General features: G+C 45.4%; 3 protein-coding genes across 3 annotated transcripts; 1 reads left to right on the top strand and 2 right to left on the bottom strand.

Annotated features, from left to right (window-relative positions):
- Positions 1-1,849: 1,849 nt before the first annotated feature.
- LOC123059784 (uncharacterized) lies at positions 1,850-8,653 on the bottom strand. The gene is made up of 2 exons (XM_044482270.1): positions 8,397-8,653; positions 1,850-2,528 (listed from the first exon to the last, which is right to left on the bottom strand). The coding sequence occupies exons 1-2, from the start codon at positions 8,632-8,634 to the stop codon at positions 2,002-2,004; spliced, it is 765 nt and encodes a 254-aa protein (XP_044338205.1). The 5' UTR covers positions 8,635-8,653; the 3' UTR covers positions 1,850-2,001.
- On the bottom strand, positions 3,813-6,898 carry LOC123059783 (disease resistance protein RPM1-like). The gene has a single exon (XM_044482269.1). The coding sequence runs from the start codon at positions 6,640-6,642 to the stop codon at positions 3,910-3,912; it is 2,733 nt and encodes a 910-aa protein (XP_044338204.1). The 5' UTR covers positions 6,643-6,898; the 3' UTR covers positions 3,813-3,909.
- A 34,261-nt stretch (positions 8,654-42,914) lies between the features above and the next one.
- LOC123059782 (putative cysteine-rich receptor-like protein kinase 35) lies at positions 42,915-49,012 on the top strand. Its single transcript, XM_044482268.1, has 6 exons — positions 42,915-43,856; positions 44,630-44,868; positions 47,531-47,738; positions 47,828-48,083; positions 48,352-48,493; positions 48,582-49,012. The coding sequence occupies exons 1-6, from the start codon at positions 42,944-42,946 to the stop codon at positions 48,753-48,755; spliced, it is 1,932 nt and encodes a 643-aa protein (XP_044338203.1). The 5' UTR covers positions 42,915-42,943; the 3' UTR covers positions 48,756-49,012.
- The last annotated feature ends 23,077 nt before the right edge of the window (positions 49,013-72,089 follow it).

The following is a 72,089-nucleotide window of genomic DNA, read 5'->3' as shown; positions in this document are numbered from 1 at the left end:
TTCCGTAATCTGTGTTCTCAGGTCAGGGGGTTCTTCTGGGTCTACAGCAACGGGACCAACCCTCAGCCTCTCGACGATGAGCTCGGTCTCCTTTGCGACACATGTGGCGGCCATCATGGCGACAGAGGAACGTGCACCACCGCCATTGGAGAGCACAAGCTGCAGGGCGCACCTGTGGATATTGTCGCTCAGGCTGATCTCGTCGTGTGCGATGATGGCCCGCCAGGTTCATTGCATCTAAAAAAGATATAGAATCATAGTGAACACTCGCACATTCTCATCAACAAGATAATCATGTAGGCCTCCACTCCTTTAGTGATCAATTCATTAGCAAAAAGGCGGAACAATATCGTGGATGAGTGTAGTAAAATTACAGTATCACATTTTCATGGAGCCCCATCAATTGCACGCAGGCCTTGATTGGTCGCTCATGATGAATGTACGATCTCCATTTTTTACACTCATATCTTTTTACTAGCAGCTAGCTTCTGCTTGACCTGTTCAAAAACCGCGACTGCGTTGGAGAGATACCCTCGACTTGACTTGACTTGGAGGGGACAGCATTGGACTCAAGAATACTGAGTGATCGAAGAGATGACTTCGACCACTTGACTTGGGGTTTTCTAAGCTAACTAGCTAGATCTGTTCAAATGGCAGTACAGAAGAGAGAGTGTGATTAGACTAGATTAATGCCAGTGTCATCTGGTCAGACAAGCCGTTGACACAAGGCCAAATCGCAATTTATATACGAGCACTACTTAACTAGGAGTAACCTGGCCGGCATTAATCATCCTCTCTCTTGTGTATTCAGAACGGAAGCTGGGGAGGCAGGGCAGGATCGCTGACCATGAAGCTGAAGCCGCTCGCACGCGCCGTGGCAATCCTCCTCCTGCTGATCGTATGCTCCCTGCTGCCATGCTCTGCCGCCCCCAACAATGGTACGTGGCCACGTTCAGAGGTGTTTTTCAAGTTTTTATAGTGGACTAGTTTAGCTTACCTTTGATGATTTGCTATCGGTGGCATCGACGCATGCATCATGCAGATGCTGAGCAATATGGATATGGGGTAGCGACCGGCAACCGTGATGGATGGAAACCACCAGCGCCATGGGGTTGGAAGTGCCGACGCCGATCCCCATGAGCTGCCCAGAGTGCGGCCATGACGACGCTGCTGCTCCGCACCAAGAACCTGCATGTCAGCAGGAACTGAAGGCCGCGCCGCGCATCCCTATGGATGAGATTATGCATGAAATGAAACAATCGATTCGGTCGATGAGCTGATCCAGTGACGGCTCTTTTTATTGATGTACAATAAATGTTGATGTTTGCGCACTCGTGCTACTCACTTCATTCCGGTTTAATTAAGAGGCTCACTTTTTTCGTAAATGAGAAATTCAGATATATAGGAGTACTAATGATGATTGTCTCACATTTCCTAATTTTTTTACATTAATCATGGGCTAGTGTATGCATGCATCCATTGAATTTTAAATCATAGACATTTTCCTTTTTGAAAAGTTGGTTAAAACCTCCGCCCTACCGCGAGCAATGCACACGATGCTCTTCCCTTCAATCTATGCTATAAGGTCGCTGCGAAGGATGGCTTGAAGTATGCAAATAGGAGGTCACGGCTTACGGACGAAATGATTGAATCTGATAATGCACTGTAACTGGAAAACCAAATTACACCTCTATTCTAACGGGAACCGGGAAAAGAATGGTTCCCAATACAGAGCCCGAAGAAGATAGACGAAAGGAAGTAGTGAAAGAAGAAATGAAGTACGTGGATCAAAGTGAAAAATCACATAGCTACTAAGTCAAAACGTCCAATGAGAATGGAGATCAAGAAGGACATGAAATCCATTAGCAGCTCTATCAGTTATTTCATTATTAGCATTCCTTAACCAATAGTGGGAAACCAAATTACACCTGACATTCACACAAGTATTTCTTCAAACTGAAGGGTAAAGTGAGTCGGAAACCAACCTCCAATCAGGGACACCTAACGATATATAGCCCATGCGGAAACCAAAGCCCAACCCTTTACCGAAAAAGGGTTTCCCCCCGCTTTGTATTCCAAAGCACCAACACCGAGCACAGAGCAAACGCTGGGGCGAGCAACACAACAAGCCAAAGAAAAAGAAGAAGAAACAAGGCCAACACCTGCAGCTCGACAAAGCGCGGATGACCCAGTACCGCTGCGCCCTCCGAAATCTACCCACCACGATCCTAGGCTCCGATCCTCCGCGTACCAAGCAGCACCCCCAGGAAGGAATGCAACGCCGACGACGCTGCTGCCCGGACGTGTCCTAGGGTTTCCCGCGGCACGCGGAGGATAGAGGGGAATGAAGACCACCGACACCCTCCAGGGAGGAATGGTGGCACCCGCAGGCGTCACCGCATCGTAGCCGAAAGACCCGGCAAGGATTTCTCCCAACTCCAAACCCCACCGCCCAACCGGATCGGAGCCAACCAGCCAGCTCGCCGCCCACCAGCATGCGCCACCGCAGAGACAACCCTTTCGATAGCCTGCAGAGGAAAACCGTAACATGTTATATATTGTGCCAAATCATCAATGTGTCTCATGTTCAAAAAACAAATCACCAATGCGTTCTTGCAATAGCCTAACATGTTAGCATGGCTTCACTTGTGTCTTTCTAATTCAAAACCAGTCAACAAGAATATAAGACACCTCCTCGAGAAAATTCCACAAGTCAAATCATTCATTCCAAATCCTCACAAAAAAAAATCATGCAGTCCAAAACAGTAGCAATATATTAGCACTGGACCAGGCAAGATTCAAGGAGGAGCAACATAGTTGAGTTTCACGCACAGAGTGACGCCTACTCAAACTACATACGTAAGCCCAAGTGGTAATTAAGCTAGCAATGATGTACTATAATCTTAGCCATGGTTAAGCATAACCCTTCTAATGTTGCTACTCGACGATGTAAGCAGTTGAGATACTGCATATGACTAGTATATGTTGCGTGTCCAAGGATCACTGTCACAATTCCTCAGGTCTTCTTCTGCTCATCTGGATTCTCTTAATGCTCCTGTAGCACCAACAACTTGGTAATGAGGATGCCCAATGAATACAACGTCCGAAGCAAGCAGAAAAACTACAGTCACCGAGTTTGTGTTGGAGTTGCGTCGAATATATGTACAAGGTAGGTTACAATTAGACTTGTAATTGTATTATGTTTATATAAGATATGGAGTCGTGTCCTAGTATCCTAGGCCTCTCATATATAGCGGGGCTAGACACACGATGTAACCTATGCCAACATAATAGCACCGGAACGCAGGGGAAGCCGGCGGCATGTGCCAGCGTCCAGGGCGACCGAGTGCGGTATTGTAGCGGTGTCACGGGGAGAAGCGCTCATAGTCAAGCCCCGGGGATGTAGCCATATCGGTGAACCTCGTTAACAAATCTCGGTGTCGTGCTCGTGTGATTGCTTGGTCCTCGGATGATCGACGGTATGCCTCGAATTTATTCTAACAGTTTGTATCTTAAATAATGCTTCCTCCGTCCCAAAATAAGTGTCTCGATCTTAATACAACTTTGTACTAAAGTGGGACACTTATTTTGGGATGGTGGGAGTAACAAAGATAAAAGTCCTCGATAGAGACTTCTAGGAACACAGTGGTAGTGCCAACTCGGCCAGGGGTGCACAGGATGGCCGGCGATGTGGTGGTGGTGCATGCACACGGAGATGAGCTACTCATAGAACTGAGTGAGGGGAGAACAGAGTGCAGACTGCAGAGCAGGAGAAGTGCAGACTGCATCACCAACAAAGATCAAAACACTAATAAAGGAGAAGTGCTTCACCATTTCAAACTGGAAAAGGTATAGCACACTACAAACGTTGCATCTCCAACTAGAAACCCCTGCCTGCACTCACTACACCTAATTAAAGTCAACCCATCTCACATGGCTAATTTTCATCCAATCTTCATTGCATTCCTTTGATTCCTCATTTAGCTGAAGCTTCCGTGTCAGCTCTTCGGAAATATCGCACAGCTTCAGGTACTCGAGGGTACTAAGATGCTCGATGCCATGAGGAAGATGTTTCAATTCTGGACAGTCACTGAGAATTAGTTGAACAATATTTTGCATCGCACGTTGTTTAATTGTAACTCTGCTGAGATTTGGAGCATCCCATATCCGTAAATATTTGAGTTTTGGAAGTGATGTTGCAGGAAAGTTCAGCTCCTTTCCATCATAAGCCTTATTAAGGACAAGTGTAACTAAGCCATGCAAACCCAAGAGGCACGCAAAAGAGTTTTCATCTAATTTGGACCAACCCAAATGTAAACCAGTGAGGTTAATGAGTTTTGAACTGGATGAGACGAACTGAGGTAGAACTCTTTGGTCCAGCTGCGTATATATTACAACTTCCAAAACTGTTGGTGGTAAGCATAGTGATTCCAGCTGCAGAACTTCCCTTTGATCAAGTGAATGGATTGTTACATGAACAAGATGAACCATTTTCGCGATGGCCCCACACAAATCTGCCCAATGGCCACTCCTAACTTTAGTGATAGAAAAACTTCTCATCTTGGTCAAATATCCTAGCTGAAACAGAACCTCACTGCTAGCTTCGATAAGTTGCAGGGCCAGCAAGTCGGTCAAATTGCCGATACCCTTAGGCACCTGGATCCCTTCAAAAGTAAGAACTCTCTCGTCAGCTCCAGCTGGAATAGTAACCACATACAGGTATTTCAATTTCCGAAGTGTGGCTACTTGCACTGGAAGCGCCGATAGCATAGAATTGTAAGCATCAAGGACTTCCAGGTTCTGTAACCTTCCTATTTCTTTTGGGAGATACTCAATATGAGTATCTCGAAGACCTAGAAAGCGGAGATTAAACAAGTTGAAGACAATCTTGGGTAGTCTCTTGATTTGAACTCCCTGCAGATCCAATGTTGACAGTAAGTTGAAAGGTTTGAGGAAAGCCTCTAGAGAATCAATTCTCAGATGACTCTCAAAAACATGCAGAGAGCGGAGACTTGTTGCACACAGCAACGGGGCCAATTGTTCCACGTTTGTACTCTGAATTGACAGACGACGCGTCTTCTTGGTCGAAAAAGGCGTTAAGCCATTGTAAACATGACAAAAGGATTCCTCTTCTGATTTAGTGAGAGCTAAAACACGGAGAATGTCATGCATTCGGCACCTATAAACTTGGCCAGCCCGGTTCCGCTCGACTACCTGCAGTAGGCTTCTGTTTACAAGTTTGTTCAGGTAACCCTCTGCCACTTCATCCAATGTTTTGTTCCCTGCTTCTTTAATGAATCCAGATTCTATCCAATGCCTCATTACCTGTCTTCTTTGGAACAGATAATCCTCTGGAAACATTGTGCAGTACAGAAAACAGTTCTTCAGATCAGTTGGAAGGTCCTCCAAGCTGACTTTCAGAACAGCATTAACATCGAGGATCACATTATTACTGAGCTGCAACTCTAACTCCTTGTATAAACTTTTCCATTCAGAGTATGTTGGATGCCTGCATGACAACAAGCGGCCTACACAAGCAATAGCAATGGGCAAGCCACCACACTTATCCAGAAACATTTGAGCTAAAATTTCTAGTTCATCTGGGCATGTTTTTTTCTCATTGTTCCAAAAGGCTTCATTGCAAAATAACTGCCATGCATGATGTCTTTCTAATGGTTCCAATTTGATTGTACAGTTTTTTGTTGCCAGCAATGCCACCTCCTGGATTCTAGTGGTGATGACAAATCGACTAGTGCTTTCTGTAGGAAATGCATTCCTTACCTTAAACCAAACATCCAAATGCCAAACATCATCCAGAACTATGAGATATTCTGAACCTTGCAGATGATTATGGATTACCTCAACCAGGTTCCTGTTTGCGTCCGCGAGGCCAATTGCGACACCGAGTTCAGTTGCTATCTGTCTCAACAAGTCTTCAACTTGGTAGCTACTTGATACTGTTATCCACGCATATTTAGCAAAGTCCATCTTCACGGCCTTGTACACATGATGAACCAAAGTGGTCTTACCCACACCTCCCATTCCCCAAATAGTTGCAATTTTGCTCCCCTGCTCCTCCAAATCACCCACCAGCCAGTGCATCAGCTTGTCCTTGTTCTCCTCAATACCCACAAGATCCTCTTCCCTAGGAGGATTCAGAGAATGGTCAGCAGATCTTGACTGAACATTGTTGCAGCCCCCTCTATCAATCCCTCTCATGTCGTAGCGGACCTTTCTCCTATCTGCACCCTGAAGCCTGCCCTTAATATCTTGGAGCTTGAGTGTCAGACGGCGCCATGCCTTGATGTGCTTGACCCTCTTCTTCATCTTGGTCGCGAATCCCCCATGGGTGTCTTCCAGCTTGTAGGTGAACTCGTCGACCACATCCTCGATCTCGAAGGCGAAGCCCCTAACCTTGTTGACGAAGATGCCGGTGGTCTCATCGGTGTCCTTGAACCGCTCCGCCCCCTGGAGATAGGCCTGCATGCTCTCCAGCTCCTCCTTGGCCTCACGGATCTCGCCGAAGAGACCCTTGAGTGCAGATGCTTCCTTGCATAGCAGCGATGCACCAAAGGTTGCTGCCTCTTTTGCCAAGGCAAAACCAAGCTTGGCAATCAGCAACGCTACAACACCCTCTGCCATGGTGGATCTGGGATCACGTCCGAGAACTCGAGCAGAGTTTCAAATGGATCTGGTGTATGCACGTGTATTCTTGGTTGCCCTGTTTCTCTGAGTGTTTAGGTGGTCATGTGGTGAAAAATCCTCAGAGGTCTCTTAAGTCTAAACCAAGTTATAATCAATGTGCTCAACCAAGTTGACATTCTATATGCTACTCATGAAAAAGAATCAAGAGCTGCAAGGGTACACTAATTTTCTGAACTAAATGAGTTTAACAGTACGTGCGTCCCACCAACTGACGACTTTCTGGCCAAATGCACCTCCCCCAACCACCACCACCAGCGTCCCTATCCTCTCTTTTTTATTTGTTTCGGAATGATCTGACTTTATTCATTAACTAAAAGAATATGCTATATCGAAGAAACCAGAACACACACAAAAATGAAAATAGCTGACAAAACTGAAAATTTCATCAAACTACATTGAAATCCTTGCCTATAGCTTCATCTTTTGCATCTCAATTTTTATCCAAGGCTTGAGTAAAGAAACTGCACATGACCAATCTTCTGCAAGCCAGACTACAACCTAATAGGTTTTGAAAAGCCGCGTGAGCCATCCACCCCAATTAATGCTGGTGAGAACCAACGTTTGAGATGGCTGGATGTCCTGCTCATTCAGCTCGGGATAGAGCAACTCAATCCTGGTGAAGAGGAAGACGGGGCTTCTGTTGGATATGAACGGAAGGGAAACTACCTAATTGCTTAATCTTCAGTTCTCATCTTAATATTGGGTTGAGCAAATATATCACAGCGTTCTGGGGTGCATGTGTATAACACATTGCAGTGATCCCATGCCATCTTGTCATTATCTAAAACTTAAACGTAACAAAACTTGCTGACAGCTGCACTGGACAGAGCTAATTAACTAATTACTGAACGTGGGCTAGCTGTCAGGTTGTTAAGCTTGCTTACTCTTTTTACTCTTTGTTACCACTGAATAGTTTATGAAGTGGCATTGGCTAGATTTGGATCTGAACGGAAGTTCCTGCCCCGATGGTCATGATCCGTCAGCTCAACTAGCCCTTGTTAAGTAGGACCTTTTGTAAGCACAAAGTATTATTGTCAGATCCACGCGTCAAAAGATAGCTCTGATCAAGGCTGAGGAATACATATCTCCTTCCCGATGATAACATACTATTTTATCACCCTGTGAATCTCAAGATGCATACAACCACCAAAATGCAAATTAATTAGCATGACAGTGTCCGTCCTCCCCTCAAGTATATACGTACTTTTGGCCAACATATATGTCCATGTGAAGAATTTAGAATGGATTGCCGTGGATGTGATTGAGACCGAGATCAGCACGGCTTGGCCGAATTTGTAGCTTTAGTTAACTATAGTGTCAAACCGCGTAAATAATTTTTGTATCTAACCGAGATCTTTTCTTAAGGGACGACGATAAACACAAGCCTGTGCCATGGATTAACATGCTACAACAATTAGTTAGTGGTAATTGTAGTGTAATACTTTCCTTGAGATCTGCTAAGCTAGGTCTACTTTACTACTCCATCTTGGGGGCAGGCACTAACTAAGATTACATCTACCAAGAACCATCTGTCGGCAGGAACTAATCTGCAGTTTCAGATCCCAAACCTTACTCTCTGCTTTGGTATCCTCAAATTTAAGACGAAGAAATTCTAGACCTCAAAATTAAGACAAGGATGGTAATCGCGCGTAAGATGGGGCAATAATAAAAGTAAACAATTTGGCAATTACCGGTGGAAGGAGTCTGGCGACTGACCGACGGTGCGCCGCCGAGCGCGCGCCTTTGCCGTCCGGTGGTGGAAAGGAGAGGGGAGGGGCTGGGGGGCACGGAGACTATGTATGCTGGAGAGAGATGGGGAGGGGAGGCTCGGTCGCCGGAGCCGGAGTGGCCGAGCTCGCCGCCGGCGAGCCCATTCGGATTTGGGGGAGGAAAGGCCATAACGCTTTCTTTCAACCGCCCAGGGCCCATAAGCCCACATGTCTTGCTAATCTTTCACCTTGTTGAATCGACATTTTTGTGGTCCACACTTCTTCCCTCTCAACAGAAATCCCACAGTTGCTCAAAAAAGAAAAAAAAAACAGAAATCCGACAGGATCTAAAAAAACAGAAACCAGATTTTCTAAATAAAAAATTTAACTCCATATTGATCTTGTGGAGAAGAACATGGGTGTAGCCATGCAGCTACAACTTTTTTTTTTGCGGGAAAACTTTCAAATTCCAATCGATTCATTTTCAATCATGACAGTACAACGAACACCAGAAATAAAAATTACATACAAATCCGTTGACCATCTAGGAAAGACTACAAGCACCGAAGCGAGCCAAAGGCGCGTCGCCGTCATCACCCCTCTCCGGAATCGGGCACAAATTGTTATAGTAGACAGTTGGGAAGTCGTCGTGCTAAGACCCCATAGGACCAACATCCCAGAACAGCAACCATCACCGATGAAAAATAACGTAGATCGAAAGGATCCAAATTAAAGAGACAACTTGAACTCTGATATCTTCTTGTGAGATCATGGCAATGTTAGCTCTTCTTCCAAAAGAAGCTTTTGATGCAAACTCGGGGTGTGTCTCGGGCGGGGAGCTCCTCTATAGCGCCTTACACATCAAAGTGCTCATAAATTGCACAGGGGTGCGCACATGGGCCGCAGCCTAGTAGGCTCACCCGTTGACCCATGCGTTGGAACGTTCATTAGCCCGCCTCCCGCTCGCTTGCCTCAGCATTTCCTAAGCAACGCCTGTTGCACCCGTTAAGTCTTTCTACCATCGGGCGCATACCCCCACTTCGCTCTAGGCCAACCCATATACTACCTTCGTTTCAGTTTACAAGTCCTACATGTATATCTAGGTTGTCAATTTTATCACCTTAATATAAACTATGTAACATAAAAATTATATCGTTTGAAAATAGAACATCTAAGTTTATATTGGTATATTTTTTGTAATATATGACTTGTATTAGCTTGGTCAAATTAACTACCTAGAGGTACGCGCACACCCTGTAAACTGAGAGAGAAGCAGTACCTTATTCTTCTGTTTAAACTCCAATAAAGGTGCGGCAAAAAGGGGTTCGAACTCGTACCCTCAGCGCTGAAAGGAACCGTGGTAAGCACTATGCTAGCTTACTGCTGGTGCACATTTGCTTTTATGTTTCCTTTTATCACTTTCTTCATTTTTTCAAATTCGTTGGTCATTTTCCCAACGTTTTTATTCGGATTTCTTTTTTCTTGTTCTTTTCCATATGTTTGTTTTCTTAAATTGTGATTTCTTTTCTAAAGTCGATGAACTTTTTTTTGAAATTTGTGCTGTTTTCAACTCCATTAAATTTTTCAAAAATCCATGAAGTTTTTTAATCGATTATTTTCATATTTGTGAACCTTTTTAAAAATTTATGAAAGTTTCTTAAAACCCGATGAATAACTTTTTTGAAATTCCATGAATTGTTTTGAAATTTGATGAATTTTTTTAAAAGTAGATGAACTTTTTAGATGATTGTGATTTTTTGGTAAATCCATGAAAAAAAATTAGTTCATATATTTACAATTTTTCTAATTGTTTTCGGAATTTTTCTAAAGTGAAAAGTTGACTGGTAACTGACGAAATAAAACCGAAATAAGAAAATTGCGTATCGAGCAGCCGAGTCTGATCGAACGAACTCCGCTGGCCCGTGACATGCTAGGGGCACGCGTGAGAGTATGTCTCTGGCGCGTAAGGCTGGCGTCCAGCCGCGCGGGAGACTACGTCCTCGTTTTCTTTTATTTTTTAAGTTCGTTTTTTTACTTTCGTTTAAACTTCCAAACATTTTAAATAAATACATTCTATGAATTATAGAAAAAATTGAAAGAATTTTAAACAAGCATTTAAAAAATGTTGAATGTGTATAGAGAAAATATTTCACACGTGCATGAAAAATGTATGCAAAAAATATACAATGTGTGTGAAAAAAAGTTGATCATGTATTTAAAAAATGTTATATTTGCGTATACTACTGTAGTTAACGGCACGTGCTTTGCACATCTTTGCACCTCAAGGTCCTGTTTGGATTAGCGTTTCCTCATGTTCCTGGCCGGTTTAAAATACAGGCATCTTCCATCGTTTTCTTTCCAAACAGAAATAAAATATTGACTGTAATTTACACCTATAAAATAAATACAGATGTATAAACTTACACCCATTTCAAACATGACCCAAGTCAGAAATTTATTTATTTTTCAATTGAGGAGGAACAGTTCTGCCCAAATCTATTTGGCTGTACGAATACTCAAAGGCCTAGTTGTATTTCTTTCCTTTCTCTTTTTGCTTGTTTATAAAGTTGTATTGGAACATAAGTCATATGTTTTTGCAAAAAGAAAGAAAGTATTGGAACATAAATATAACAAAAATATTTAGCAGTATTTATTGTGTCAGAAATTATGCACTGCACACAGCTTCTTGCAGAGCAGAGACACCGGAATGAAGCATGTTAACCAAGGGATTTTGGAATACGATGGGACCCATTTGGCTGCCGTGTCCTTTCGCTCACTGATTTCTTTACAAACATGGGCTCATGCGTAGCAGCCTTTTGCAGGCCGGCAGAGAGCTAACAAATGTTAGCCATCGGATGCATGAGAACGGACGGCCAGCGTTTCAGGGATTCACCGCATGCTTAACCGTTGGATGCGGCAAATGCATGGTACAGATTGTGTTTCTATGGCGGGAAAACCTAGGGCAAGTAAAATTTTAAAATTACTGTACTATAGTACTCCTTCCGCTCCTAAATATAAGTCTTTCTAGATATTTTAAATGGACTACCACATACGGATGTATATAGACATATTTTAATGTAGATTCACTCATTTTGCTCCGTATGTAGTCACTTGTTGTAATATCTAGAAAGACCTATATTTCAAAATGTTGACCATGTATCCAAAAAAAATTAATCTTGTATTGCATTGGAAAAATGTTAAATTTGTATTTGTAAAGTGTCAATCAAGCATTTAAAAATGTTAAATCATATTGAAAACATGTTGACCATGTAATTAAAAAATGTTAATATTGAATTTGAAAAGCACTCTTGTGACCAAAGCCAAAGAAAGGAGAAGGCCTATATAAAACAAGCAGAAAAAGCACTAAAAAAATGCACTCAAAAAAAAACAAGCAGAAAAAACACAAGAACCACTACAGCAGAGTAGGAGCCGAGCCGCAGAGAAAAAACTAAGTACATTCTCCACACCACACGTACGGGTACGGCTCGTTCACCTGATCATCTAGGGCTAGCGCTACCGCTGGTGAAACCAGCACCAGACACTTCTCACAAGGCAAAGAAAACTGAAGCATCAAGGCAGGAAGTTGTGATCAGGTTGAAGCAATCTCCAACAATGTCTGGGACTCCATCCGTGCGCATCTCCAGAAACGCCATGAGTGAGACTCAAACATCACTTGCTACCTGTTTGATGAGCAATACTCCACAAGGCAACTACCATGTGTTGCTACTGGCATGAAAAAATGTACACTTCTCAAAGGAACTTGCACTTCGTGGCACCCGATCACCACCGCAGCTTACCGATGAAATGACGAGATCCGACAATACACTGTAAATAGGAGAAACATTCCTGCTACACAACAGTCGCTGCAAACTGAACGGTGAAGTGGGCCAGAAAACATGTCTCTAACCCTGCAATCAGGGACAGCTAAGCCACATTTCTAACCCTGCACCATGTCTCTAACTCTGTTCAGTATCAGGAACCAAAACCCGGCCCTTTTAACAGCTTACAGAGGAAAAAAAGGAATTTGTATGCCAGATCATCACTACGTTCTTGCGATAGCCTGAGAAAATAGAAATAGCCTGAGAAATAGGAATTTGTCATTTATGCCAGATCATCACTTCAAGAAATCCATGTAGCCATGTATTATATATTTAGTCATATATGCTTATAATAAGAACTTGTTTGACATCTTTTGTCCCACCCTCGCATGACAGCGGGGTCCTTAAGGAAATTTAAGGGAAATTAAGGTCTCCTTTTAATAGAGAACATGAACAAAGCATTATCACTTAATAAATACATGAACTCCTCATCCTAGCTACGGTCATCACCGGAGCGAATCTCAATAATTGTCATCTTGGGGTCTAAGGATCATAACACATAATTGGTGCATACAACTTGCAAGTTAGGATTTAAAACTCACTTATATTCATGGAAATATAATAGGTTCAGATATGAAATCATGGTACTCGGGCCCTAGTGACAAGCATTAAGCATAGCAAAGTCATAACAACATCAATCTTAGCCCACAAGCCTGGGTGGCACGCCCTAGGATGGGCAGCTGAGCTTGTGGCTTGATAACGCACAAGTATAGGGAGGTCAGGACAGTCTTCGAGGGTAGTATTTCACCCAAATTTATTTATTTGACGCAAAGAGAGTCAAATAATATTTATGAGCATTAGTAGTTGAGTTATCAATTCAACTACACCTGAAAAGTGACACATGTGGGCAGGGACAAACTCCCTGCAAGCCGGCCAGTCCAGTCCATGGCAAGGTGAGACGAGAGCTCGACCCTCCACGCGACACTACTAGGAAAAGGCCTACTAATGGCGCACTAGTAGTGCGTCATTAGTATGCCTAGAGGTGCACCATTACTATCTGACTTAGTAATGGCACACCACATAGAAGTGCGCCATTAGTAATAATTTTTTGTGCGCCATTAGTAATAATTTTTTTTCAAATTTTTTTTCAAAAAAAATTGATTTTTTTATTAATCTCGGGTCACTATGGCTTAATCTCAGATCAAATCACACTCTGTGGTCAAACTTCCCAAAAGGTCACACATCCTCACACTAGTTCAGCCCAAGCACGCTCAACTTCATAGTTCTATCCAACCCAACACCACCTCACTTCACAGGCACTTGTTGATATATCTATCATATCAATCCTATTAAACCTTGCTGATGTCTAGGACTTTGTTCATGTTCATAAGTATGATGAAATTTTGAAAAAATATTTCAAACTTCCCGGTCATATTACGTATCATATTTTGAAAAATAATTCAATTTTTTTAAAACCAATTTTTTTTCTGTTACTAGTGGCGCACCTAGCATACGGTGCGCCACTAGTAAGTTTGAAATTTTTTGAATTTTTTTGCCTCCGGATCTTAAAAGCCCTGTAACTTTTTTTCTGTTAGGTTTTTGGGGATTTTGAAAATGCTTAACGGGGTTCCCCCGGTTAAATTCGGATGTAACTTTTCAAGTAGATGATTTTTCATATAGAGAACTTTTTAATCCGAGTTCATATGCAAAAGTTATGTCCACTTTACAAATTTCAGAGAGATTTTGCAAATAAAGTCGAAATTCATATTTGTAAATTTTCCCAACAACTAGACCACATATCACATGGGAAACTTATTTTCTTTTATTTTTTTGACATTTTCATCATTTTCTTTTATTTTTTAAACTAAAAAGGCGGTCCACTGGGGGTGCATTCGGTACGTTTTGGGCCAAGTTAATAATGGCGCACCGTGGGAGTGGTGCGCCATTACTAGTTAAACTAGTAATCACCACACCCACGATGCGCCATTACTAGTTTTGAAAAAAAAACAAATTCTGATTTTTTTTTAAAAACTTAGTAATGGCGTACCAGTTGACAGTGCGCCATTACTAGTTTTAACTAGTAATGGCGCACTGTCCACTGGTGCGCCATTACTAGTTTTGAAAAAATAAATAAAAAAATTTGGAATTCTTTTTTGAAAATAATTTACTAGTGGCGCACCGTGGATGTGGTGCGCCATTACTAGTTTAACTAGTAATGGCGCACTATCCACTGGTGCGCCATTACTAATTTTGAAAAAAAATGAATTTTTTTTGTTACTAATGGCGCACCACCTGCTGCCGCCCGGGGCTTTGCCAGGCGAGGGGAGGGTTTTGGTGGCGGCTGTAGCAGGCGCCACTCATGTCGCCTGAGGTGGACGACGCGGGGGCTGTTCCATTTGTTGTTATCAAGAGAGAGGCACTCGGTCCAGTCCAGAGTCCAGATGATGGAGACTTTGCTTCTCAAGAGTAGTACATATTACTAGGAAGCAATGCGATTACTGGCGTTATCATTTGAATTACCACTACTGAGGGAGTCCTGGATTAGGGGGTCCCCGGACAGCCGAACTATATCCTTTGCCGGACTATTGGACTATGAAGATACAAAATTGAAGACTTCGTCCCGTGTCCGGATGGGACTTTCCTTGGCGTGGAAGGCAAGCTTGACAATACAGATATGTAGATCTCCTCCCTTGTAACTGACTATGTGTAACCCTAGCCTCTCTGGTGTCTATATAAACCGGAGGGTTTAGTCCGTAGGACAACAGACAATCATATCATAGGCTAGCTTCTAGGGTTTAGCCTCTACGATCTCGTGGTAGATCAACTCTTGTAATACTCATATCATCAAGAACAATCAAGTAGGACGTAGGGTATTACCTCCATCAAGAGGGCCCGAACCTGGGTAAACATCGTGTCCCCTGCCTCCTGTTACCATCCGCCTTAGATGCACAGCTCGGGACCCCCTAACCGAGATCTGCCGGTTTTGACACCGACATTGGTGCTTTCATTGAGAGTTCCACTGTGCCGTCACCATAAGGCTTGATGGCTCCTTCGATCATCGATAATGATGTGGTCCAGGGTAAGGTTTTCCTCCTCGGACAGATCTTCGTATTCGGCAGCTTCGCACTACGGGCCAATTCGCTTGGCCATCTGGAGCAGGTTGAGAGCTACGCCCCTGGCCATCAGGTCAGGTTCGGAAACTTAAACTACACTGCCAACATCCGCGGAGACTTGATCTTTGACGGATTCGAGCCCATGTCAGGTGTGCCGCACAGTCACAACGAGCATGACGTAACTCTACCGTCGGACAATATTCGGGAGATCGCATCTGCAACTACTCTGGCCGTCAGTCCGGAGCAAATCGCGCCATCCGAGAGCGGAGGGATAGACCCCGCCATGGAGGCCGCACTCTCAGTGGCGACAGAGCCGGATACTGACTTCACCCCTTACGAGAGCCGTGTCGCCGAACCACTGGATTCGTCTCCGGCCACGGACTCCGAGCCGCTTGCATCCGTGCCCATCGAAACCGACTGGGCGCCGATCATGGAGTTCACCTCCGCGGATATCTTTTAGCACTCGCCTTTCGGCGATGTGCTAAATTCATTAAGGTCTCTCTCCCTGTCAGGAGAACCTTGGCCAAACTATGTCCGGCTAGAATGGGATGCGGACGACGAAGAAATTCGCTGCCCACCCACCACCCACTTAGTAGCCACTGTCGACGATTTAACAGACATGCTCGACTTCGACTCCGAAGACATCGACGGTATGGACGATGATGCAGGAGACGAGCTGGAACCACCACCCACAGGGTGCTGGACCGCTACCTGATTGATAACCCACAAGTATAGGGGATCGCAACAGCTTTCGAGGGTAGAGTATTCAACCCAAATTTATTGATTCGACACAAGAGGAGCCAAAGAATATTCTCAAGTATTAGCAGCTGAGTTGTCAATTCAACCACACCTGGAAACTTAGTATCTACAACAAAGTGTTTAGTAGCAAAGTAATATGATAGTGGTGGTAGCGGCAACAAAAGTAAAGAGAGCAAAAAGTAATATTTTTCGTATTTTGTAGTGATTGTAACAGTAGCAACGGAAAAGTAAATAAGCGTAAACCAGTATATGGAAAACTCATAGGAACCGGATGAGTGATGGATAATTATGCCGGATGCGGTTCATCATGTAACAGTCATAACATAGGGTGACACAGAACTAGCTCCAATTCGTCAATGTAATGTAGGCATGTATTCCGTATATAGTCATACGTGAAAAAGAACTTGCATGACATCTTTTATCCTACCCTCCCGTGGCAGCGGGGTCCTATTGGAAACTAAGGGATATTAAGGCCTCCTTTTAATAGAGAACCGGAACAAAGCATTAGCACATAGTGAATACATGAACTCCTCAAACTACGGTCATCACCGGTAAGTATCCCGATTATTGTCACTTCGGGGTTAACAGATCGTAACACATAATAGGTGACTATAGACTTGCAAGATAGGATTTAGAACTCTCATATATTCATGAAAACATAATAGGTTCAGATCTGAAATCATGGCACTCGGGCCCTAGTGACAAGCATTAAGCTTAGAAAAGTCATAGCAACATCAATCTCAGAACATAGTGGATACTAGGGATCAAACCCTAACAAAACTAACTCGATTACATGATAGATCTCATCCAACCCATCACCGTCCAGCAAGCCTACGATGGAATTACTCACGCACGGCGGTGAGCATCATGAAATTGGTGATGGAGGATGGTTGATGATGACGACGGCGACGAATCCCCCTCTCCGGAGCCCCGAACGGACTCCAGATCAGCCCTCCTGAGAGGTTTTAGGGCTTGGTGGCGGCTCCATATCGTAAAACGCGATGATTTCTTCTCTCTGATTTTTTCTCTCTGAAAGAAAATATATAGAGTTGGAGTTGGCGTCGGAGGGTCTCCAGGGGGCCCACGAGGTAGGGGGCGCGCCCTAGGGGGCGCGTCCCCCACCCTCGTGAGAAGGGTGTGGGGCCCCTGGTCTTCATATTTGGCGAGGATTTTTTATTATTTTTTCTAAGACATCCCGTGGAGTTTCAGGTCATTCCGAGAATATTTGTTTTCTGCACATAAAACAACATCATGGTAATTCTGCTGAAAACAGGGTCAGTCCGGGTTAGTTCCATTCAAATCATACAAGTTAGAGTCCAAAACAAGGGCAAAAGTGTTTGGAAAAGTAGACACGACAGAAACATATCAACTCCCCCAAACTTAAACCCTTGCTTGTCCTCAAGCAATTCAGTTGACAAACTGAAAGAAAGAAAGAAAAAACTTTTACAAACTCTGTTTGCCACTACTAGGGAAAAGCCTAGCAGTAGCACGGGTTTTGGGTGTATCAGTAGCGCGGGCGCCCGCGCTACTGATACGGCGCCACAGCTAACTTGTAGCAGTAGCGCGTGTTGACACGCGCTACTGCTATACATGGTTACTTGTAGCGTGCGTTGCAGTACAACGCTACTACTAATTATCTGTAGCGGGTCTTATACCCCGCGCTACTACTATTACTTTCAAAAGCAAAAAATATCTCGATCCCGTGCGTGTTGTCAATGGCAACAGTTGTTCGATCCAGCGATGGTTGGGGTCGCCGGAGGCATGAACGAGCAGCGGCAGACCAGATCCGGCGGTGGCTGTTGGAGGAGGGCCTGTTTCCATGGAAGAGCAAGGCAGCGGCGTGGGGCTCCTTTTCCCGACCATGCCATATATGGTCGTCCATGGCGACTACCTGCAAGGGCATGGACATGGGATTGTGAGTCAAACCAGAGGGGGAGAGAGAGAGAGAGAGAGAGAGAGAGAGAAAGAGAGAGAGAAAGAAAACCCAGGGAGAGAGGAAGGAGATGGAGGGAGTAGCAGGGCTGGTCACCGGTGGTTAGGTCTCTGGCGTGGTGGCGCGAGGCGGTGGCCTCCTAGACGCCGGTGGAAGACCGGCGAGCTCCTAGATGCCGCTGGCACGAGGCGGCGCCCTCTTTCGGTGCCATGGAGGAGGAGGGGCGCATGGGCAAGTGGTCAATGTGAGAACGTATGGAGAGAGAGAGGAGGGAGTGGCGGAAGAGAGGAGGGATTTGGGGGAGGGGGAGGACGGGTGGGGAAAAGGTGGTGGGTGCGGATTAGCAGTAGCGTGGTACGTAAAACGCGCTGCTGCTAAGAAAGTAGCAGCAGCGCGCTTTCGGTACAAGCGCTACTGCTAACCGGGACCAAAAGTGTGCCCGATTTAAAAATTAGCAGCAGCGACCTCAAACAAACCGCGCTACTGCTACAGCTATAGCAGTAGAGCGGCTCGCGGCACCACGTTGCTGCTAAATGGAGTTGGGTGGGCACTGTCGGTCGATATTTGTAGCAGCGCGGGTTACGCCGAGCGCGCTACTGCTAAGCACTTGTCAGTAGTGGGTTTTCCGCACCCGCGCTACTGCTAATTAGCAGCAGCGCTCCTTTTTGAGCCGCACTGCTGCTAAGATTCTGTGTATACACTAGTAGAAAACAGGGCTATGGTCCAGGCCGGCTCAGCCCATTAGTCCCGGTTCAGTGTAGAACCGGGACCAATATGGGCATTGGTCCCGGTTCGTGAGCCCAGGGGGCCGGCCGGGCCACGTGGGCCATTGGTCCCGGTTCGTGGGATGAACCGGGACCAATGGGCCTCGCTCCTGGCCCACCACCATTGGTCCCGGTTGGTGGCTTGAACCGGGACCAAAGGCTCCCCTTTAGTCCCGGTTCATGCCACCAACCGGGACCAATGAGGTGCCTATATATACCCCCTCGCGCAAGAGCAGAGCACAGTGCTCTGTTTTTTCTGGCCGAGGGGGAGAGGGCTTTGTGGTGCTCTAGCTCACCTCCTATGCACATGAGGTGTTCGATGGAATGCCCGAGCCACACTACTTAAGCTTTCTCCTCTCGAAGCTCGACCTCCAAGCTCCATTTTCCTCGAGATTTGTCTAGATTTAGCGGTTCGTCACGCCCCGTCCCCGTCTTCACCGCCGTCGATCACCCGCGCCGATCTCATCACCGACACCACCGTGGTGAGCCTCTTGTTCTTATCTTCTTTCTGAAAGGAAAAATATTCTTACTTGTATGTTTAGATAGATACTTGTATAATTTTCTTACATTTATTATTGCATCTTATATAGTGCGATGGTTTTGGTATCCGCCCCCGTCGGCCCTCGTCCTGTCTATGATTCGGATTTGGTATGTATATTATCTTTATAACTATTGGTTCATTTATTGTTTATGAAAATTATGCCGACCAACGTGACATAGATTTTATTTATCTAGGATGTATGTGAATCGGAAATGCCAACCGACCCTATTGTCGAGAGGTTAAATTTAGTTGAAGAAGAAAACAATTTGTTGAAGAAAAAAATAAAAAATATTGAGGAGGAGAAGATGATATTGGAGTTGCATGTTGCGGATGTCGTCGATGATCACAAGATCAAGATGGATGCAATGCGCTTGAAGATTAGAAAGATTAGAAAATATGCCATTCATACCGAGGCTTGGTATCATTATGCCGTTGGATCAATTGTTACCTTGGTTGCGATTATGATCGCATTTGTTTTCGCATTGAAATGTTTTACATAGTTTCAATGTATGGTTTAATTAATTAGATGCTCTGGAGAGCTATATGTTGTTAGATGAGAACTATGTATGCAATTTGGTTTTAATGTGATGATGAACTTCTATTAATTTGGACACTTAATTATATATAATGCACGCAGATGAACCGGCAATGGATGTACGGTGACAGACACACCCGCGAGTACATTAAGGGCGTGCATGAGTTTCTCGATGCGGCTGAGGCAAACAAGCAGAATGGTTTTATGTGTTGTCCATGCACTGAATGTGGGAATACAAGGTCTTACTCTAACCGGAAAATCCTTGACTCCCACCTACTTTACAAGGGTTTCATGCCACACTATAATGTTTGGACGAGGCATGGAGAAATAGGGGTTATGACGGAAGACGGCGAAGAAGAAGAGTACGATGACAACTATGTGCCCCTTTAATACGGTGATGCTGCAACGGGGGGAGCTGGTGAAGATCAAGAGGAACCAGACGATGTGCCCAATGATGCTGCCACGGGTGAAGCTGCTGAAGATCAAGAGGAACCACACGATGTGCCCGATGATGATGATCTCCGCCGGGTCATTGTCGATGCAAGGACGCAATGCATTAGTCAAAAGGAGAAGCTGAAGTTCGATCGCATGTTAGAGGATCACAAAAAGGGTTATACCCCAATTGCGAAGATGGCAACACAAAGCTCGGTACCGTACTGGAATTGCTGCAGTGGAAGGCAGAGAATGCTGTGGCTGACAAAGGATTTGAGAAGCTACTGAAAATATTGAAGAAGAAGCTTCCAAAGGATAACGAATTGCCCGACAGTACATACGCAACAAAGAAGGTTGTATGCCCTCTTGGATTGGAGGTGGAGAAGATATATGCATGCCCTAATGACTGCATCCTCTACCGCGGTGCATACAAGGATCTGAACGCATGCCCGGTATGCGGTGCGTTGCGGTATAAGATCAGACGAGATGACCCTGGTGATGTTGACGGCGAGCCCCTCAGGAAGAGGGTTCCTGCGAAGGTGATGTGTATGCTCCTATAATACCACGGTTGAAACGTCTGTTCAGAAATGAAGAGCATGCCAAGTTGATGCGATGGCACAGTGAGAACGAAAGAAAGATGGGAAGTTGAGAGCACCCGCTGACGGGTCGCAGTGGAGAAAAATCGAGAGAAATTACTGGGATGAGTTTGCAAAGGACCCAAGGAATGTATGGTTTGCTTTAAGCGCGGATGGCATTAATCCTTTCGGGGAGCAGAGCAGCAATCACAGCACCTGGCCCGTGACTCTATGTATGTATAACCTTCCACCTTGGATGTGCATGAAGCGGAAGTTCATTATGATGCCCGTTCTCATCCAAGGCCCTAAGCAACCCGGCAACGAAATTGATGTGTACCTAAGGCCATTAGTTGAAGAACTTTTACAGCTGTGGAATGGAAACGGTGTATGTACGTGGGATGAGCACAGACATGAGGAATTTAACCTTAAGGCGTTGCTGTTCGTGACCATCAACCATTGGCCCGCTCTCAGTAACCTTTCAGGACAGACAAACAAAGGATACCACGCATGCACGCACTGTTTAGATGACACTGAAAGTATATACCTGGACAAATGCAGGAAGAATGTGTACCTGGGCCATCCTCGATTTCTTCCGACCAACCATCAATGTCGAAAGAAAGGCAAACATTTCAAAGGCGAGGCAGATCACCGGAAGAAGCCCGCCATGCGCACCGGTGATCACGTGCTTGCTATGGTCAATGATTTACACTACGTAATCTTTGGAAAGGGTCCCGGTGGACTAGCTGTTCCGAATGACGCTGAGGGACACGCACCCATGTGGAAGAAGAAATCTATATTTTGGGACCTACCCTACTGGAAAGACCTAGAGGTCCGCTCCTCAATCGACGTGATGCACGTGACGAAGAACCTTTGCGTGAACCTGCTAGGCTTCTTGGGCGTGTATGGGAAGACAAAAGATACACCTGAGGCACGAGAGGACCTGCAATGTTTGCACGAAAAAGACGGCATGCCTCCGAAGCAGTATAAAGGTCCTGCCAGCTATGCTCTTACGAAAGAAGAGAAAGAAATCTTCTTTGAATGCCTGCTCAGTATGAAGGTCACGACTGGCTTCTCGTCGAATATAAAGGGAATAATAAATATGCCAGAGAAAAAGTTTCAGAACCTAAAGTCTCATGACTGCCACGTGATTATGACGCAACTGCTTCCGGTTGCATTGAGGGGGCTTCCGATTAGCCATTATGAAGCTATGTGCATTCCTCAATGCAATCTCTCAGAAGGTGATCGATCCAGAAATCGTACCAAGGCTAAGGAGTGATGTGGCGCAATGTCTTGTCAGTTTCGAGCTGGTGTTCCCACCATCCTTCTTCAATATCATGACGCACGTCCTAGTTCATCTAGTCGACGAGATTGTCATCCTGGGCCCGTATTTCTACACAATATGTTCCCCTTTGAGAGGTTCATGGGAGTCCTAAAGAAATATGTCCGTAACCGCGCTAGGCCAGAAGGAAGCATCTCCATGGGCCATCAAACAGAGGATGTTATCGGGTTTTGTGTTGACTTCATTCCTGGCCTTAACAAGATAGGTCTCCCTAAATCGCGGTATGAGGGGACACTTACTGGAAAAGACACTCTTGGAAGAGACTCAATAATATGCAGGGACGGATATTCTTGGTCTCAAGCACACTACATAGTTCTACAGAACTCTACCTTGGTGACCCCGTATGTCGATGAACACAAGAACAGTCTGCGCTCCAAACACCCGGAGCAGTATGACGACTGGATTACATGTGAACACATCACGACTTTCAGCAGTTGGTTGGAAACACGTCTCAGAGGTGACAACACTGTTTGTGATGAGTTGTACTTGTTGTCCAGGGGACCATCTTTGACTGTATTGACTTACAAAGGATACGAGATAAATGGGAATACATTTTACACGATCGCCCAAGATCAAAAGAGCACCAACCAAAACAGCGGTGTCCGCTTTGATGCAGCAACCGAGAGCGGAAAGGACACATATTATGGTTACATAGTGGACATATGGGAACTTGACTATTGACCTGATTTTAAGGTCCCTTTGTTTAAGTGCAAATGGGTCAATCTGTTAGGCGGCGGGGTACAGGTAGACCCACAGTACGGAATGACAACAGTGGATCTGAAAAATCTTGGATACACTGACGAACCGTTCGTCCTAGCCAATGATGTGGCACAGGTTATCTGTGTGAAGGACATGTCTACCAAACCGAGAAAAAGAAAAGATAAGGAAGCGAATACATCATACGATGAGCCAAAGCGCCACATAGTTCTTTCAGGAAAAAGGGACATCCTGGGAGTGGACGGCAAGACAGACATGTCTGAAGATTATGAAAAGTTTCATGAAATTCCTCCCTTCAATGTCAAGGCTGACCCAAGCATCCTGATAAACAATGAAGATTATCCATGGTTACGGCGCAATAAGCAAATGACACAAGCGAAGAAAAAGTGAAGACTTTCTCCCGCAATAAGCAAATGCTATGTGGGTGAAATTATGATACCATCCCAACTTTCAACTTTTTTCGAGTTCATTTGAAATGCTTTCATGTCTTATGGTTCGAAACTTTGATACTTCGAAAGTGATTGTCCATTTTGTACACGAAGTGCATCAAGTTTTTGTCGTAACCCTCTCTACTTTTTGGAACATGCTATGTGGGTGAAATGATGATACCATGCCAACTTTCAACCTTTTCAGAGTTCATTTTGAAATGCTTTCCAATTTCAGAGTCATTTAGCTCAAAGAATGAATTAATAGCAAACAGAATGAACTACAAAACTTTTATGAAAATAAAAACAATCAATTAAAATATTATGTTATGATCAACTAAAATAAAACTATAATATTCTTCAATAGCAAAAAGAATATAATTTTTGTGACCTAAAATCAAACTATAAGTATTTAATTGTAAGTATAAATAAAAAATAAATAGCAAAGAAGAAAAAAAATTCTATTTTTATAGTAAAGTCATTCATAAACTAGTGATTCACACAAATTTTATAAAATTCCAATTTAAACTATTCAAAATTTTAAAACTAATGGCACTAATAGAAAGTTTATAATTTTTGTGACCTAAAATCAAAAAGAAATCACTAAAAAACTATAAGTATTTAGTTGTAAGTATAAATAAAAAATAAATAGAAAAAAAATTCTATTTTTATAGTAAAGTTATTCATAAACTAGTGATTCACACAAATTTTATAAAATTCCAATTTAAACTATTCAAAATTTTAAAACTAATGGCACTTACAGAAAGTTTATAATTTTTGTGACCTAAAATCAAAAAGAAATCACTAAAAAACTATAAGTATTTAGTTGTAAGTATAAGTAAAAAATAAATAGAAAAAAAATTTATTTTTATAGTAAAGTTATTCATAAACTAGTGATTCACACAAATATTTAAAAATTCAAATTTAAACTATTCAAAATTTAAAACTAATGGCACTAACAGAAAGTTTATAATTTTTGTGACCTAAAAGCAAAAAGAAATCACTAAAAAACTGTAAGTATTTAGTTTTAAGTAGAAATAAAAAAAATAAAAAAACCAAAAAATGTAGAAATAAAAAAGAAAAAACCAAAAAAAATGCCACCTACTAGGCCTCCACGGCCTGAATACGACTAGAAACCCTACATGGGCCAGGATTCAGGCCCGCAGAGGCCCAATAGGCCCACAGGCAGTAGCAAGTTTAGGCCCGAAAGCCTGCATTAGAGAGGAGCTCGAATGGAGAGGCACAACAGCGCTTATAAACCAGTGCCGGCGCCCTTCAGCTAGCGATGTGGGACTAAAATTTTGGGCGCGGGCAGCACAAGGGCATTGGTCCCGGTTGGTGGCACCAACCGGGACTAAAGGGGGGCAATGGTCACGGTTGGTGCCACCAACCGGGACCAAAGCCCGCCGCTTCCCGCCCTTTGGGCTGCCGAAAATTGGCCTTTGGTCCCGGTTGGTGGCACCAACCGGGACTAAAGGTGGGCATTGGTCCCGGTTTGTGCCACGAACCGGGACCAAAGCCTTTTCATCGCCAGTTCCCCGCCCCGACGCCGCCGCCAGGCTGCCTGAGCTCGCCCCAACGATGCCGCCAGGCTGCCCCGCCGTCGCCGTCGCCTCGCCCGTGCCCGTCGTTGCCCGCGCCCTCGCCGTTGCCCGCCGTCGCTCGCCGTCGCTCGCGCCCTCGCCGTCGCCCGGGCCCCTGCCCCGGCCCGCCCCTGCCCCGACGCGGCCGCCCCGGCCCGCCCCCGTCGCCGTTGCCTGCGCGCCGCCCCGGCCCGCCCTCGCCGTCGCCCGCGCCCCTGCCCCGACGCCATCCTCGCCGCCGACCTCTCCTTAGCTTGGTCCGGCCGTCGGCGCCATCCCTTTGCAAATTTTTGTTCATAGATGATAGAGATCAAATGATGATTTTTTTGTTCATAGATGCATGATAGATGATCAAATGATGTTTTTTGTTCATAGATGATCATATGATTTTTTAGGTTATTTTCATTTGTAGAATTTTTTATGTATCTAGGAATATTTTTGTTTATAGATGATAGATGATCAAATGATGAATATTTTTGTTCATAGATGATAGATGATCAAATGATGATTTTTTTGTTCATAGATGATAGATGATCAAATGATGTTTTTTTTGTTCATAGATGATCATATGATTTTTTAGGTTATTTTCATTTGTAGAAATTTTTTATGTATCTAGGAATATTTTTGTTCATAGATGATAGATGATATATATGATGATGTTTTTTTTTTCATATATGCATTTTTTCATATATATGATGATGTTAGTGGAGAGGAAAAAGTAAAATAAGGAAAAGGAAAATAAGTAGAGAAAGAAGGAGAAGAAGAAGGAGAAGACGAGGAGAGGAAGAAAAGGAAGAGGAGAAGAAGAAATGAATAGAGGAGAAGAAGAGAAAATTAGAATATATATTCTATTTTCTCTTTTCTCCTCTATTCCTTTCTTCTTCTCTTCTTTTTTTCTTATTTTTTCTTTGACACATGGGGGGGGGGGTCGAGAACGTCGGACATTCATGAGAGAGGCGAGGAAGAAGGGGAAGAAGAGGGAGAAGAAGAGGAGAGGAAGAAGAGGAAGTCTTCTCCTCTATTCTTTCTTTTCTTCTTTTTTCTTCTTCTTCTTACTCTTTATTTTATCGGGAACGAGGGTTGTCGAGAGGTCGAGGAGCGGTAGAGGAGAAACCCTAAATAGAAAGTATCGTCGGTGTGAGATACATGTACCGTCGGTGTCGGACACTACACCCACATCCCACAAGTGGTGCGGGCTTCGACGCCCACGTCACTTGTGGGACGTGGATGTAGTGTCCGACACCGAAGGCCACATATATCTCACACCCACGATACTTGCTAGCTATTTAGGGTTTCCTCTACCGAAAAGAAGAGGAGAAATAAATAAGAAGAAGAAAAAAGAAGAAAAAGAAGAGGAGAAGAAGAAAGGAATAGTGGAGAAGAAGAGAAAATAGAATATATTCTATTTTCTCTTTTCTCCACTATTCCTTTCTTCTTCTCCTCTTTTTTTTCTTCTTTTCTTCTTCTTCTTCTTCTTCTTCTTCTCCTTCTTCTTCTTCTTCTTCTTCTTCTTCTTCTTCTTCTTCTTCTTCTTCTTCTTCTTCTTCTTCTTCTTCTTCTTCTTCTTCTTCTTCTTCTTCTTCTTCTTCTTCTTCTTATTCTTATTAGCCGGAAGTAGAGAGAGGTTTCCTAGTGTCAAAGTATTGAAGAAATCCATGCCTTCATCATTAGCCGGAAGTAACCAGGGCATGTTGGTACAAAGTTCTGCAAAGTTGTTTTGGAATGGAGTCCCGGATAGAATAATCCGCCTTTTGGTACGAATTCAGCAAAGGCCTTCCAAATAGCGATATTCGGAAGGCTCTTTCTGAACTTTGTACCAAAAAGTGAATTATCCTACCTGGGACTCCGTTCCAGAACAACTTTGAAGAGCTTCGTACCATCATGCACATGTTACTTTCGCCTAATGATGAAGACATGGTTTTGTTGAATCCTTTGACACTAGGCAACCTCCCGACCCCTCAGCGATCCTCTCGAACATGAGAGGAAGAAGAGGGTCGTCTAGGGGTCGAGGGTTCCAGGGTCGTCGAGGGTTCGAGGGGTCGAGGATCGCCGAGGGGTCGAGAGAGGTTTCCTAGTGTCAAAGTATTGAAGAAATCCATGCCTTCATCATTAGCCGGAAGTAACCAGGGCATGTTGGTACGAAGTTCTGCAAAGTTGTTCTGGAATGGAGTCCCGGATAGAATAATCCTCCTTTTGGTATGAATTCAGCAAAGGCCTTCCAAATAGCGATATTCGGAAGGCTCTTGCTGAACTTTGTACCAAAAAGCGAATTATCCTATCTGGGACTCCGTTCCAGAACAACTTTGAAGAGTTTCGTACCATCATGCACATGTTACTTTCGCCTAATGATGAAGACATGGTTCTGTTGAATCCCTTGACACTAGGCAACCTCCCGACCCCTCGGCGATCCTATCGAACATGAGAGGAAGAAGAGGATAAAAAAAGAAGAGGAAGAAGAAAAATAAGAGGAGAAGAAAGAATAGAGGAGAAGATCTCCTCTATTCTTTCTTCTCCTCTTTTTTTCTTCTTCTTCCTCTTTTTTTTATCGGGAACGAGGGTCGTCGAGGGACATAGATGTAGTGTCGTCGTTGTCGATATATACCCCCTCCCGATAGCTTACTATGATTAGGTAGCTAGTTCTACGTTTGGCACTAATATATCCATCTGTCATGTTTGAATAATAATTGCCATGTTGTAAATATTTGTAGAAACTATGGACACCGCCCTAGACGAAGCAACAAAAGAAGCGTTGTTGAGGGACATAATCGCAGAAGGAAGTGATGCCATCTCGTTGTTTCTCAACGAAACCGATGGTCTGCAAAGAGAGGGTGAACAAGCTGGCTACGGTGACCTAATGCCGGTGCAAGAAGAAGAACATGAGGACGGCTCCAGTGACCGAACCTAGTCCGGCCAGGTATATATATTAGTTAAGCCTATGCTAACAAGCTGATTGATGCATTCATTGTTTTGGTATGTACACATATTAATTAAGTCTTTGTTCTTTTTTCTAGCCCTCCGGATCGAGCACAACTTCGGTAAAGAGACGAGGCCCGAAGAAAAAGTTGAGCTCGGATGAAAAGTTTGAGATCATAGCAATCGCGCCCGGCGGCCAACCTATTGAACCCCTCCGGACAAAGGGCGCATTTGTTGCTCAGTGCGGGGTTCTGGTTAGGGACAAGATCCCGATAAGCATCCAGCAATGGTTTAAGCCGGCTACAGAAGACCCTGAGGTCTCTTATGTCAATGATATGCAGAAAAATGATCTATGGACTGAGCTGAAGTCAAATTTCACCCTACCGCCTGAGGATAATCCAGAGAACCCAATTAAAGAGAAATTAATCAAGTCTTTTGCTCTGAAGAGGATGGCAGAATTATTCAGGAGGTGGAAGAAAGAGCTGAATAAGTTTGTCGAAAATAATGAGACACCAGAATTCAAGGGAAGATATGAGAATATCAGAGATCACTGGCCCGCATTTGTGGCCCACAAGACATCGGAAAAGAGTAAGAAGATGTCGGCGACAAACAAGCAAAATGCTGCGAAGAAGAAGCTTCACCATCGCACGGAGTCAGGTGGCTACCTCGTAGCCCGGCCTAAGTGGTCCAAGACTGAGAATGATCTGGTTCATAAAGGGATCGAACCAGAGACAATTAACTGGCCAGACCGTTGCCGGACTTGGTTCTTCGGGGCTGGCGGAACACTGGACCCTGTAACAGGGAAGTGCATTTGGACGAACGATCAAATGGACATACCAGTCAATAAGCTTAAGCAGTATATCGAAGCAGCGCAGGAAGGGACGTTCTTTCCAGACAGAGAGAACGACGAGCTCACAATGGCCCTCGGGAATCCTGAGCACCCTGGACGGACACGAGGCACGCCAGGCTCCATTCCGTGGAAGGTTGGGTTTCCGGACGCAGGCGGTTACAAATCCCATGAGAGGAGGAAAAAAGTGCAGTAGACCCAAATGCAGGCGCTGCAAGCAAGGGTAGATGCGATAGAGGAACGAGAAGCAAATCGCAGCAAACGTACTACCGAAGCCTCCTTCGAAGCTACCCTGCCATCTCAGCACAGAAGCAGCGTGGCTTCCACCGAGCTGCTTCAGCCGGAGCATGCCTTGACGGCTCCTGCCAGCTATCCCGTGGATGCTATAACGGAGTCTCAAAATTGCCACCTTATGACGCAATGGATGAATTTGAAGGTCAAGGCGGCTGTTGGCTCTGTTTTTCCTACTGAACCCGGCGCAACTTTTCACTGCCGGCCGATTCCAGAAGGATATGCTAGGGTGATGGTGGATGAGATAACGGAGGGATTTGAGGACCTCTAGCTTGACCACCCTACCAGTGAAGGGGAGACTCGGCTGGGGTCTGCTCTGAAGACTCCATGCCTATGGCGGAAGGAGCTCATCAACCTTCCGAACTAGACGCCACCGCCTCCTCCTCCTCCTCCGGCGAGTCAGGGCACTCCGCCTCCACCGCCTCCTCCTCCGGCGAGTGACGATCAGGGCCCTCGGCCGGCTCCTTCTCCGGCGCGCGGCGGCACTCCGCCTCCTTCTCCGCCTGCGCCGACACGCCCGAGCAGCCAGCCTCCTCCTTCTCCGCCTCGTCAGCAAGGGCGGAAGAGACCTGCCGCCACTCCAGCTGCTCCGGCGCGTCGTAGTCCTTCTCCTCCACCTCTTAAGCAAGTAAAGAAGACAACCACTACGTCTTCTCGGTCGGCGTCTAGCAGTACAACCAGAGGCGGGAGGACATACAGATTCGGTCCTTCTCTGAAGACTCCAGAGAAGTTACCATACGAGAGGACCCAGGAGGAGAACGCCGAGATCGCACGAGAAGAAGTGAAGAAATTCTTTGAAGGGGTGAAAGCAAAGAAACATCCACCTCCGGAGGAGAAGGTAGATCGGGTGAAAGTGAAGCGCACTCTGGCTGCCCTGACAAAACCACCGAAGTCTGATCCGCCGAAAGGAAACTATGACCGCATTATTGGAAAGGAATTTGCCGAAGCGGAGTGGTCGGGAAGTACTGTCAGTGATCAAAGGCTGAAAGAACGACGAGATGGGAAACAAATTGCCCAGCTCGGCGAACAAGCGAAGCAATCGTGCCCCCCGCTCAAGGTGCCTAGCCACAACGTCGATAATGATCCGAGGATGGTGCCCGGTTATAGCAATCTTGCAGATTACCTGCCCGCCGAAGTACATTATGAACCCATGGAGATGCAGATACAAAGATACGAGTACGGGAAGCCTCTCGTCAAAGATGAAAGATCTCTATCAACGATGATGCGAAGATTGCATGATTGGTACTTGAAAATCTGCAGAGACTCTGGGGGGAGGAGTACTTTGTATGTGAAAGTTAAAAAGGAGCATGACCTCGTTGGAATTGATCTGTTGCCTGTTCCATTTGAGGAGTTCTATCAGTTTTTCAATCAATTGGCCCTCGATAAAACAACGGTCGCCTGCTACTGTTTGTAAGTAGTACTACTTCTGTCATTAAGTTTCTCTATATAGCTTAGCTCTTTCATTGCATGTATTTATAATCATCCTCACTATATTATGCAGATTGAAGATCGTCGAATTGAAGAAAAGACAAGTCGGTGATATTGGGTTCATTAACACATATCTCATAGATGCAACTCAGGTTAAATTTCATGCCGCAGAAACCGAGGCCAACATGCTAGAATCGTTGATAATAAATCAAAACAAAGATATAATACTCTTTCCTTACAACTTCAAGTGAGTGTTACTGTCTTGTGCGTATTTGGTTTCCCTTATATATTAGTCAAGGTTAGAGTAATGTAATTGATGAGTTATGCATGCGTGTGCAGTTTCCACTATATTCTCCTACATATTAAGCTTGAGCAGGGACTAGTAACCGTCTTAGACTCAAGACGAAAAGATCCCAAGGACTATGCAGACATGACTCAAATACTCGAGAAGTAAGTTAAATCGATCATTATCCACCATATCAGCAACTTTGTTCATTTTCTGATATATCAAGTAATTGTTTTCTTTGTTCGGCAGGGTTTGGAGAAAATTCACCAGAAAAGCTCCGGGACTGCCGAAGGAGCTGCAATTTAGACACCCGAAAGTAAGTACTAGCATGGACACCAGGAGAACAAGGGATTGTTTGTTCAGTCTGTGTTCATCCGGCAAAACTATCAGGTGCTATCTGTCCTATTCATTTCATCATTATGCTTTAATTCCTCCGAGAAACATTATTATGCCTTTAATGTTTTTATGCGCAGGACAATTATTCATTATAAACGTGGTTTATACCATGGGTACGGAGCACGCGCTGGCAACGTCCTGCCCGGTGATCGTCTGTGCCACATTACATGGTAAATGGACGCGTACAAGACGCCGCCCTTACGGCCCGGTTTACATCAGCTTGCCGGGACCGCGCCTGCGCTTGACTCGCCCGTCCGAGCCGGTTTACAACGCCGCGGCCGACTTATCTGTCTGTGCCGCTTCTAATGCTATGGTCGTATTTTCCGTCCGTCTCTCGCGGCCCGGTTTACATCAACACACCGGGCCGCACCTGTCTGCATGAGCTAATTATTAAGTATGAGCAAGTCACTGCTTGGGTAGCCCGATTTTTCTTTCAACAAAATGGAGGCAAATCATCATATACTATCAACCGCCGTCTGCACTGGATGGCTCAATGGGCAGGCGCACAAGTCGCCGCCACTACAGTTTGGTTAACTTCAAATCGCCAGTTGGAAGGAACCATTGGCCGAGTTGCTAACACGGCTCATACGGGATCATTTATAACCCGCCGCAGTCACCTCAACCTTCTATGGGGTCACATCGTGCTATCAACATCAATGATATACAAGTTATGCCGGTTTATATCACGGTCAAATATGGAGAGTCTCAAGCCAACTCCTCGAGTCACCTCTGAGACTCGGGGGCTACGATGACATGATTCAGCAATTCTTGCCAGTTTCAGCCGGTTTAAGAACCCCAGGACGATGGAGGGAAAGATAACCCGGTCCCAGAGGCTACTGTTATATTCATAAAAATTTAAAGGCCATCAGAAAATTTCCGGCTTAGAAAATATATGACAGTTACAAAATCCCGGCTCAATGAAGAAGTTCCGGATCATCAGAAAGGATTCCGGTTTGAAATCTGGCTGAAGGGAAGTCAGTCTCACTGGAGCTCTCAAATATATGGTTTACAATCCGGTTCAAGGGAAATCTGTTCTCCCACAAAGCTCTGAAGCTCTCAAATCCGGTTTAAAAGTGTCCAATTCAAAAAAGAATTGACTTCTCGCAAGTTCGAGTTGAAAGTCCGTCAGAAAATTTCTGGCTGAAAATGAAGATTCCGGTTTACAATCCGGTTCAATGCAAAGTCATTTTTTGCTCGTCTTATTGAAGACCCGACTCATCACATCATAATGAGCCGGCCCTTGGAGGCTACCAATTGCTCCTGTCAACAATTCAAGTCTACATGATCATATCTACAAAGTCCTTGCTCATTATTGCATAATGACCCGGCCTTTGGGGGCTACACGTTGCTGTTCAAATCTATATGATCATATCTACAAAGTCCCTGCTCATTATTGCATAATGACCTGGCCCTTGGGGGCTACATTGGTTGAAGTTTTTATATGCATAAAGCAAATACAAGTCCCAGGTTGCTGCAAGCATAACAACCCGGCACTTGGGGGCTACATATGTGGAATATTTAGTTGTGACTAGTAACTGAGATGAACAGTCTGGATTTCTTCAAGCATGCAACATTTATATTGACACAAGTCTTAAGCTATCATTATGTTCTCCTCTTAAGACTTGGGGGCTACAGGTAATATGCATATAAAGGAGGAACATCTTTAAATTCTCAGTTTTTGGCAAATCAGGAAGATTAATTGTGTGATCCGGCGTTGGCAACAATCATAACCCGGCGTCTATCAACGGTCATAATCCGGGATCATCAGTTTTTATAACCCGGCCATTTTGGTAATGTTAAACCGGCAAGTTTTTACATCTTCAAACCGGCTGAATATCAGATGAATATTTCAAGACCAATATTTCTTAAACCAACGCTTTGGAAGCCGACTCAAGTGGATTATTCTTCACAATATTTGTCCGTGAGAAACCAATGTCAGCAAATTGAGTATGATGCTGGCTTATTGACCTGGATTTTTTAGAAGGAGGAAATGACAAGGACTTAAGGATGATCAGGTGCCGGTTTACAAGAATTTTTAACCCGGAGCACAACCTGTCAAGTTTGTTCTTGTGTTTATTTTACAGGATCAGTTTAACATGGATAAATCCAAATTAAACTGGGGCTAATGTCGGGGATATACCCCGTGGCGTAAACCGGCCGGAAGTATAACCCGGCCGGACTGGACGACTCATTGGTAACCCGCCCGGAGCTTGGCGGTTCACGGGCTACCCACCCGGTCTTGGCGGTTCATTAGTAACCCGGCGGGCGGGTCAGATGGAGACGAGGCCCATGGCCCAGAAGGCCGGTTCACGTTTAATGGTGGGCCGGTTTATGAGGAAAGCACAAGGAATATTCCCTTACAAAGGAAGCAAGACTAGGACTCCACTTGTAATAGAATAATCCTAATCCAACTAGGACTAGTCATGTAAACCGCCGCTTCAACATATATAAGGAAGGGCAGGGCTCCCTAAAGAGGGACAAGCAAGAAACAATCTCTAGGGCTGGACACAAAGGGCCGGTTTACGGCGTCTCTCTCGTGATGATAATGAGACCTAGCCACAAACAGCATGTAGGGCTATTCCGGATGATATTTCCCGGGGCCCGAAGCTGTCTAAATCCTTGTCTTATGTGTTGATCCGCCTTGCATCTCTCGTCCCACTCAACCCCTCTCAAGCTACCACATAGATGTGTTGGCCTCGCGACTAAGTCCTGATACTAAGGACATCTGCCGTGACAAATTCTCAACATCCTCCGTGACGGAGGAGACCATCCACTTGCCTCCTGCTCCGGACATGCTTGGAGTGGTTTGAGAAGAAGAACGCGAGCTTGGGCGCTGGAGCTCGAGTGCGTGAGAAGGGATAAGCAAGGAGGTAGAAGCCATGGGTAAAAGGGGTGAAACATTGTCCCTTTATAAGGGCGGAAGAGGCGATGCGCCTCCCCACTTGCCTGGTAAAATTGCTTATTCCCCAGGCGCCGTAATTGATGGCGCGGTTGGGTAACCCATGTCCGTATTGATGAGAATCCCGTAATAAGGGGGGCACGATCTCTGCTTTGACAAGATGCGTCAAGAAAACCGCCCTGCGTTATGTGCGGTGCTGGTTGAGAAAAATGGTCCGAATAATGACCAGGCCATGGCGTGATGTCATGCTGTCAAACGTGTCAGCAGATTGGATTTTTGGAAATATTATTCTCTCTACGGTAGTATGTGGAACTTGTTTTGCAGAGCCGGACACTATTCTGGTGTTCAAACTCTTCTATGGAGTATTTGGGGGAGGAACCCGCCTTGCAATGCCGAAGACAAAACTGCGCGCCGGACTCATCGTCATTGAAGCCTAGTTCAGGGGCTACTAAGGGAGTCCTGGATTAATTAGGGGGTCTCCGGACAGCCGGACTATATCCTTTGGCCGGACTGTTGGACTATGAAGATACAAGATTGAAGACTTCGTCGCGTGTCTGGATGGGACTTTCCTTGGCGTGGAAGGAAAGCTTGACAATATGGATATGTAGATCTCCTCCCTTGTAACCGACTCTATGTAACCCTAGCCCCCTTCGGTATCTATATAAACCGGAGGGTTTAGTCTGTAGGACAACAAACAATCATACCATAGGCTAGCTTCTAGGGTTTAGCCTCTATGATCTCATGGTAGATCAACTCTTGTAATACTAATATCATCAAGAACAATCAAGCAGGACGTAGGGTATTACCTCCATCAAGAGGGCCCGAACCTGGGTAAACATCGTGTCCCTTGCCTCATGTTACCATCTGCCTTAGACGCACAGTTCGGGACCCCCTACTCGAGATCCGCCGGTTTTGACACCGACAACCACACAAAGCTACCTAGTTGCTCGAAGCAACTGTTGATAGAGGTTGTTGGTGGTGGAACACGTCTCCACACGACAGACAGTGTAAGATAGGCTCGATCGGGCGTCAAAGATAGGGTTACTATTGTGCATTTGTCGCACAACCAGCAATGATTTTTGCAAAAATATATAATAGAGCATGTGCACCCCGGCCCGCTTATTTGGTACATCCATATCCCTTGGGATATGCGGCAGACGTTTCCGTAAGACAGTCAGGCCACGGTTATATCGCTTGGGTTAGTACTTCCCCCGACCATGATCTGCCTACATCTCAGCTTAGGCTACTGTTCAGCTACAGACAAGGACAAACAGGTTGGAGACACACCAGGAGGAGGCCCGTGAGGCCAAATTTCGTGTTTTGACCCTTTTGCTGTACAAAATCAGGATCTGACCCCCCTTTGAAAAATGTTCGACATCTGACCCTTTTATTACCGTCAAAGGCCTCGGCGGTAGGGTCACGCAGGCTACCGCCAGGGATTCTGGCGGTGGCATGGACGGCCCATTGCCGTTACCTAACGGCCAGTGCACCACCCTACCGCCACAGGCCTTGGCGGTAGGTTATGATATCCTACCGCCAGGGGGCTTGGCGGTAGGGTCATGTGGTTTTGGGTTTTTATTAGTTTTAGTGATTGTTTATTTTGTAAAGTTTTATCACAGGAAAGAATACAGTTTCACAAAGATGCTGTAACAAAAAAATATATTTAAAAACCTTAAATATGCAGAGCTAACACAATATAACATGTCTCGAGTTGTTTCACATAGTTTCATAAATAGGAAAATATGAGCTCACATATTAATAAAGGTTCCACATAGCAAATATCAAACAGTTTACACATAGTTTCACAAGTAGCAAATAGCAAATAGCAAACTTGTCCACATAGTTTGACAACCCCAACTAACGCAAGTAGTTTCGCAAAAAGCTTTCGCAAAGCCAACAAATGGTGCAACAAGTTCTGAAGACAAGTTTATAGGGAGGATAAACCTCCCCCCCTCGTATGCTAGGCCAGGCCGTGGAGACAGATACGGCAATGGATCCACTAGTTCAGGCGGAGGCGGAATGCTGGTCGGCATCCGACCGTTTAAGCACTCCCACCTTGCCTTGCCCGCTGGAGTTTTCGCCTCCGCCCTTCCCTAGCGGATGATATCGAATGCCGATGCACTTGGGGGCGGCATCCTGGCTCTCTCCTCCGCATTTCTCTCGAAGTAGATCCTCTGGCCCAAATTGCGTAGCTCCCAGTTGGAGTGCTGCTTGGCAGCTTCAATGGTCCCTTCCCGGCGTTGGAGATAGTTGGATTTGCCATCTCTGCAATCACTCTCTTCCACTCCTTCCCACTCTGCAACCAACACTTCACATAGTCGGAGATCCGTTCTGCCCTCTCGTGCCACCGCACTGCCCTCGTCGCCTCTAGGAACTCGTCTGGAAAAGCTCCCACCGGCTGCAGAAGCTCGGGGAAGGACTCGTACACGTACGGAAGTGGCAAGGCGGATGGGTCGTGTTGGAGATGAATGGGCGATGGTTGCGCCACCGTTGCAGACCTAAACATATGGATGAATAGCAAAAGTTCATCATTAACTAAATAAAATACATATAGCAAGATGGGTCAAATGCAATATCATATCATATCATATTTACTCCAACCAAATCTAGTACTTGCATCATATAGATTTTGTTTACTCCAATATTCATCATATCATAAATTTTGTTAACAAAAAAAATTGAGAAGTTGATGGTTCAACAGTTGTCAAAAAAAAATCTAAACCTAAACCTAGGGTTCATCAACTATGGAGGGTTCCTCATATGGTCAAAAAAACTAAACCTAGGGTTCATCAACTAGGTTCATCACATTGCAATCACCTAGGGTTCATCAACTATGGAGGGTTCCTCATATGGTAAAAAGAAACTAAACCTAGGGTTCATTAACTAGGTTCATCACATTGCAATCTAAACCTAAACCTAGGGTTCATCAACTAGGGATCCTCATGATTTTGAAAATGAACGTGAAACGGGCACGTTGACGCTTGTCGAACCTAGGGTCAAGCATGGTGTACTTCATGCCGATGTCGTCCGCAAGAGGTGTCCTCCTAAAAGAATTGCATAAGCATATCAAAAGATTTTTCAACATGAACTAGGGTTCATCATTAACTAGGAAACATATGGATGCATAACAAAGGTTCATCACATCCAAAAATATCTATGAGTTCAATCTTTGAATAATCATATATCAAGATAATCATGAACATGAACTAAATACAATACATATATCAAGAATTAAATAAAATACATATATCAAGATGCAATCACCATGGTTCAAATGCATCATATGATATGATATCATATCATATCATATTTCTCCAACAATATGTTTCCTAGTTAATGATGAACCCTAGGTGAACTATATCATATCATGATTTCCATGAGCTAAATACAATCACCATGCATCATATCATATTGTTTTCAAAAACAAAAACTAGGAAACATATACTAAATACAATCACCATACTAGGGTTCATCTTAACTAGGAAATATATGATCCACATGATCTAAATACAATCACCATGATTTCCAACAACATCCAACATGCATCATATCATATTGTTTTAAAAAACAAAAAACCATGAACTAGGGTTCATCTTGAGGGATTAACCATGTTTACTCCAACAAAATCCACTACTTGCATCATATAAGATCCACATGCATCCTATATCAAAACAAATATCTCCAATATTCATAAATTTTTTTAACACAAAAAATTATGAACTAGGTTCATCTTGAGGGTTCAACATTTGTTCTCCAACTATATCCACTACTTGCATCATAGCATATCAACATGCAACATCATATCACAATAAATTCCTCCAACATGCATCATATAAAAAAAATCCTCCAAAAATAATATGAACTAGGGTTCATCTTCACATAACCATACTAACTAGTGACTAGAGTTCATATCTAACACAATATAACATCTATAATCAACCTAAATCAATCCTAGGGTTCAAAATATTTAAATCTAGTTCAAGAAGGGGGTGATTTGAATCAAATAATGCGACGAATCGGAAGCTATTTGACTAAAACTAATTGGAGGGATCGAAGGAGCTTACTTTTCTTTCTTCGGGGCCATCTCGATCCGCAAAAATGATGAAGAAACGACGAAGATCAGAGGGGGGAGTGGAGGAGAAGAGAGGGGTGAGAGGAAGAACTCCTCTGTTCTTGGGGGTGGTTGGGGGAGAAGGGGAGGGGTGGGGCGGCCCGCGGCTTATAACTGCCCGTACCCTACCACCAGGGACCCCGGCGGTAGGATCGAACAGGCTACCGTCATGACCTGCGGCGGTAGGGTGGGACGGAAGGGGGGGGGGAGGCCGTTAACGATGCTGACGTGGATACGTTTCCTACCGCCGCAGTGTCTGGAGGTAGCCTAGGCAATCCTACCGCCGGGCCTCGTGGTGGTAGGCAAAAGGGTCAGATGTCAAAAATTGTTCAAAGGAGGGTCAAATCCCGATTTTGTACAGCAAAAGAGTCAAAACATGAAATTTGGCCGGCCCGTGACTCTGGTCCATACGTGTTCCCCCTTGTATCATTATTGAGCAGGCTAGGCGGCGGGGGAGGGGGATTCATCAGAGGCAGAGCATGGTACAAATCCAAATCTGAGCTGAAAAATATGCACAATACGATTTATATTCCAGTGACCCAAAACACGTATGTGCATCATGACGAGTTGAAAATACAATCATGTCTTATAGGCCATCGCTGTGAGCGTCTGGGCTGGGAACTTGCATCGCCCTGCGAGGGACCCGCAGAACAAGAGCTAAAGGAGTTGCTCCCAGTTCCTACGTTCCGGCCTTGCGTGTTGCCCCGCGGTCCGGGAGTCGAGCGACGAGGTGCCGGCATGTCTAAAACTATGAAAATGTTTCTTATTTTTGCGAATAAAAAAAACTATGAAAATGTTGTGGTGGCTGGGTGCGACGGCGATGCGTATGATGTACAAATGCACTGTTCGGCCGCATCTATTTATGGAGTTTGAGCGATGGTAGTGGAGACACAGGTGTTCACGGGTGTATGCATGCAATGATGGGTGGATTCTAAAGCACTTGTATTTTTACTGCTAGGTGGGAGGTGCGCGCGGCGCTGTTTCTCTTGTGATGAGCATCGCGCTCAGGGCCGCACAAGCCAAGACAAGGCGCGAAGCGCGATGTGGCAGCGAGGTCCGGCGTCACATGCGCTGCCACTTACCACTTTTCTTTTTTCAGAAACGTCAATACCAAAAATGCCACGAATATGTGAAGCACCCGTTGTGGAATGTGTGAGAGAAACACAATTATTACTGTGCTAATACGACTCACCTCCGGCATGAATACGTGATTGAGATTCGTATTACTACCTACTCCTTCCTTTTCGTTTTATAGGGCTTATCTCAAAATTTTAGTTTTTTCATTTTATAAGACTCAATTTGATTGTTTCCCATCACATGTTCAGACTTTAAGATGCATTAAATCATTACATGCAAGTATTAAGAGAAAACTGACCAATGCATGCACTTTATGCATGCATGCATTACAACTAATGCATTCGTAAACATAATTTTTTGAGGAAAATAAAAGCATTAATTGAATGCTTTTGCAAACTATAAAAAATATTCCTCCACTCATCATCTATCTTGGTTGGTGAGATTTTTAAATTGAGTCTTATAAATCGGAAATAAGGGAGTAATATATAATCATTATCACGCAAAAAAAAAAGGAGTGCCGTTTGTACCATTCTCGGACGCGAAACCAGCTAGCCAAATGTTAAGCGGACGCGGGGTCTGTGTCGGAATACGCACAAGAATCTATACCTATACAGGCCTAGGGACTTGGCACAGTTGGAATCATTGCCATGGGTGGTAGCGCCCAGAGGTGCCCTGCGCTTTTCTGTGGTGGGACTGTGGGAGTGGGTAGGAAAAGTGCGTAGATAATGCACAGAGGATTCATCAGCTGTATAAGACGTACGTGCGCTGTAGGGATAGACTTTAGTCGTTTTCACGGGTCAAGAGTTGGAGAAGACGCCGCTTTAGACGTGCGCTGTGGGGATAGACTTCACATCAAGTTGAAGAAGTAAGAAGCGATGATCAAAAGGAAAGATATTTGGCGACATTGAGTTTGAGAAGAAGAGGTTGCAACTCGCACGGAACGCGGGTGATGCGAGGATCATGTTGACGGATGAAAAGCCTCTTCGATTTTTGTATGCGAAGAAGTGGCTTGCGGACAAAAAAAAAGAAGATCAATGACCGTAGGGACTACGAGGCGGTGAGGACGGTTGCAGCACAGATGCAGGCGGAGGAGACAACGCGGATGCAGACGAAGCAACCAGCTCGGATGCACGGAGCAGGACGAGCAAAACACATTCCGCCTGGAGCACGATGCATTCCGCTCGGAGCAGGAGCCCGGCCAGTGATCCAAGGCCGCCCGTCACGCTCGGACATCGATTTCATTTTGGCATATCCGGATTGTTGAACTATGATTTGCTTTGCTTTGTTTCGAACTTTTGAAATCGAACAATTTGTATCATATGATCAACATGCATGGATTACATGGATTTAAGAATCCGGATTTGAGGTATATGGATGTGCAATGCAACATATGAAGGACCTGCGGGGCTGTCCAGGAGTGTGCCCGGACGCGCCCGTATACCGAATTTGCCAAGTCCTACTGTAAATGCTCTTACACACCATTTACAATTACATTTACATAGAAAACCAGCAATGCTGGATGTTTCAGAAAACGTTTACATAGACATGCGCTTATTCACTTGATTTAAGCAGCACACATGTACCCACCGAGAATTAAGAAGAATTGGTCACCCCGTGAGCAACTCTGCTGCATGGGATGGTTTTGCATGGAATCCACTTTACCTGTCCGCGTGCTGCACAGTGCACACTGCAAAAGTCGATACGTCTAGTCCGGGTATCTGATCATGTGAGTAGATCTTTTGTGCCAAGGGATTAAGCATGCTCCGGCAAGGGTCCAGTCGTAGGTTGCAGTAGACGCCACGACGCAGATGAAACACAGAATCACGGGCCGCCTCCTGTAGTGTCCGATAGCGGCTGTCCTTATCTCGGTGTACAGTGCCCTATGCTATGTAGGTAGGCGGATCACGTCCAGGGTCACACTAACACACGCGATATAAACCGGTGGCCTGTGAATCTTTACGGAAACAGCTGGCCCATATCCCCATGTATATGGACGTATCAGATAAGCGGGCAGGGGTGCAGGAATTCTAATATATGTTTTCGTCCACACGACAGACAGTGTAAGATGGGCTTGATCGGGCGACAAAGATAGGGTTACTGTTGTGCATTTGCCGCACAGTCGGTCAGCAATGATTTTTGTCCGTCTCTAGACTCCGTCCACACCGGCTTAGCTGTTCGTGGCATGACTCCTCCTCTAGCCTCTAGCTAGACAACCGCGGTCTGCGCGGCGGCCTCATCCCTCGCGTCTGCGACGTGCCTCCGACCTTTCCTTTTGACCGACTCTCTTGCCTGCTGTTCGGGCGTCAGCGCCTTCTTCGGCTTGATCACGGCAGCGGTCTTGCGCAGGGCACGAGCCTTGCCTTTCCTGAAGGGGCAGGCGACGCCGGATGAGGCGAGGGAGGCTAGGCCGGCGGCGGCGTCAAGGTCGATGGCGTCGTCCATTGCTGGTTGGGGGCGGGAGCGCGCGCGGGCGAAAGTGTTTTTGGGAAAATGGGGGGAAATGGTGGTGGCTACCACCGACAGGCGGGCCCGGGGAGAGGAGTAGGCACGCGCGTCCATCTCGTGTCCGCGCCGACGCAAATTCGGCTCAAAATTGGGCCGGAAATGGGTCGCCCGCGGACGAAAAACGGACGTGCATCCGTTTGGGTCGGCACGTTGGGCCGACTTTCCTTTTCGCGCCGACCCAAACGGACGGCGGCGGACGCAATAGGTCGCCCCATTGGAGTTGCTCTAATATATGTTTTCGTCCACACGACAGACAGTATATAATGGGCTCGGCCGTCAAAGATAGGGTTACTATTGTGCATTTGCCGCACAACCAGCCAGCAATGATTTTTGTCCCTCTCTAGGCTCCGTCCACACCGGCTTAGAGCATCTCTAGCCGCGCCCCCAGAACGGCCTTCTCAGGCGATTTTTTTGCGCCGGTGGCGAAATAACGGCCCAGTCGCGCCCTCAGGAGTCGTTTTTCGTCGGCTTGGGCCGAAATCAGCGCCGGCGGATCCAGACCGAACCTGACGCGCCGGGGGCGCCGGGGCGAGTGTTTTGGCGCGAAACAGCCGCAGGCCCGCCGAGTCAGTGAGACAGCCGCTTCGTCGACCTCATCGCCTCGGTTCCCGCGGGAATCAATGCGAAAACTGCCGCGCAGGTCGGCCTCCATTGATGCCTCATGGGCGGCGCACTTAAGACGTCGCCGACACGCGTCCCGCCCGCATGCCGCCCCCCCGGCCACCCCGCTTCGGCTATAAAAGGCGCTCCTCCCCGCCGGTGAGCGCCACAGCCTCCCCCTCTACCTGCAGTGAAAGCCTTTTTACTGGACGGCGACGACGGTGGCGACTACACCCGCTTCTACAGGCTTCTCGACATGTAGACGGCAGCGGCGGCGACGGTGGCGGCAGTGGCTAGGCTTTTTAGTTCGTTTTTAAGTTAGTCAATGCATGTTTTTAAGTTTTTGTACAAATTTCGTCGAAAATTGGCCAAGTTCATGCAAAAGTCGCCGAGTTTGCAAAAAAATTGAAACAAACTTCGCCGAACCCGCGGCGATCATGGGCACGTGACTGAAAGTGAACCGAACCTCAGGGGACGATCTAGCGCCGGCTCGCCCCCAGGCCGCTCTTTTTCGACGCCCGGGGGGCCGAACGGCTGGAGATGCTCTTAGCTGTCGGCGGTATGACTCCTCCTCTAGCCTCTAGCTGGACTTTTATATTGTTATTGTGATGCTAGCCTAGCCCACCCCATATACACGATGACATGATACATCTCGAGTTGTTGGCCATGGCTTCTGGTTCCATGCCGAGGCTCCTCATCGCCTTCATCCTCATCTCTTGTGTTGTCCACCGCGGGCGGGCGATCAGCACGATCCTGCCAGCGGTGCAGTACATCAAGTGCGGCTCCCAAAAGTACGAGCTGGGCAGCGGCTACGATGACAACGTTCGCTGGCTTCTCCCCAACCTTACGGAGTCCGTCATCAAGGACGGCGCCATTTCCGTCTTGGCTGGTGTCGGCAACAGGGCCAGCGACAGCGACCCTGATGATAGGGTGGGTTGCGTGGCCATGTGCTACGCGGACCACGGCCGGGAAGAGTGCGCGCAGTGCCTCAGGTACGTCGCCGGCCGGTTCCTCCAAGGGAAGGACTGCCCCAACGCCAGGAACGCGTCCGCCTTCTACGACGCCTGCCAGGTATGGTACTACCAGCTCCCCCCGGTGGTGGGCATCGGCTACTCATTCATGGCGGTCACCAGAAATTTGGGGCTTGACCTCACCGGCAGCCAAGATGTGGTGAGCTTCCGGACGAAGCGGAGATTGCTTCTGCAAGATCTATCTAGCCGGGCGATTGCGTCCAAGCAGTACGCCGCGGCCAGCAGCACCATGTACAGCTACGGCAGCGATGCCGCAAGCATCTACGGGCTTGTCCAGTGCCAGAGGTTCCTGTCCGGAGATAACTGCAACTCCTGCCTCAACGGATTCATACGACGCATTGATTGTGATAATAAGACCGTAGGCGCCATCAAAGGTTATTATTGCTACATCAGATACGGGACGGAGCAGTTCGTCGACTACGTCAATGAATACATGACAACGTCGTCGCCCAAACACGCTTGGGCGACAGCACCCGCCATGGCACCAGCGCTGGCGCCGGCGCCACCACCCCACAAACACAAAGGTGAGATCCACAACACAACATTTCTGCTCCTCAAGCTCCATAACTTTTTTCACGATACACCAAATTATTTTTCAGATCCAACAGCCTAGATATATACGCCAATGCTACACTACGATTCGTGTCTCTGTTGCCCTGTCTCACATGAGGATAAGGTCCACCCCAGGGTTTTCGGTACATCTTAAAAAATAGTTAAAATTGTCTTAAAATATACATATAATTGTAAATTTTATGATATTATTCCTCATATCTTACTTTTCTTATAGTGATTTTTTGTGTAGTGGTTCAATATGAACATAAATATTTGTATATCAAACGTAAATTCTAAATATAATGATGTAAGAAAAACCTCAGATTTAAAATAACTTATTCTGCAAACCGAATGATACATACTTGTACAAGCTCTATGCGGGGATTCCTCATTAGACATGAGCGCTCTGGCATGTGAAAGCGTGTGAAATGACTGAAGAAACGGTCGGTGGGGGGAGCGTGGAGGTATGCGCTGGGATCCATCTAATAAAAAGGATTATGCAGAAGCAGAACCTGGGAAATACCTGCAGACCAAATTACCCATATTAAAATGTTTGTAACAAAAGACTAAAATAACCATCTAATCAGCTGTTCATCTTGTTTGATACTACTTTGTTCTAGAGGTGGTAAGATGTACCCTAAAAAATCTACAACTCATTTAGCTGTTGATCTTGTTTGATACTACTCTGTCCTATAGGTGGTAAAATGTACCGTAAAAAATCTACAACTCATTTTTGCATTTGCAGGGAGGGCAACGATGATAGGAGTTATCATAGGTATTTGCAGCGGCAGCATCGTCTTGGTGAGCGGGATTGTGCTTCTTCTCAGGTACCTCTTCCGTGGGAGGTTGTCCCGTGTGCCTTCCAGGCAAAGCATACAACTTGGCAGCTCCGCGCCAATGCAGTTTTCAGCCAGCCAGCTCAGGGACGCGACTAACAACTTCACTGACCCTCTAGGCAGCGGTGCATTCGGTACCGTGTACAAGGTACCCTCTCCGTTTCCTTTTACATCCTATATTAGCTTTGTCTTTAGTCAGACTGTTTGAAGTTCTATCAAGTTTATAGGAAAAAAACATCATTATTCAGAGGAAAACGTTCGACAATTTCAACGAAATTTCACAATGTTTCATGGACGACCCTGTCTTCTTCCGCGTTGCATAAAGAGAGTCATTGACTCGCCCATCCATGTACGTGGCCCCTGTTCGTGGCTTTGTGCCATTCCCAATGATCGTGACTTCTGTTCGGGAGTTCCCAATTGCCCACTTTCTTGTCTTCTCCGTTTCAAGAAAACTACGCCGCGGCGGCGGCGGTGTCACACCCTCAAACTTTCGATTCTGGTGACCGCACAAGGACAGGGAGGGAGATGAATTTGGGGCTGTTTGGTTCTAGGCCTTTCACTGCCATACTTTGCTACTTATTTTTTTTGCCAAGCTTGTCTAAGATTAGCTCAACAAAATGAGAGCCACAAATTGGCAAGATTAAGAAAATTTTGCCTTACTTTTTGAGTACATGTCATGTGGGGTTCTAGTATGGCAAAAAACATGTTGCCTAAAGGTTTGTACCAAACAACCTCCTAAGTTGATCAAACTTGCATAACTTAATAATCATAGGCAGCCTTAGTCATAAACCAAACAGCACCGAAGTCTCCCCTCGGTGCCGCAACTGGTGAGGGCGGCAACGCCAGGACCGACTCTGGGCTGTGGCTAGGAGTGCGGGCACCTAGTGCCCAACCCAAACAGGGGACCATTCTTTCTTTTTAGAAAAGGAGGAGGACCCCCAGCCTCTGCATCTGGACGACGCGTGCATCCATTTTATTAATTATATAGGACCCTAAGAAGTGTCACGCGTGTGGCACAAAATAATTCCGCCCTGATGTTTTATGATGGCAACTTTAGGTATCCGGAGATGAAAACTTTAGTTGTGAAGTATGGCAACTTTCTGCTTGGATGGCGAGTTTCAGTTTTTTTGGGGTTTCATTTCTTTGGATAGCAATTTTAGGTGTTAAAACGTCATGGCAGTGTTACTTCGTGCCACACGTGTCGCACTTATCATTTGAATATATATCTGCAAACACATAACATGAAAAATACCTGGAAACAAACAGAAAACGTAGCAAACCCAACACATTAGGGATAGAGATACTCAGCGGGTCATTTATGCGGTGAAAAGTCTAATTGCTTCGGTTTTCTCCACCAGAAAGCACACTGCCGCCACCTCCTCTCGTTTCTTCTCCCTGTCTTCTTCCATGCTATAACTACCCCAACGACAGGTCCCCGGAGTGCGGCAGTGACCAAAAACACCACATCAAACACCGTAGCATGCAGCGACGACCAGCTACGTGGGTAGCCATCAGGGCCGTGGTGAGGCGAGTGCCAAGGCTGACGATGGAGTCCAAGAGTTCGCACGGGGACTCTGAAATGCGCTGGTGTTGAATAGCGCTGGTGTTGTCGGAAAAGAGACGAAGCAGTGGCTGATGCAAACGTCCAGCACTAGCACGTACGGCCGATGTCAACTATTGACTATAGTTCCAATACTACTAGTACTCTAGTAGATTAGATTCCTTTCTTGACATGAGTAGAGAGTGAAATGTGTCATGAGTCCGTTAACTCAAACTGATTGCATGCTTTAGATCAATAACTCGGGACTTGATTAATTTAGACCATAAACTCGTTTATTTGATCAAATAAGGCCAAAATCAATTTTGGATTGGAAAGACCGGCCATGTGGCTGCCTCATCAGCGTACCTTTGATCGCTCTCTAATTGACTAATATTTAGAGGGTTCTTTTCACAATAGTGGAACTGATTTATTTATTTTAAAGGCACGAACTGGTTGGGATTTGAAGACAGGAGCTGAGGGTACAACAAGGGCTTGCTAGCCACTAGACTATTACTACCTCCGTCCTGATTTACTGGTCCTCTTTGAATTTTGTGCTAAATTTTGACCTTAGATTTAACTAATAAAATGCTAATGCACGTAATAAAAAGTAATATCATTGAAAACTATGTTCAAATACGAATACAATGTATATTTTTTGGCGACATGCATTATTATTATTTTGGTTAAATCTATGGTCAAAGTTTGATACAAAATACTATAAGGACTAATAAACCAGGACGGAGGGTAGTAGTTGATTCGTTTATAATATGCAGCTCACATTATGTACAAGTACTACAAACTGTTAAAGCTGGATTAGCTGAGCACTCATCTCAATAAATAGGCAGTTGCATCTGTTTTTTTTTCACGTGAAAGGGCCTAGTGCGTTGTTATGCCGACGGAGCCAATATAAGTAGCAATCCACGCAGACTATGCAATGCATGTATATTGACACTCAACACAAACCAGTTGACAGCCTAGTGGTTAGCAAACCCTTGTTTTGCCGCGAGTCCCGGTTAATGCGCACCCTTTCTTTTATTATTTCCTCGCTAGTGATCAGATGATGTGGCCTAAATTGATCAAATCCCAAGTTGTTGGCCTAAAGCGTGTAATCATTTTGAGTTAATGAACTAATGACGCATTTCACTCAATACTAATGTATATGCATGCGCCTATGAACAACACAAGAAGCACGTCCCGCTCGTATGTAGTACTATTAGTCATCACTCATTCATCATGACCAAGGCCCTTCTCTGTTCTGTCCACGTACCAGGGTACAATGGGAGGGAAGGAGGTTGCGGTAAAGAAGCTTCATAGCAAGGATGGTGTCGTAGGGGCGGCCTTCACTAGCGAAGCCCACATGCTCATGGCGTTCAAGCATAAGAATCTTGTGAAGCTGCTGGGGTACTGCGACACAGGCGACGACAGGTTGCTCTGCTTCGAGTATCTCAGTGGCGGAAGCATCGATAAGTTTATCTATAGTATGGATGATACCACGTGCCAACATCTTCTTAACATTGTTCAGTTAGACAACCTCTTTACAGATGAGACGTCCATGTTTGTCATGCAGAGGGAAGTGGGTACGTGCTAGATTGGAGCGGACGCTACAAGATTGTGCAAGGAATATGTTCAGGCCTGCACTACCTACACCACGAACTAGACCATGAGCAGAACATCGTTCACCTGGATTTGAAAGCGAGCAACGTACTGGTCAGCCGCGGCGATGGGGGAGACATCACCTGTGTGAAGATCGCCGACTTTGGCCTCTCAAAGTTCTTCAAAGCGGATCTAACACACTCGTACACGGAGCAGGTCGTTGGTCTATTGTAAGTCCAAGTATCTTGTCAAGTGTTAACATAAATATATTGTTACATATATTTATTTATTTTGAAAATAGTCACGTACTGTGAGAGGGATAATAAGTTAATAACCACCTGGAGCTGCATGTGACAATAAACCGTCATTGGATGGTACTATTCCGTTAGATTTTTGCTGAAGTAATTATGTAAGAATGTCATAGCTCGAATGATAAAATGTCAATCTTGCTGAACACAGCCTATTTAACATAAGTGATCTGGTGGACGATGAATGCAGGGCGTACATGGCACCGGAATACGTCTGCAAGGGCAGAATTTCACCCAAGGCCGATATATACAGCTTTGGCATTCTTATTCTGGAGATAGTCACTGGGCGATGCGCCAAGGTGGGCGATTCTTCGGGCGACTTCATCACCTGGGTAGGTACCCTTACTCAACGATCTCCTACACTTCCAGTTGTCGTCAACTCGTCATGTCATGAGACACATTCTTTCTGTCTGCAAGCAGGTTCATGAGGAGTGGAGAGGAGACGTCCGAGCTCTCATGGATGTTGATGGCCTGCCGGGCGACTCTATCACACAAGCCCGCAACTGCATCGAGATAGCGCTGGACTGCATCCAGGAAGACCCCAACAGCAGGCCGGACGCGGCAATGATAAGGCAGAGGCTCTCGCATGTATGACGGCGGCGGATGTGAAGAAATTGATTGTTTATGTGATGTGCTGTCAATCTGTCATTGTTACCGGGCTCATTTGGATGACGGCAAAAGTTTGTTCTTTGTTAAAGTCACTGGTTTGCATTGGGATCGACGAATTTGATGTATTCAAGACTTGTATTTTTTCATGTGTTGCATGATCTGCTATTTGGAGAAACCTCTTCATTTTTCAAATGGCTCTGGCATAACCATGTGCAATATTGAATGCATCTCGCATTTCTCCATCTCTCTCTGTTCAAATTCCTAGATTAGCATGTATAGTACCGATCTTTTGCATTTGAAAGTTCAGAAAATAGCGGATTGGTGATTAAGGTTGCCATTAATTCAGGCTGGGCGTTCGGGTTTATCAGAAATGTTTGGGTCAGGTAATTCGCCTTATAAAATTTTGGATTTTATAAAACTAGCATGATGGCCCTCGCAAATGCGAGGGCAATGTCTGAGAGTGTCTGGAAAATGTTCCGGATGCGCGTGCACCGCGGGAATGAGTCTGGAAAATGTTCCGGACGCGCGTGCACCGCGGGAATGAGTCGAGCCTTATTTTCGCCTGTCGAGAATTATTAATTAATTATGAATTAATTAACGAGTCACTTACGCAAGTGCCATTTTCCCTTACGAAGTGAAGACTAACGAGCAGATGCCTCCGGAACACTGTCGTTCAAGTTCCTTCCCGAGAGAACGACAATAAGGTTTTTGGGGAGCATCTCGATGCGACTGCTACGGATCCGTCCCCGTCTCCGTCCGCTTATACTTGCACTACTTCCCCTGCATCGACTCCATGGGCGACGATGAAGCCGCCAAGAAGAAGGCCTCGGCGTCGGCCGAGGTTGTCGCTGCCGCCGCCGCGTTGGTCTAGCCAACCGGAGGGTATGACTCGTTCATCCCCTATATGCTCGTTCATGTGCTGGTCGTATAGTTGCTGTTCATAGATGTTTTGATTTTATGTACTGTATGTGCTCACATGCTTAGGTGTCGGTATGAGATGCATATCATATTTGTCATGTTTACTGTATACTCGTGGATTAGATTAGTCAAAAATATGCTAATCTTTATATAGAATGACAAATTTCGGGACATCGTTTTTATTTTGCCTTTGCTGTGTTGCGCCTCCTTCTAAGCACTCAGTTTAACACTCGGTAGATCAGATTGTGCAAAGGAAAAAAAAAACCCGCCTGGTACACATACTATAGCATCAATATAACTGTCGTTATATGTACAAATGCTCTGTGCAGCGTTGCCTCATCGTGTCGCGACGGTCTTCAATTTCATTTCGTGGACAAGAGATGGCGTCCGCTGTGCCGCCGGTGTGAAGGGTCTCGCGGTGCCGCGGTTGCCGTCTGTGGTGGTGGGGGCGGCGGCGTGTCGCCGACGTACTCCAGCCGCCTTTGGCCGCGCAGCGGCCGTCCCTGGGGCGACGGAGGTGGCCGTAGCAGACGTGAGCCTCTCTCTTCTACATGTACGGCAAATCAAACGTAATGAGTTGCAACGAAAAAGAAGATTTTTTTTTTGAGAATATAGTAATCTAGACGCTCTTATATATATATATATTTTAGGAAGGGAGTACATACAAACAACACGATCGAGTCGAGAGCGATTAGCAGTAATAGTTACCATCGTCGGCATCATCGGCTGCCGAGCAGATGAAGGTAGCAGCCAGGAGGATGACTAGGAGCGCCAGGGTGTGCGCCCAAGAAAAGGAGCCGCTCGCCATGCCCATCTTCTCTCGCTCTCTCTCTCTCTCTTTCTGAGTGTGATGCTTTTGCTTCGATGTTCGACCAGAGCAACCTGGAACCAATGAACCAAACCGGAGCTAGCCAAGCATGTCCACTATAGCTATGGATCACGTCGCATTGTTTTATAGTGGTGGAGGTGCTTGCCACCGGTCTCTCTCATGGCAACCAGAGCTGCAACGGTCAAAGTGCCAGTCAAAGTCCTCTACCGCACGCGTCAGGGCAATGTTCTCACAGACCTTTCGCACCCTACGCGCCTGGAAATTCCTTCAGCAAGTGCTGCGCCGATTTTGGGCTTTCAACACTTTCTCGAACAAGGCAAGGATTGACAGTTTCGTCAACAAAGCAAAGAGACGGATTGTGCTGGAATTTTGTCTATTTTGGGCCTAGCCCAATAACAGTTTCATAAATTCCTAATAAATTCTAATGACCCACTTAGACCATTTGTGCAAGGCAAGAGGTGGTATAAAAGTTTAATCTTACAGTGCTAGTTTAATGGGAGTTGGACCTCCTTATAAGGGAGGTTCTTTCCCCACTTGTACGAGCATGAGAACAAGAGGGATATCCATGCGCGCTCCTTCGCCGCCCGCCACGCCACGCCACGCCACGCCACGCCACGGGTTGCGGGAATGAGCCAAGCCGATATCTAAATTTTTACCACGCACTACGGGTATACGAAAGGTCACACGGAAGCTGAAATCGCCTCCGTCTCTTTGTTTCGCCTCCCGTTGCTGCTGTCTTCCTCATCCCGACTTGCGGCATGCACTGCAGGTCGGGACAGTAGGCCTCCGAAACCGCACCTCTTTGAGTCCTGTACAGGAGAAGGGTGATAAGGTTTTTGGGAAGCGCTCTGCGCGACTACTGACTGACTCCTTCGTCACGGACGCCCCAGACTCCGACGTCGACAACCTCCTCGACGACATGGCTGCAGAGGACACCGACCCCAAGTCCAGTGCTACTGCTGGTGCTGTCACGTATGTGTTCTTCTTTCTGTTAGATATCCCGCGACAGTTTCTCGTGCTAGTACTTACCCTAAATATGTGAGGTTCTACCTCATATATGCAACTAGTTCTACTGTCTGCTATAGATATAATAGGCTACGGTTCATATATGCAGAAGCTATTTACCTTCTCTCTGTCAGAACGCATGACTTGTTTTATCTCTACTATATTAGTTATGCTTTATCTAGTATTTTTGTTAATAAAATCATTTGGTAAATTGCTCATATTTCCAACAATCCAAAAACCTTATTATAGGCAATTTACCCCAAGTGATTTTGCTACTTCCGTGAGACCTCCTATGTTTGAGGGTATCCACTATAAGAGGTGGCGCGTGAGAGCAGTCTTATGGTTTCAAACCATGAGTTGCTATGACACCACTCTCGGCAAACCTGAAGGGGAGCTTGATGCTCAACAGGCACAAGCCTTTCAGAAAATGAATACTCTATTTAAGGCTGCTCTCTTGAGTGTTCTTGGTGAGAACATAGTTGATGCTTATGCGTTAATTGATAATAAAAAAGATATGTGGGATGCACTCGAGGCCAAGTTTGGGGTCTCGAATGCTGGCACTGAGCTGTACATCATGGAGCAATTCTATGACTACAGGATGACTGAAGAGCGCTCCGTGGTTGAGCAAGCTCATGAGATACAGTCATTTGCTAGAGAACTTGAGCACTTCGGTTGTATGCTACCGGACAAGTTTGTTGCCGGAGGTATCATCACTAAGCTTCCTCCTTCATGGAGGAACTTTGCTACCTTGCTGAAGCATAAGAAACAAGAGTTTTTCGCCCCGGATCTCATTGACACTCTTGATATGGAAGAAAAGACGAGAGCAAAGGACACACGTGCTCGAGGTATTGAGGGAGGATCTAATGCCAGTATGGTACAGAAGAAGAACTTCCAGCCCCACAAGTTCAAGAACAAGGGCAAGTTTGATGGTAAAGCAAAGTTTGATGGGAAGAACAAGGCTGTGCAACACACGAACTTCATGAAGAAGAATGACAAGAAGAAAGGTGTGTGTCATGTGTGTGGGGATCCTGATCATTGGGCTCCTAGTTGCCCCAATCGCTATGACAAGCGTCACCCTGGGAAAGGCGGCAAGACCGCTAATGTTGTCATTGGAGACACTGACATGAAGGATGATGGGTATGGTATATTTCTCACTATTCTTTCAGTATGTCATTCTCCTGATTAGTTGATTGACACGGGTGCTAATGTGCATGTATGCGGTGATATTTGCATGTTTTCGTCTTATCAGACCGCAGGGACTTCAACCGTGCTGATGGGCAACGATTCAAGTGCTTCTGTTCGTGGTGTTGGCACGGTCGATCTGAAGTTTACTTCAGGGAATATCGTGCGGCTGAAGAATGTGCAGTATGTCCCCTCCGTAAAAAAAAATCTTGTTAGCGGATCTCTTCTGTGTAGAGATGGATACAAGCTTGTCTTTGAGTCGAATAAATTTGTAATATCCAAGTATGGAACCTTTGTTGGTAAAGGCTATGAGTCAGGAGGTCTGTTTTGTTTATCCTTATCAGACGTTTGCAATAAAGTTGTTAATCATATTTGCAACAATAGTGAATCCAATGTGTGGCATTCACGTCTTTGTCATGTTAATTTTGGTTGCATGCCGCGACTAGCAAAGTTGAACTTAATCCCTAGTTTCACCACTGTCAAGGGATCTAAGTGTCAAGTGTGTGTGCAAGCTAAGCAACCTCGTAAGTCTCACACGACTGCGGAAACGAGAAATTTTGCACCACTAGAGCTCATACATTCAGATCTATGTGAAATGAATGGTGTTTTGACAAAAGATGGAAAGAAATATTTCATGACGTTAATTGACGACTCCACTAGATACTGCAGTGTGTATCTTCTGAAGTCTAAGGATGAGGCTTTGAACTTTTTCAAGATCTATAAAGCTGAAGTGGAAAACCAACTTGATCGAAAAATCAAGAGGCTTAGGTCCGACCGTGGTGGAGAGCATTTTTCCAATGAACTTGATGCTTTTTGTGCGGAACATGGTATAATCCATGAGAGGACGCCTCCCTATTCACCTCAGTCAAATGGGGTAGCCGAAAGAAAGAATCATACTCTAACTGATTTGGTTAACGCCATCTTAGACACATCGGGTCTCTCCAAGGCATGGTGGGGGGAGGCGATATTGACGGCATGTCATGTCCTAAACCGAGTTCCCACAAAGAACAAAGAGATAACTCCATTCGATGAATGGGAGAAGAAAAGGTTAAAACGCTCTTATCTACGAACATGGGATTGTTTGGCGAAAGTCAATGTTCCAATTCCAAAGAAGCGGAAGCTTGGACCAAAGACTGTGGATTGTGTTTTCCTGGGATATGCTTTTCATAGCATTGGCTATAGATTCTTAGTTGTAAAATATGAGGTACCTGACATGCATGTCAGTATGATCATGGAGTCGAATGATGCGACTTTCTTTGAAGATATCTTTCCCATGAAGGATATGGCTACCTCATCTAATCAGGAGATGCCTAGTTTATAGAATCAGGAACCAGTTACAATTACCGAACCTACAATTTCGATGGAACACTTTGAAAGTCCTGTGAAGGAGAACAATGAAGTTCCTATTAGGAGCAAGAGACAAATGACTGCAAAGTCCTTTGGTGATGACTTTCTTGTGTACCTCATAGATGACACTCCCAGTTCTATTTCAGAGGCCTATGCATCTGAAGATGCTGACTACTGGAAGGAAGCGGTTCGTAGCGAGATGGATTCCATCTTGGCGAATAAAACTTGGGAGATAACTAATCGTCCTTATGGGTGCAAACATATAGGATGCAAATGGGTATTCAAGAAGAAGCTTAGGCCTGATGGTACTATTGAAAAGTACAAGGCTCGGCTCGTGGCTAAGGGATATACCCAAAAGGAAGGTGAAGACTTCTTTGATACTTACTCACCTGTGGCTCGACTGACCACTATTCTAGTTCTACTTTCACTAGCTGCCTCGCATGGTCTTCTTGTTCATCAAATGGATGTTAAGACTGCTTTCCTAAATGGAGAGTTGGACGAGGAAATCTATATGGAACAACCAGGCGGGTTTGTACTAGATGGTCAGGAAGGAAAAGTGTGCAAGTTGCTGAAGTCTTTGTATGGACTCAAGCAAGCATCTAAACAGTGGCATGAGAAGTTTGAAAAAACTTTAACAGCCGCAGGCTTTGTTGTAAACGAAGCTGACAAATGTGTGTACTATCGCCATGGTGGGGGCGAGGGAGTTATCCTTTGCTTGTATGTTGACGATATACTGATTTTTGGAACAAATCTGAATATTATTAAGGAGGTCAAGAATTTCCTATCTCGCTGTTTTAAGATGAAGGATTTAGGAGTGGCTGATGTCATTCTGAATATTAAGTTGTTGAGAGACGATGATGGTGGGATTACATTGCTTCAATCTCACTATGTGGAAAAGATCTTGAGTCGCTTTGGCTATAGTGACTGTAAGCCCTCTCCAACACCTTATGATGCAAGTGTGTTACTTCGAAAGAATCGAAGAATTGCTAGAGACCAATTGAAGTATTCTCAGATTATTGGTTCGCTTATGTACTTAGCTAGTGCTACAAGACCTGACATCTCTTTTGCTGTTAGCAAACTGAGTCGGTTTGTCTCAAAACCAGGAGATGTGCATTGCAAAGCTCTAGAAAGAGTTTTGCGTTATTTGAAAGGCACTGCGAATTATGGAATTCACTACACCGGGCAGCCAAAGGTGCTTGAAGGGTATAGTGACTTACTGGATCTCAGATGCTGATGAGATAAAGGCCACGAGCGGTTATGTATTCACTCATGGAGGTGGTGCTGTTTCTTAAAAGTCTTGCAAACAGACCATCTTAACGAGGTCAACAATGGAAGCAGAACTCACAGCACTAGATACATATACGGTCGAAGCAGATTGGCTTCGTCGGCTCTTGAATGACTTGCCGATTGTTGAGAAACCTGTACCGGGTATCCTTATGAATTGCGATAATCAAACTGTGATCACGAAAGTGAGCAGTTCAAAGGATAACATAAAGTCATCAAGACACGTTCAAAGAAGGTTAAAGTCTGTCAGGAAAATGAAAAACTCCGGAGTTATTGCATTGAATTATATCCAAACGTCTAAAAATCTGGCAGATCCTTTTACTAAGGGTCTATCACGTAATGTGATAGATAATGTATCGAGGGAGATGGGTGTGAGACCCACAATATGAGTTGTTCATAGTGATAACCTATTCTTTGTGATCGGAGATCCCGTGAATTAGATGTGGAAGACAAGCTGTTGGTCAACTGAGAGGAGAGTATCCTTACTATTCAAAATACCACTCCATGAAGATGCAATACTCTCCTAATCTGCATGGCAGGTTGATGTATATCTTAATGTGTTCTAAATGGCTTATTTAAGCAAATTGTGGAATACAAGTCTGATCATGGGATTGGCGAAGTCAAATGTGACGTCCCAAACCTAAAGAAAGAGAAAACTTGACTAAACTATGTGCCTCATAATTGACGGCACAACCTTCGAAAATGAAACTACAATTAAAAGAAGATTCTAAGATTCTAATCTCGTTAATGATAGCCCCAGTATTGCCTTGAGTTTCTCTCTGGATAGCTGTAACCACTTCCTTGGCATCTGAAGAAACCACAAATTAATGGATATGAAGGTCCTGCGCTAATGAGACGGCTTCTCTACATGCTATAGTCTCAAGGGCCGCTGGACAAATACCCACAGAATTCTCGGTTTTAATTGCTTCTTGCGTCATCTAGTTGTAGAAAGCTAAGAACCTACAACTGTACAAGCAAGCGCACAATTGAACTGTTAACTGAAATTTGAATACAGAAACCGAGTTTAGATGGTTGAGAAGGGATGACAGTAAAATAAAAGTTGTCCATACTGTCGACATGACATCATCCAATAACAGGATAAAGCTAGACGACCAGCTCCATACAGATAAGTCCACTCAAGAAAGCAAGAAAAGTCCAACTCAAATGTAGATCAGTGAGGTTAATAAGTTTTGAACTGGATGAGACAAACTGGGGTAGAAATCTTTTGTCCAGCGCGCTAATATGTCAACTTTTGAAACAGTTGGTGGTAAGCAAAGTGCTTCTAGCTGCAGGACCTCCCTTTGATCAACTGCAACAATTGATACACGAACAAGATGAACCATTTTTGTGATCGCCCCACACAAATCTGCACAATGACCATGCCTGACTTTACTGATACCAAAAGTTCTTAACTTGGTCAAACATCCTAGTTTATACAACACCTCACTGCTAGCTTCGATAAATTGCAGGGCCGGCAAGTCGGTCAAATTGCCGATACCCTTAGGCACCTAGATCCCATCAAAAGCAAGAACTCTCTCGTCAGCTACAGCCGGAACAGTAGTCGCATACAGGTATTTCAATTTTCAAAGTGTGGCTACTTCCACTGGAAGCACCGATAGCATATCATTGCAAGCATCAAGGACTTCTAGATTCTGTAACCTTCCTATTTCTTTTGGGAGATATTCAATTTGAGTATCTCGAAGACCTAGAAAACGCAGGTTGAACAAGTTGAAGACCATCTTGGGTAGTCTCTTGATTTGAACTCCTTGCAGATCCAATGTTGACAGCAAGTTTACAGGTTTGAGGAAAGCTTGCAGAGAATCAATTCTCAGATGACTCGTGAAAACATGCAGAGAGCGGAGACTTGGTGCACACAACAATGGGGTCAGCTGTTCTCGGTCGAAAAAGTCCTTGAGCCATTGTAAAATTGGCAAAAGGATTCTTCTTCTGCTTTAGAGAGAGCAAGAACACCGATAATGTCATGTATTCGGCATCTGCGAACTCGGCCACACCAATTCCGCTCGACCACCTGCAGTAGGCTTCTGTTTACAAGTTCGTTCAGGTAGCCCTCTGCCACTTCCTCCAATGTTTTGCTCCCTGTTTCTTTAATGAATCCATCTGCGATCCAATGCCTGATTACCACTTTTCTTCGGAATGGATAATCCTCTGGAAATATTGTGCAGTGCAGAAAACAATTCTTCAGATCAGTTGGAAGATCCTCCAAGCTGACTTTCAGAACAATTCTTCAGAACAGTTGGAAGATCCTCGACTAGGTAGTATGACACCCAGCTCGTGAAGGCCCGATTCCTGCGAAAATCCGTGGTGCTATCTCGATCGTCAAATCTGATGATTCGACCTAGGGTTGAGGTTTCACCTAGGTGGCCAGCCAAACCAACAAGGAAAGCTATGTCGTCGAAGACAAAAGTCTGTCCCGACATGAAAGTGACGTATGCACTGATTTTCTAGCATACACAGATCTCCATCGGATCGTTGTGACTACGTAGCGGGACCATGGGCCACCAATGATGGAGTCGATTTCGGCAAATCTCGGATAGGGGGCCCCGAGCAAATAGCCTTGATGTGATGGTAACAGAGACAAATGTTTTACCCAGGTTCGGGCTCTCCTAAGAGATAAAACCCTACGTCATGCTTGTGTTTTCATTTGGGATGGAGTAAAACCGCATGTGATCTACCATGAGATTGTTGTGCGTCGTCCATGAGCCCTAGCCCTTGGATTATATAGGCACCCAAGGGGTGTAGGGTTACTACCTAGTCGGTTACATACAAGGTAAATGTGTTGTAGACGACCTCTATTGGAGTATGCATAGGAGCCTTCCTTCCGTACGCCATGGGCCGCCTCGACGTGGCCCATCAGTGAACCGACATGGAGTCCTCGTCCTGGCCCACCTGGCCAGGAGACGACGTGGTGAGTGACCCTAGTCTGGGACACCGTCACAATATGTACAAACAATTGTGAAGCTGATTATGAAGTTTATGTTAAAGATCAAGTGGAATGTTCACATGGATGCACAACACAAAAGATTGAACTACAATTTGAATTGTTTTTAAAAATCAATTTTGGGGATCGATTAGGAACCAGGCTCCCAATACATTGTCATTTCTTGTGACTAAACTAATTGGAGCAAGCTTTTTGTTTTTGAATTATCTTCAAGATTCTATTACATCCGCACAAAAGAGACTTTAAGATTCTATTAGAGATGTCCTTACACCCACAAACAAAGGTTGGGAGCCACACATGGTACCCTATATACCTAAATCTAAGAGACTCATCCCACTAGCTTATTTATCTCAAAATGCGAGCATGCCATCACTAGTAGAAAAGAGGGCTTTGGTTCAGGCCGGGTCAGCCCATTAGTCCCGGTTCAGTCCAGAACCGGGACCCATGGGGGCATTGGTCCCAGTTCGTGAGGCTAGGGGCCTGCCGAGGCTCGTGGGGGCATTGGTCCCGACTCGTCATGCCCCTTTGGTCCCGCTTGGTGGGACGAACCGGGACCAATGGGCCTCGCTCCTGGCCCACCACTATTGGTCCCGGTTGGTGGCTTGAACCGGGACCACAGGCTTCCCTTTAGTCCCGGTTCATGCCACGAACCAGGACCAATGAGGTGCCTATATATACCCCTCGCCCGCGAGCAGAGCACCCTAGTGCTCTGTTTTTCTCTGGCCGGCGAGGGGAGGGCTTTGTGGTGCTCTAGCTCACCTCCTATGCACATGAGGTGTTCGATGAAATGCCCGAGCCACACTAGTTAAGCTTTCTCCTCTCGAAGCTCGACCTCAAAGCTCCATTTTCCTCGAGATTTGTCTAGGTTTAGCGGCCCATCACGTCCCACTCCCGTCTTCACTGCCGTCGATCGCCCGCACCGATCTCGTCGCCGGCACCACCGTGGTGAGCCTCTTGTTCTTATCTTCTTTCTGAAAGAAAAAAATTCTTACTTTAGATAGATACTTGTCTAATTTTCTTACTTTTATTATTGCTTGTTATTATATAGTGCGATGGTTTTGGTATCCGCCCCCGTCGGCCCTCGTCCTGGCTATGATTCGGATGTGGTATATAATATTATCTTTTTATAACTATTTGGTTCATTTATTGTTTATGACAATTATGCCGACCAACGTGACATAGATTTTATTTATCTAGGAGGTAGTTGAACCGGAAATTCCAACCGACCCTATTGTCGAGAGGTTAAATTTAGTTGAAGAAGAAAACAATTACTTGAAGGAAAAAAATAAAAAAAATTGAGGAGGAGAAAATGATATTGGAGTTGCATGTTGCGGATGTCGTCGATGATCACAAGATCAAGATGGATGCAATGCGGTTGAAGATGAGAAAGATTAGGAAATATGCCATTCATACCGAGGCTTGGTATCATTATGCCGTTGGATCAATTGTTACCTTGGTTCCGATTATGATCGCATTTTTTTTCGCATTGAATTTTTTTACATAGTTTCAATGTATGGTTTAATTAATTAGATGCTCTGGAGAGCTATATGTTGTTAGATGAGAACTATGTATGTACTTTGGTTTTAATGTGATGATGAACTTCTATTAATTTGATCACTTAATTATCTATTCATGATGTTCTGTAATGGTTTTTGACACACTTAATTATATATAATGCACGTAGATGAACCGGCAATGGATGTACGGTGACAGACACACCTCCGAGTACATTAAGGGCGTGCATGATTTTCTCGAAGTGGCTGAGGCAAACAAGCAGAATGGTTTTATGTGTTGTCCATGCCCTAAATGTGGGAATACGAAGTCTTACTCTGACCGGAAAATCCTTCACACCCACCTGCTTTACAATGGTTTCATACCACACTATAATGTTTGGACGAGGCACGGAGAAATAGGGGTTATGATGGAAGACGGTGAAGAAGAGGACGATGACAACTATGTGCTCCCTGAATACGATGATGCTGCAACGGGGGAAGCTGCTGAAGATCAAGAGGAACCAGACGATGTGCCCAATGATGCTGCAACGGGGGAAGCTGCTGAAGATCATGAGGAACCAGACGATGTGCCCAATGATGATGATCTCCGCTGGGTCATTGTCGATGCAAGGACGCAATGCGAAAGTCAAAAGGAGAAGCTGAAGTTCGATCACATGTTAGAGGATCACAAAAAAGGGCTGTACCCCAATTGCGAAGATGGCAACATAAAGCTCGGTACCGTACTGGAATTACTGCAGTGGAAGGCTGAGAATGCTGTGCCTGACAAAGGATTTGAGAAGCTACTGAAAATATTGAAGAAGAAGCTTCCAAAGGATAACGAATTGCCCGACAGTACATACGCAGCAAAGAAGGTCGTATGCCCTCTAGGATTGGAGGTGCAGAAGATACATGCATGCCCTAATGACTGCATCCTCTACCGCGGTGCGTACAAGGATCTGAACCCATGCCCGGTATGCGGTGCATTGCGGTATAAGATCAGACGAGATGACCCGGGTGATGTTTACGGCGAGCCCCCCACAAAGAGGGTTCCTGCAAAGGTGATGTGGTATGTTCCTATAATACCACGGTTGAAACGTCTGTTCAGAAACGAAGAGCATGCCAAGTTGATGCGATGGCACAGTGAGGACCGTAAGAAGGACGGGAAGTTGAGAGCACCCGCTGATGGGTCGCAGTGGAGAAAAATCGAGAGAAAGTACTGGCCTGAGTTTGCAAGTGACCCAAGGAACATATGGTTTGGTTTAAGTGCGGATGGCATTAATCCTTTCGAGGAGCAGAGCAACAATCACAACACCTGGCCCGTTACTCTATCTATGTATAACCTTCCTCCTTGGATGTGCATGAAGCGGAAGTTCATTATGATGCCAATTCTCATCCAAGGCCCTAAGCAACCTGGCAACGACATTGATGTGTTCCTAAGGCCATTAGTTGAAGAACTTTTACAGCCGTGGAATGGAAATGGTGTACATACGTGGGATGAGCACAAATAGGAGGAATTTAAACTACATGTGTTGTTGTTCGTAACCATCAACGATTGGCCCGCTCTCAGTAACCTTTCAGGACAGACAAACAAGGGATACCACGCATGTGAAGGAAATATGCCCTAGATGCAATAATAAAGTTATTATGTATTTCCTTATATCATGATAAATGTTTATTATTCATGCTAGAATTGTATAAATCGGAAACATAATACTTGTGTGAATACATAGACAAAATAAACGTCACTAGTATGCCTCTACTTGACTAGCTCGTTAATCAAAGATGGTTATGTTTCCTAACCATAGACATGTGTTGTCATTTGATTAACGGGATCACATCATTAGAGAATGATGTGATTGACATGACCCATTCCATTAGCTTAGCACCCGATCGTTTAGTATGTTGCTATTGCTTTCTTCATGACTTATACATGTTTCTATGACTATGAGATTATGCAACTCCCGTTTTCCGGAGGAACACTTTGTGTCCTACCAAACGTCACAACGTAACTGGGTGATTATAAAGGAGCTCTACAGGTGTCTCCAAAGGTACATGTTGGGTTGGCGTATTTCGAGATTAGGATTTGTCACTCCGATTGTCGGAGAGGTATCTCTGGGCCCTCTCGATAATGCGCATCACATAAGCCTTGCAAGCATTCCAACTAATGAGTTAGTTTCGAGATCATGTATTACAAAACGAGTAAAGAGACTTGCCGGTAACGAGATTGAACTAGGTATTGAGATACCGACGATCGAATCTCGGGCAAGTAACATATCGATAACAAAGGGAACAACGTATGTTGTTACGCGGTCTGAACGATAAAGATCTTCGTAGAATATGTAGGAGCCAATATGAGCATCCAGGTTCCGCTATTGGCTATTGACCGGAGACATGTCTCGGTCATGTCTACATTGTTCTCGAACCCGTAGGGTCTGCATGCTTAACGTTACGATGATAGTTTCATTATGAGTTTATATATTTTGATGTACCGAAGTTCGTTCGGAGTCCCGGATGTGATCACGGACATGACGAGGAGTCTCGAAATGGTCGAGACATAAAGATTGATATATTGGAAGCCTATGTTTGGACATCGGAAGTGTTCCGAGTGAAAACGACATTTTACCGGAGTACCGGGAGGTTACCGGAACCCCCCCGGTAACCTAATAGGCCTTAATGGGCCTAGTGGAGGAAGAGGAGAGGAGGCCTAGGGGCACCCGCGCCCCCCCCCCAAGTCTGAATTGGACAAGGAGGGGGCGGCACCCCCCCCCCTTTCCTTTCCCCCCTCTCTTCCTTCCACCAAGTCCTAATCCAACTAGGGAAAGGGGGGGAGTCCTACTCCCGGTAGGATTAGGACTCCTCCTGCGCGCCTCCTCCTAGGGCCGGTCGCACCCCCCTTGCTCCTTTATATACGAGGGCAGGGGGGCACCTCTAGACACACAAGTTGATCCTCGTGATTGTCTCTTTAGCCGTGTGCGGTGCCCCCTTCCACCATACTCCTCGATAATATTGTAACGGTGCTTAGGCGAAGCCCTGCGACGGTAGAACATCAAGATCGTCACCGTGCCGTCGTGCTAACGGAACTCTTCCCCGACACTTTGTTGGATCGGAGTCCGGGGATCGTCATCGAGTTGAACGTGTGCAGAACTCGGAGGTGCCGTACGTTCGGTACTTGGATCGGTCGGATCGGGAAGACATACGACTACTTCCTCTACGTTGTGTCAACACTTCCGTTGCCGGTCTACGAGGGTACGTAGACAACACTCTCCCCTCTCGTTGCTATGCATCACCATGATCTTGCGTGTGCGTTGGAATTTTTTTGAAATTACTACGTTCCCCAACAGCATGCACACACTGTTTACAAGAAACTGAAAGTATATACCTGGACAAATGCAGGAAGAATGTGTACATGGGCCATCGTCGATTTCTTCCGACCAACCATCAATGTCGAAAGAAAGGCAAGCATTTCAAAGGCAAGGCAGATCACCGGAAGAAGCCCGCCATGCGTACCGGTGATCACGTACTTGCTATGGTCAATGATTTACACGTAATCTTTGGAAAGGGTCCCGGCGGACTAGCTGTTCCGAATGACGCTGAGGGACACGCACCCATGTGGAAGAAGAAATCTATATTTTGGGACCTACCCTACTGGAAAGACCTAGAGGTCCGCTCTTCAATCGATGTGATGCACGTGACTAAGAACCTTGGCGTGAACCTGCTAGGCTTCTTGGGCGTGTATGGGAAGACAAAAGATACACCTGAGGCATGGGAGGACCTGCAACGTTTGCACGAAAAAGACGGCATGCCTCCGAAGCAGTATAAAGGTCCTGCCAGCTACGCTCTTACGAAAGAAGAGAAAGAAATTTTCTTTGAATGCTTGCTTAGTATGAAGGTCACGACTGGCTTCTCGTCGAATATAAAGGGAATAATAAATATGCCAGAGAAAAAGTTCCAGAACCTAAAGTCTCATGACTGCCACGTGATTATGACGCAATTGCATGCTTTTGGTTGCATTGAGGGGGCTTCTACCGAAAAACGTCCGATTAGCCATTGTGAAGCTATGTGCATTCCTCAATGCAATCTCTCAGAAGGTGATCGATCCAGAAATCGTACCAAGGCTAAGGAGTGATATGGCACAATGTCTTGTCAGTTTCGAGCTGGTGTTCCCACCATCCTTCTTCAATATCATGACGCACGTCCTAGTTCATCTAGTCGACGAGATTGTCATTCTGGGCCCGTATTTCTACACAATATGTTCCCCTTTGAGAGGTTCATGGAAGTTCTAAAGAAATATGTCCATAACCGCGCTAGGCCAGAAGGAAGCATCTGCATGGGCCATCAAACAGAGGATGTCATTGGGTTTTGTGTTGACTTCATTTCTGGCCTTAAGAAGATAGGTCTCCCTAAATCGCGGTATGAGGGGAGACTAACTGGAAAAGGCACGCTGGGAGGGGCCTCAATAATATGCAGGGACGGATATTCTTGGTCTCAAGCACACTACACAGTTCTACAGAACTCTACCTTGGTGACCCCGTATGTCGATGAACACAAGACTGGTAGAAAAAGGGCATGTTGTCCCGGTTCGTAAGGGCCTTTTGTCCCGGTTCCTGAACCGGGACTAAAGGGTCGGTACTAATGCCCTGTCCCTTTAGTCCCGGTTCAATCCAGAACCGGGAAAGATGGGCCTCCACGTGGCCTGTGCGCGGAGCCCAGGCAGGAGGGCCTTTGGTCCCGGTTGGTGGCACCAACCGGGACCAATAGGCATCCACGCGTCAGCATTTCTGTGGCTGGGGTTTTTGTTTTTTTAAAAGGGGGGGGGGGGGGGGGGGTTTTGGGGGTTAATTTAGGTTTTTCATATATTGTGTTAGCTAGCTATAATTAATAGAGAGAAGTGTCCTCTCTTATGTCCGTGCTTGGTCGACGCTACGTACTCTACATACGTATGGAGAGGACTAGACACGCTAGCTAGCTAGTAAGCAAACGAAGGAAATAGAAGATCGTCATGAACATATATGCATACAGAGAGATGTGATATCGACCACCTCTCCTTCTCCGAGAGATTGGTCGAACAACAAGTTCTCGTATATCTATCCGACACTACCGGCTACATATATACAATAATTATCTCTTACAAATATAATCATACGGACTCATGGTCCACATAGTATTCTCCGTCTTCAGCGATCACGTGGTCAAGAAAGAATGCCGCCAATTCCTCTTGAATTGCTTGCATGCGAGCTGGTGCTAGGAGTTCATCCCGCTTCCGAAACATCTAATTTGAAGAAGGGGGTCAATACATATATATATATGAATGAATGAAACTCAACACAAATGATGGTAATAAAATAAAATTGTGAATGTTGTTATTTACGTACTTCATATTGTTCGCCAGTGTAGCCCCGCTCACAGGTCGTGTGGCGGATGGACTCGCAAACGTAGTATCCACAGAAATCATTCCGTTGTTCCTGCCACAACCACTTTACAAGAAATAGAGGTCAATCAAACTGATAAGCAAGAATGCCAAATGGTATTCATGAAACTAGCGCTTGAATCAATAGGAGATGCGCGGAACATGCTACTATAGTACTTACTTTCGGGTGTCTAAATTGCAGCTTCTTCGGGAGTCCTGGAACTTTTTTGGAGATTTTTTCCAAACCCTGCCAGACAAAGAAAACAATTACTTGATATATCAGGAAATGAACAAAGTTGCTGATATGGTGGATAATGATCGATTTAACTTACTTCTTGAGCATTTGAGTCATGTCCACATAGTCCTGGGGATCTTTTCGTCTTGATTCTAAGACGGTTACTAGTCCGTGCTCAAGCTTAATCTCTAGGAGAATATAGTGAAAACTGCACACGCATGCATAACTCATCAATTACATTACTATAACCTTGACTAATATATAAGGGAAACCGAATACGCACAAGACAGTAACACTCACTTGAAGTTGTAAGGAAAGAGTATTATATCTTTGTTTTCATTTATTACCAACGATCGTAGCAAGTTGGCCTCGGTATCTGCGGCATGAAATTTAACCTGAGTTGCATCTATGAGATATGTGTTAATGAACCCAATATCACCGAATTGTCTTTTCTTCAATTCGGCGATCTTCAATCTGCATAATATAGTGAGGATGATTATAAATACATGCAATGAAAGAGCTGAGCTATATAGAGAGACTTAATGACAGAAGTAGTACTACCTACAGACAGTAGCAGGTGACCGTTGTTTTATCGAGGGCCAATTGATGAAAAACTGAAAGAACTCCTCAAATGGAACAGGCAACAGTTCAATTCCAATGAGGTCATGCTCCTTTTTAACTTTCACATACAAAGTACTCCTCCCCCAGAGTCTCTGCAGATTTTCAAGTACCAATCATGCAATCTTTGCATCATCGTTGATAGAGATCTTTCATCTTTGACGAGAGGCTTCCCATACTCGTATCTTTGTATCTGCACCTCCATGAAATCATAATGTACATCGTCCGGCAGGTAATCACCAAGATTGCTATAACTGAGCTCCATCCTCGGATCATTAGCGACGTTGTCGCTAGGCACCTTGAGCGGGGGGCATGATTGCTTCGCTTGTTTGCCGAGCTGGGCAATTTGTTTCTCATCTCGTCGTTCTTTCAGCCTTTGATCACTGACAGTACTTCCCGACCGCTCCGCTTCGGCAAATTCCTTTCCAATAATGCGCTCATAGTTTCCTTTCAGCGGAGACTTGGGTGGTTTTGTCAGGGCCGCCAGAGTGCGCTTCGCTTTCACCGGATCTACCTTCTCCTCTGGAGGTGGATGTTTCTTTGCTTTCACCCCTTCAAAGAAGTTCCTCACTTCTTCTCGCACGATCTCGGCATTCTCCTCCAGGGTCCTCTCGTATGGTAACTTCTCTGGAGTCTTCAGAGAAGGACCGAATCTGTATGTCCTCCCGCCTCTGGTTGTACTGCTAGATTCCGGCAGAGCAGACGGAGCAGTTGTCTTCTTTACTTGCTTACGAGGCGGAGGAGAAGGACTACGACACGCCGGAACAGCCGGAGCAGCGGCAGGTCTCTTCCGCCCTTGCTGACGAGGCGGAGAAGGAGGAGGCTGGTTGCTCGGGCGCGTCGGCGCAGGCGGAGAAGGAGGCGGAGTGCCGCCACGCGTCGGAGAAGGAGCCGGTCGAGTGCCCTGATCGTCACTCGCCGGAGGAGGAGGCGGTGGAGGAGGCGGAGTGCCCTGACTCGCCGGAGGAGGAGGCGGAGTGCCCTGACTTGCCGAAGGAGGAGGAGGAGGCGGAGGCGTCCAGTTCGGAAGGTTGATGAGCTCCTTTCGCCATAGGCATGGAGTCTTCAGAGCAGAACCCAGCCTAGTCTCCCCTGCACCGGTAGGGTGGTCAAGCTGGAGGTCCTCAAATCCCTCTGTTATTTCATCCACCATCACCCTAGCATATCCTTCTGGAATCGGCCGACAGTGAAAAGTTGCGCGGGTTCAGTAGGATAAACAGAGCCAACAGCCGCCTTGACCTTCAAATTCATCCATTGCGTCATAAGGTGGCAATTTTGAGACTCCGTGATAGCATCCACGGGATAGCTGGCAGGAGCTGTCAAGGCATGCTCCGGCTGAAGTAGCTCGGTGGAAGTCACACTGCTTCTCCGCTGAGATGGCGGGGTAGCTTCGGGGGAAGCTTCGGCAGTTCGATTGCTGCGATTTGCTTCTCGTTCCTCTATCGCTTGTACCCTTGCTTGCAGCGCCTGCATTTGGGTCTGCTGCAATTTTTTCCTCCTCTCCTGGCATTTATAACTGCCTGCGTCCGGAAACCCAACCTTCCACGGAATGGAGCCTGGCGTGCCTCGTGTCCGTCCAGGGTGCTCAGGATTCCTGAGGGCCATTGTGAGATCGTCGTTCTCTCTGTCTGGAAAGAACGTCCCTTGCTGCGCTGCTTCGATATACTGCTGAAGCTTCCTGACTGGTATGTCCATTTGATCGTTCATCCAAATGCACTTCCCTGTTACAGGGTCCAAGGTTCCGCCAGCCCCGAAGAACCAAGTCCGGCAACGGCCGGGCCAGTTAATTGTCTCTGGTTCGATCCCTTTATCAACCAGATCATTCTCAGTCTTGGCCCACTTAGGCCGGGCTACGAGGTAGCCACCTGACCCCGTGCGATGGTGATGCTTCTTCTTCGCAGCATTTTGCTTGTTTGTCGCCGACATCTTCTTACTCTTTTCCGATGTCTTGTGGGCCACAATGCGGACCATTGATCTCTGATCTTCTCATATCTGCCCTTGAATTCTGGTGTCTCTTTATTTTCGAAAAACTTATTCAGCTCTTTCTTCCACCTCCTGAATAGTTCTGCCATCCTCTTAAGAGCAAAAAACTTGATTAATTGCTCTTTAACTGGCTTCTCTGGATCATCCTCTGGCGGTAGGGTGAAATTTGACTTCAACTCAGTCCAAAGATCATTTTTCTGCATATCATTGACATAAGACACCTCAGGGTCTTCTCTAGCCGGCTTTAACCATTGCTGGATGCTGATCGGGATCTTGTCCCTAACCAAAACCCCGCATTGAGCAACAAATGCGCTCTTTGTTCGGAGGGGTTCAATCGGTTGGCCGTCGGGCGCGATTGCTATCATCTCAAACTTTTCATCCAAGCTCAACTTTTTCTTCGGGCCTCGTCTCTTTACCGAAGTTGTGCTCGATCCGGAGGGCTAGAAAAAAGAACAAAGACTTAATTAATATGTGTACATACCAAAACAATGAATGCATCAATTAGCTAGTCAGTAGAAGCTTAACTAATATATATACCTCGCCGGACTCGGTTCGGTCACCGGAGACGTCATCACGGTCTCCTTCTTGCACCGACATTAGGTCACCGGAGCCATCATAATCATAGCCAGCTGCTTCCAGACCATCGGTGTCGTTGAGAAACAACGAGCAGACGGCATCACTTCCTCATGCGATTATGTCCCCCAACAACTCTTCTTGTACTTCGTCTCGGCGGTGTCCATAGTTTCTACAAATATTGACAACATGGCAATTATTATTCAAACATGACAGATGGATATATTATTCAAATATTGACAACAAATATTGACGCTGCTTCTCTAGGGTTTGGGGTGGCCTCGACGCTGCTTCTCTAGGGTTTGGGGTGGCCTCGACAACGCTTCAAGGATAAAAAAAGAAGAGGAAGAAGAAAAAAAGAGGAGAAGAAATAATAGAGGAGTAAGAACTCCTCTATTCTTTCTTCTCCTCTTTTTTTCTTTTTCTTCCTCTTTTTTTTATCAGGAACGAGGGTCACCGAGCGGTAGAGGAAACCCTAAATAGCAAGTATCGTGGGTGCGAGATACATGTGGCCGTCGGTGTCGGACACTACATCCACGACCCACAAGTGACATGGGCGTCGAAGCCCGCGTCACTTGTGGGACGTGGATGTAGTGTCCGACACCGATGACACATGTATCTCACACCGACGATATTTGCTATTTAGGGTTTCCTCTACCGCTCGGCGACCCTTGACGACCCTCGTTCCCGATAAAAAAAGAGGAAGAAGAAGAAAAAAAAGAGGAGAAGAATCTCCTCCATTCTTTCTTCTCCTATTTTTTTCTTCTTCCTCTTCTTTTTTTATCCTCTTCTTCCTCTCATGTTCGACGACCCTCGACCCCCCGGCGACCCTAGACCCCCTCTCGACCCCCTCATGTCGAAGTTATCGAGTAGGGGGTATATCGACAACGACATACCCGATACATACATACATATCACATGCATCCATACATATATGAACAAAATTAATATTTACTAATTAACAACCTAAATAAAAAGACTAATACATATAGGAAAAAGAAGAAGAAAAAAGAAGAGAAGAAAGAATAGAGGAGAAGACTTCCTCTTCTTCCTCTCCTCTTATTCTCCCTCTTCTTCCCCTTCTTCCTCGCCTCTCTCATGAATGTCCGACGTTCTTGACCCTTGACCCCCTAAACTAGTTCTCAACCCTCGACCCCCTAAACTAGTTCTCGACCCCCCCCCTCATGTCTAAGTTATCAGGGAGGGGGTATATCGACCCCCCCTCATGTCGAAGTTATCGGGGAGGGTTATATCGACCCCCCTCCTATCGAAGTTAACGGGGAGGGGGTATATCGACAATGACATGCATACATGGAAAAAAATGCTATCCATCTATACATACATAGCCACATACATATATACATGGAAATAATGCTATGAAAAAAATATGAACAAAAAAATAATATTATTGGGGAGGGGGTATATCGACCCCCCCTTGTGTTGAATTTATCGGGAGGGGTATATCGACGACGACAGACCCGATAAAACATAAGAAAACGAACAAGAAATAAAAAGAGGAGAAGAAGAAAGGAATAGAGGAGAAGATCGAAGAAAAAAAGAAGAAAAAAAAGAGGAGAAGAAGAAAGGAATAGAGGAGAAGAAGAAAAAATAGAAAAATTTCTTCTTCTCCTCTATTCCTTTCTTCTTCTCCTTTTCTTTTTCTCCTTTTTTCCTCTTCTTATTTATTTCTTCTCTTCTTCCTCTCCTCTTCTTTCTTTCTTCCTCTTCTTATTTTCTTCTTTCATATCCTTCTTTTTCTTCTAAATTTTAGCATATTCTAAATTTTCTTCTAACTTTCTATATATGAACAAAAAACTTTCCATGAACAAAAAACTTTCTATGAACAAAAAACTTTCTCTATATATATGAACAAAATTTCTATGAACAAATTTTCTTCTTTCTTCCTCTTCTTTCTATGAACCAGAAAAATTACATATATGGAAAAAGATTAATACACATATGAACAAAAAAATACATATATGAACAAAAACATGCTCTGAACAATTTTTTATACATTTTGAACATATACATACACATAGCCACATACATACACATATACATTATATATATATGAACAACAAAATTAAACTAATTAAAATGAAGGGCGCGCAGGGGCGGCGGCACGGCAGGGCAGGGCAGGCGCGCGGCGGGGCGTCGTGCGGCGGCAGCGAAGGGCAGGGGCGGCGCGCGGCGGCCGCGCAGGGCAGGGGCAGCGCAGGGCGGCAGCGCGCGAAGGGCAGGGGCGGCGGCGACGGCGGCCAGTACATGGGGAGGAGCAGGGGAACGGGCGGCACTCACAGCGAGGTGGCGTCGGCAACAAGGAAGGCTCGGGGACGGCGGACGGTGAAGGCGCGCTCGTGGGTGAGGGCAGGGGCGCGCGGGCTCGGGGGGCAGCGGACGGCGTCGATCTGGGCAGCCTTGCGGCGTCGATGAGCTCGGCGTCGTCGGGCGGGCCGGGGGGCCACTGGCGATGAGTTCGTCAAATTTTCCTAAGTCCTGCTTATATACAGAGAGTATTGGTCCCGGTTTGTAGCACCAACCGGGACCAAATGCCAATTTTCAGCAGCCTAAAGGGCGGGAAGCGGCGGCCTTTGGTCCCGGTTGGTAGCACCAACCGGGACTAAAGGGGGCAAAGTTTAGTCCCATCTCGCTAGTTGAGAGGGGTGCGCGGTGGTTTATAAGCCCCACTGCCGCACCCCTGTCGAGCTTCTCTCCATTGCAGGCTTAAAGGCCTAATTGTCACTGCTATGCCTGTGGGCCTACTGGGCCTCCTGCGGGCCTGAATCCTGGCCCTTGGATGGGTTTCTAGTCGTATTCCGGCCGTGGGGGCCCAGAAGGTGGCATTTTTTGTTTTTTGTTGCTTTATTTATTTTCTTTTGTTTTTTGCTTTATTTTTTTAATTCTTTATGCTTTTAGTTTTAGAAAAATTATAAACTTTTTGTTAATGCCATTAGTTTTCAAATTTGAAAACACTTTTTTTGTTTTTTTGTTTTCTTTGTTGCTTTATTTATTTTATTTTGTTTCTACTAACAACAAAATACTTATTGTTGCTATTTTTTCCAGTTTTTTTTGTTTTGTCTTCTGCATTATTTATTTTCTTTTGTTTTTTGCTTTATTTTTTATTCTTTTTGCTTTTAGTTTTAGAAAAATTATGAACTTTCTGTTAGTGCCATTAGTTTTCAAATTTGAAAACACTTTTTTAGTTTTTTTGTTTTCTTTGTTGCTTTATTTATTTTATTTTGTGATTAACTTTACTATAAAAATAGTTTTTTCCTGTTTTTTGATTTGTTTTTTGCATTATTTATTTTCTTTTGTTTTTTGCTTTAATTTTTAATTCTGTTTGCTTTTAGGTTAGCAAAATTATAAACTTTCTGTTAGTGCCATTAGTTTTAGAAAAATTATAAACTTTCTGTTAGTGGCATTAGTTTTCAAATTTGAATAGTTAAAATTTGAATTCTTTCAAATTTGTGTGAATCACAAGTTTGT

This window comes from Triticum aestivum, chromosome 3A (genome assembly GCF_018294505.1).
Source record: "Triticum aestivum cultivar Chinese Spring chromosome 3A, IWGSC CS RefSeq v2.1, whole genome shotgun sequence".
Taxonomy (NCBI): Eukaryota; Viridiplantae; Streptophyta; class Magnoliopsida; order Poales; family Poaceae; genus Triticum; species Triticum aestivum.
The sequence above is the reverse complement of the archived record's forward strand: the minus strand, read 5'-3'. Positions and strand labels throughout refer to the sequence as shown.

Coding starts and splice junctions, on each gene's coding strand:
- LOC123059783 (XM_044482269.1), bottom strand. CDS start 6,642: ATGGCAGAGGGTGTTGTAGCGTTGCTGATTGCCAAGCTTGGTTTTGCC.
- LOC123059784 (XM_044482270.1), bottom strand. CDS start 8,634: ATGGGCCCTGGGCGGTTGAAAGAAAGCGTTATGGCCTTTCCTCCCCCA. Junction 2,529..8,396: donor TCGCCAGACTCCTTCCACCG/GTAATTGCCAAA, acceptor TTTCCTCTGCAG/GCTATCGAAAGGGTTGTCTC.
- LOC123059782 (XM_044482268.1), top strand. CDS start 42,944: ATGATACATCTCGAGTTGTTGGCCATGGCTTCTGGTTCCATGCCGAGG. Junction 44,869..47,530: donor CATTCGGTACCGTGTACAAG/GTACCCTCTCCG, acceptor TCCACGTACCAG/GGTACAATGGGAGGGAAGGA. Junction 48,084..48,351: donor GAGCAGGTCGTTGGTCTATT/GTAAGTCCAAGT, acceptor CGATGAATGCAG/GGCGTACATGGCACCGGAAT.